Source organism: Miscanthus floridulus, chromosome 5, assembly GCF_019320115.1.
Source record: "Miscanthus floridulus cultivar M001 chromosome 5, ASM1932011v1, whole genome shotgun sequence".
Lineage (NCBI taxonomy): Eukaryota > Viridiplantae > Streptophyta > Magnoliopsida > Poales > Poaceae > Miscanthus > Miscanthus floridulus.
In genome coordinates, this window is record NC_089584.1 from 75,844,354 (window position 1) to 75,916,442 (window position 72,089).

At 46.9% G+C, this 72,089-nt stretch overlaps 1 pseudogene; it reads left to right on the top strand.

Moving 5' to 3' along the window:
- The first annotated feature begins 2,559 nt into the window (after positions 1-2,559).
- Positions 2,560-28,794, top strand: LOC136454788 (receptor-like protein EIX2; annotated as a pseudogene).
- Positions 28,795-72,089: the final 43,295 nt, after the last annotated feature.

The following is a 72,089-nucleotide window of genomic DNA, read 5'->3' on the forward strand; positions in this document are numbered from 1 at the left end:
ATGCGTGCCACGGCTGGAATCCAGGAGATGATGCGGAGGATTGGGTTCAGGCCGAGTTCTCGACGCTAGCTGTGGTTTGCCCAATCTGGTCGCGCAACTCAGACGTTATGTAATAGCTAAATGAAAATCCAGTAGATAAGAGTTGCTCGGCTCTCCGATGGCCCCTTGCCACCGTGGTCGACCACTTGTGTTTTTCGCTTTTATCCTCCTAATGAAAAACGGATGAATAGCCTGATCAAGAAAAAAAAAGGTGTTGAGGTGGCGAACTAGCTAGTTATGCGTTGGCTAAAAGAATACCTTAGCCACCCCTTTTAATTTGGTGCTACTCGACTCAGGGCTACAACCATCGATTGCTTCTGTGCTGGCGATCATTGCACTGTTTTGACTTAGATAGGGAACGACACTCGGTACCACGCGCCCTTCCTAGTGCCAAAGATAATCTAACTGGTTCCCGACGTCGTGCACTGGACAGACGATTGGTGTGGCATGCCGTATCGGTGACCAGCATCACGCACAGACTGGCGACCAGGTGTTGCCCCCAGGTTTACAATATTGATATTTGAAAAATATTTGTGGTCATTGATAAACATGAGTATCAAAAATATTGGAATTATGTCGGTGATAAAAAAAATATGACTATTTTTTGTAAAAAAAAACTCCTTAATTTGTACATAAAACATGTATAATATGTCCAAGCCATTTGATACAAAAAAAAACAACTCAAAATAGCATAGAAAATTGAGGATATAAGACTTCCATAGCATAATATATAATTGTGCAAGCCATGGGACGGATAGATTCATGCCCTTCCACATTACAATATAGTAAAAAACATTACAACATTGTCCTAAATGTTACAACGAAGTTATATGTACAAAAATAGTCCTTAATATTACAGGTTTGAGTTTGAATGAAATGGCAGTACACTGACCTAAATACAACACATTATGGCCATGTTCGGCTTACCCTATATTCGGCTTGCTCGGCTTCTTTTTCAGCCAGAACAGTGTTTTTCTCTCACAACAATTTAGCCGGAACAGTGTTTTCAGCCAGTTTCAGACCAGCGAACGGGGCCATTAGTGGTTCGTGATCCAAAAGTACTATTTGATTTTGTGTTAGGGTACCGCCAGCCTGTTCACTTGCTCGTAAACGATCGTAAATTTCTAGCCAAGAATAGTGTTTTTCTCTCACACGAAACCAGCCAGCAGTAAATAATCCACGATACGATACGGCCTCCCGAACAGGCTGCGCGCGCGCGGAATTTATACCTACTCGATTTGGGCTTTGCACGCGCGAGTGAGCTGAAATTCTAGCAAATGAAATTCAAACTCACGATCTTTTTGACTGATATATGATTTATATCGACCTGCACCAAAATATCGGAAATATAGGAAATTTCAGTTTTCTATCAATGATATTTTAAACCCTCCGGCGTCGTGCGCGGACCGGCGACTCACGTGTGGGCTGGGCAGCCGCGTCGGGCATGACATTTTTGGCAGCTGCGTTGGGCTTGGATAGGGTGGCGACACCCGGCGTTATTTGGGTGGCGTCGTCGGGCGTGGACTCGGGTGGTTGGGGTGGCGTCGCAGATTAAAAAATGTCCGACGATTCGACGTCTCATCCATATCCGACAGAATAGATAAACCCTTTCAGTTTCTGAGGAGCTGGGAAATTGCTTCTCCAATCTTTTCATGACACACCAATCGCTCCTTGCAAAGAACAACAGAGAGATCCAAAGCAGAGCAACAGTGGATGAGCTGAACTCATGTGGGTTCAAATTATGGATTTGCGAGATGAACTCATTTAGGCTCAAATTATGGATTTGTGAGATGAAATCATTTAGGTTTAAATTATGGATTTGTGAGACTAACTCATTTATGCTTAAATTATGGATATGTGAGATGAACATTTATGCTCAAATTATGCATTTGGAACATGAACTCTTTTTATTCTGAATTTTTGCACAGGTTTTTATTCTATTATAAATATGTTTTTTGTTCCAATTTGGCCAAATGGCTGTGTACACTAGCTGCTCCTGCAGGCTGCAGCCAGGCAGCCAGCCTGCCTGCCTGGCTGGTGAGCAGCAGCCGGCCAGCGCCTGTTGTGCAGCCTGAGTGCAGGCCGGCCATTTGGCACCCACGAAGCCTGCGTTCAACACAGGCACACCCATGACCGGTAGGAGACAGGAAATTGCTCCTCCAATCTTTTCATGACACACCAATCACATCAAGGTAGATAAGTCCTTGCAGACTAGTTCAAACACCGCAAACACTAGAGTTAAGGCTGTGTTTAGTTCCCAAAGAGTGCTACAGTAGTCATCATATCGAATCTTACGATACGTGTATAGAGCATTAAATGTAGAAAAAAAACTAATTGCACAGTTTGGTTGGAAATCGCGAGATGAACGTTTTGAGCATAATTAGTCCATGATTAAACACTAATTACCAAATAAAAACAAAAGTACTACGGTAGCCAAATTCTCAAATTTCACGAACTAAACACAGCCTAAATTTATCACCATATAAAGATCAGAGAGATCCAAAGCAAAGCAAAGCAACAATGGCCAGGCTTGACATCATCTGCATCGAGATAGCCATAGCCTTCCTCGTTTTTACCCACACCACCAAGAGCTTCACAGAGGCATCTATCCACACAAATGCTACCATCAAGAGGTGCATAGCCCATGAGCGGTCAGCTCTCGCCTTCCGAGCTGGCCTTTCAGACCCCGCAAACAGCCTGTCATCATGGGAGGGCGATACGTTAGAAATTAAGGCATTTTCATTATCAGCTTAATCTAAAAATATAACAGCAGTAGGTTTGTGACAGCATATATATACATGTGTATATTTCTTATGAGCGCTACAGCATGCATAGATGACATACTGATTGATACATTAAGAATACAAAATACAGTAATCATAGAGATTAGACTGTACCCAGCAGAGGGTCCCATGCCGAGGACATCGGAGGCTCCATTCGCACTAGTCAACATAGTGCGTTGCTCGAAGTCGCAGACCACAGTCGATGCAAGAAGATGTTCGCAGTGCAGTCCCACGAACGAATCACCAGAAAGAAGACGCCTTGACGTTCTAGAGAGAGGACGGATCCAAGAGCGATCTCTAGGAAGAAGATGGACGAGCAGTCGCGGATAGCTCCCAAAAAACCTAATCGCCACTCACCCCGTGCAGGATTCTCAGGCGAACGAGGGTTCCGGAGGCACCTGCTCTCCCGCTCCTCCATGCACGTAGAGGTATGGGACGGAGAAATCAGAAGGCTGCTGATCTGTGGTTCTCTCAGGAGTGGTTACGAAAGATGGGGTCTGGACTGACGAAAGACAGGATATATGGCTGCTGACGGGGAAGAGAAGACGAAGGCAGCGGAGAATCCCAGGAGACGGGAAGCGGAAGCGGAAGGGACGGTAACTGACGCAGTCAGTTCGCCTCCACCATCAAGGAGCAAAACTCCCATAATAATGTGGATTTAAGTGGCAAAAGACTGGCCACGCCCGCCCGCTCGCCACGCCCACGGCCATGATAATGTTCTAAGGATAACATAGTCCAACGCTATTACTCCGAAGTTTCTCAATTTTCTGATAGATTTTAGTTGTCTCTTAACATGCCTTGTGGACTTCATGTTATCCTTAGAACTGTTAACCTTCGTAATCACAGTCTGGTTATCACAGTTCATAGAAATAGTCGGTATGGGTTTTTCAACTACCAGTAAATCCATAAGGAGATCACGAAGCCACTCAGCCTCAGATCCAGCAGTGTCTAATGCTGTGAGTTCTGCTTCCATTGTAGACTTTGTTAAGATAGTCTGCTTGCAAGACTTTCAGAAAATAGCACCACCTCCAAGCGAAAACATATATCCACTTGTGGCATAAAGCTCATCAGCATCAGAAATTCAGTTGGCATTACAATAGCCTTTTAGCACTTTTGGATATCCAGTATAACAAATATCATAGCCCATGGTCCCTTTTAGGTAGCACATTACTCTCTTAAGAGCACGCCGGTGATCATCTCCTGTGTTTGACACAAATCGGCTTAGCTTGCACACAACAAATGAGATGCCAGGCCTTGTTGCACTAGCAAGATACATGAGCGAGCTAATGATCTGGGAATATCTCAACTGATCCCTTGATATTCTTCGATTTTTCCTCAATAGCATGCTAGGGTCATAAGGTGTAGGAGCAGGTGCACAGTCACTGAACCCAAAGCGACTTAGCACCTTTTCAACATAGTGGGTTTGTAACAGAGTTACCCCACCATCACCTTCTCTTAGAAGCTTGATATTAAGAATAACATCAGCCTCTCCCAAATCTTTGATCTCAAAATTATTAGTTAAAAATCCCTTCACCTCTTCGATCACTTTGAGGCTAGATCCAAAGATCAGTATGTCATCAACATATAAACACAAAATGACTCCTTCACCCCACCATACCGATAGTACACACATTTGTCAACTTCATTCACAACAAAGCCAGCAGATGTTAAAGTTCTGTCAAACTTCTCATGCCATTGCTTAGGAGCTTGTTTTAGGTCGTATAATGACTTTAATAATTTACACACTTTGCCTTCTTGACCTTTTGCCACAAACCCATCCGGCTGATCCATATAGATCTCCTCCTCCAACTCTCCATTTAGGAAAGCTGTCTTAACGTCCATTTGATGAACGATAAGACCATAAGAGGCTGCCAGGGAAAGCAAAACTCGAATTATGGTCAATCGGGCAACCGGTGAATAAGTATCAAAGAAATCCTCACCTTCCTTTTGAGTATAACCCTTGGCCACAAGCCTTGCCTTGTACCTCTCAATAGTACCATCAGGCCTAAGCTTTTTCTTAAACACCTATCTGCACCCTACAGGCTTGCACCCATAGGGACGATCAACAATTTCCCAAATTCCATTGGACATAACAGAATCCATCTCACTCTGCACTACTTCCTTCCATAAGTCAGCATCAGAAGAGGAATATGCATCTTCAATGGTTGTTGGTGTGTCATCCACAAGGTACACAATATAGTCATCACCAAAAGACTTTGCAGTCCTCTGTCTCTTGCTTTTCCTGGTGACTATAGTGTCATCCTCCTCGGGACTTTGCACATAGGGTTCCTCAATTTGTTCTATCGGAGTAAAATTTTCATGCTCATGGGAAATTATAAATTCATGACCAGTTGTGCTAGGTGCATTTTTCATGGGAAACTCATTCTTAAAAAATATAGCGTCTCTAGATTCCATGATTGTATCAACAGCAATCTCAGGAATACTAGAGTTTATAATTAAAAATCTATAACCCACGCTGTCAATAGCATAACTAAGAAAGACACCATCAACAGTCTTTGGTCCAAGCTTTCGCTTTTTGTTTATTGGCACATTCACCTTTGCCAAACAACCCCAAGTTCGCAGGTAAGAGAGATTTAATCTCTTCTTCTCCCATTCCTCGAATGGTGTAATTTCTTTGTTCTTTGTGGGCACTCTATTCAGGACATGACATGCTGTCAAAATTGCCTCACCCCACCATTCCTTAGATAGTCCCACAGTCTCCAACATGGCATTAACTAAATTAGTTAGAGTGCGATTCTTTCTCTCTGCAATCCCATTAGACTATGGTGAGTATGGTGGCGTCCTCTCATGAATAATTCCATGCACCACGCAAAACTCAGAAAATTCATTTGAGAAATATTCTCCCCCGCGATCGGACCGCAAACGCTTGATTTTCTTCTCAAGTTGATTTTCTACCTCAACTTTGTAGACCTTAAAATAATGCAACACTTCATCTTTTGTTTTTACTAAATACACGTAGCAAAATCTAGTGCAATCATCTATAAATGTCATGAAGTATCGTCTACCGCCTTTAGTCAATTCGCCATTCATTTCGCATACATCAGAATGAACGAGTTCTAATGGTGCCAAGTTCTTCGCCTCAGCAGCCTTGTGAGGCTTGCGCGGTTGCTTTGATTGCACACACACCTGGCACTTAGAATCTTTGACTAAGTTAAATTTTGGGATTAAATTCAGATTTGCAAGCCGCGTGAGACAGCCAAAATTAATGTGACAAAGTTGTGAATGCCATATATTCGACTCAGCCGAAACAATAACATTGTTCAGTACTTTATTACACACATCATCAAGCAAAGATAAGCGGAACAAGCCTCGCAATCATAACATTTTTCAACAAATGTTCCATGTCTCGACACAACACATTTATTGGACTCAAGCACAATTTTAAAGCCATCGCGACACATCTGAGAAGCGCTAACAAGATTCTTTTTTATGGAGGGGACATGCTGCACGTTCCTTAATAGCACCGTCTTTCCCGAAGTAAACTTCAGAACGACCGTACCAGCACCAAGAACATGCGCATGCGAACCATTTTCCATCAGCAAGGCTCCACTCCTGCCGGCCTGATAGGAAATAAACAAAGAAACATCAGCACACATATAAATATTAGCACCACTGTCCATCCACCACTCAGGTGAAAGACAAACTGAAAGAACAAAGGGTAAAGAATTATCATACCCAGATGTTCCTCCTCCAGTCTCGCTAATGACCACATTTGCTGATTTTTTTTCTTGCTTGTATTTGCGGTCTGGGTACGCACTTGCCTAATGCTCATCACTCCTGCAAACAAAGCATCCTCCACCTTTCTTGTTGTTTTTCTTCTTAAATTGTGCGGTCTGCTTAGGCTTTGCATTGTTGTTCTCTTGCATGTTCTTCTTCTTTTTATTACGAGATGCAAATGAGTTTTTCTTCTGCACCATATTGGCAGCGGAAGACTCAACTCCTTTTCCATGGTTGTCTTTTGCTCTCACCCTCTCCTCAACATCAAGAGATCCAATAAGCTCAGCCACGCTAAACTCTTATCTCTTGTGTTTTAGAGAAGTAGCAAAATCCCTCCAAGAAGGTAGCAACTTAGCGATTATACCGTTGACCACAAACTTGTCGGGCAACAAACATGGGAAATGTTCTAGTTCCTTTGCCAACACCTGTATCTCATGAGCCTGTTCGACCACAGAATGGTTTTCAACCATTTTGTAGTCATACAGCTACTCCATAAGGTACAGCTCACTACCAGCATCAAAAACCCCAAACTTTGTGTCGGTGTTTTGGTCCGGCGGGTCCTCAACCGACTAGTGAAAGTGTACTGCATGCCCCTAATCCTGGATGGTGATGCAAAGAGACATTAGGTTTATACTGGTTCAGGCAATAGATGCCCTACGTCCAGTCTGAGAGAGCGATCTTGTATTCCTTGCACCAAGGTGCTTGTAGTAGGGGCTTACAAGCTGAGTGAGAGAGGGAGCTAGTCCTAGGTCTCTACATAGAGTGGCATGGATGGCATGAGATGTTGATCTCTTGCAGTGAGGGAGCGTGTGTGTTACAGAGCGTTGTGCGTTGCTTGCACATGTGTCTCCTCTCCCCGAAGCGGCCCTGGTCACTCCCTTTTATAGTCGAAGGGAGGCACAGGGGTGGTACATGTATTTGCTACATGGCATTTTGTGAGCAGAGGCAGTATGTCTGAGCCCTGCAGCTCATCACTATGGCGGCATAGTCGGTGGAGCAGTCTTGTCCTCGGTGCACTAGAGCGACGCGCCGGTCATGCCTGATCCTATGCGACATGGGAGCTCCTATGGTGGCATGCGTGCCTTCTTCTGTTGGAGGCGTGCTGGTCACTGTATGTTTGACCGGCGTGGAGAGCCGAGGCTGGGTAGATGCGACGGTGTGGATGCGCTGATTCCGAGGCTATAGGAGCTTGGCCTTGTGCACGACGTGGGAGCTCCTACGCCTTGACATAGGCCATGGCGCGTACTGCAGACGACGTGCTGGTCCTAGAGTGCTTACAACGTAGAGAGCCGAGGCCCAGTTGGTGCAGAGGCTAAACCATTATGTGGGGCTTGGCGGGCACGAGTCCTGAGGCTATAGGAGCCTGAAAGCAGATAGCCGAGGCTCAGAGGGAGCAGTTGGTCTTATACGTCGATTCTGAGGCTACAGGGACCCGGACTTGACTTTCCACGCCGCACCATCCTTGGAGCAGGGGTTAGGCAGCACAGTGTAGCGCGGGTGTCAGCCATGGGCACAGTGCCGAGTACAGCGGCCGGTAACCCCTGCCTCGTCCTGTCCCGAACGGCATGGCGTCGATGTGACTCCCGTCTCGTCGACCACTCCGTTGTATCGTGTCATCGTTCAGCTGACATCGTGGGAGTGATTGGACGCGTTAGATGGATGTGATGTCCCATCAGAGAAGTTGGTCAAGGCAGCGGTGATGGGGTTGATGCCGAGCTGGCCTCGAGCGAGTCGGTAACTAGGTGCTCGTCCGAGGCCTTGTGGCGTGGGGCCTCGGGCGAGTCGGAGAATCGGTACCTCGTCTGAGGCCTTGTGGCGCGGGGCCTTGGGCAAGTCGGAGAATCGGTACCTCGTCCAAGGCCTTGTGGCACGGGGCCTCGGGCGAGTCAGAGAACTGGTACCTCGTCCGAGGTCTCGTGGTTTCATTCCGGGCTAAGCCCGGATATTGTTCGAGGTGGGCCGGGCGGTCTAGCCGAGCCTCGGATAAGGTGGGGGTTTGCCGGTGGTTGTCTCTTGGCTTCGATATTTACAATGTCTAAGTGATTTTTTCGGTTCTTGCTTAGGGGACCCCTTTTATGGTACCCGACAGTAGCCCCCGAGCCTCGAGGAGAGTGTGAGCGCTCTTCCTGAGGTTTTGACGAGACTTGGCTCGCGATAGCTCCTGGCAGGATGGTGTTTCGTACTCGAGGCTTCGGTGGGTGTGCGTGAGCGCACCCGCCGGGTGTAGCCCCTGAGGCCCTAGAGGAGTGGATTTATTCCTCTAGGGGCTTTTTCATGTTGAGTGAGGGGTTTTATTGCGTTTGCCGAGCCCCCGAGTGCGAGTTCGGGTCGCTGGGCCTTGGCTTGGTTGTAGGAAGAGCCCCCGAGCCTCTGCTCAGAGCAAGAGGGCGATCAGGAGTTTCCCTATCTTTTTTGTGCGGCCCTCGCGCATCCTTTTCGTTCAAAAGGAGGGGTGTGGTATGCCAGGCTACCCTCGGTGGGCGAGCAGTGACACCTCTGGTGAGCTATTATCGGGTAAGTCCGAGTGGAGGCCCATGCCCCATTCAATAGGGGTCAGCTAGCGGTCTAGAGACACACTCTAAAAGTACCAGAGGGCTTCTCTAGTGGGTCCCAGGGCCATTCAATTGGCCCTAGGGGCTCGGTGCCTTCCTACGGTGGGATCCCATTCGAAGACCTCCCTACCGGTCTCGGACAGACTTAGGGCATCCCAAGCAATTGCTTGCTTGGGCCTCGGCCATGTATGGGCTCACCCATAGTCATCCCTGACTCTGTTTGTCCTGGGGCGACTGTCGAGACCCTCGGGGGCCCAGCCTTTGAACCCCTAGACCGTAAAGGGCTCGGTGCCTAGTTCCTTAGTCTAAAAGGAATTGGGTGGGGGATATTCCCTTCCCATCGGCTGATGACGGTGGGTGCGCCTTTTGAGGTGGTTCCTCGAGGAGACAGAATGGTGCCTGCCATCGCTGTGGTCAGATGCGACGTGATGTCTGCGGATGAGACGTTATTGTGTGTGCGTGGTTAATAAGAAAAAGGTGGACGCGTGGGCGGTTTGGTCGGATCCGGATTAACCACGCTAGATCTAAGGGAAACTTTCCTAGTTTCATCGCCCACCCATTTTGCCCTCTTTCCTCCCTCATAAATATGTGACGAGCCACGCCTCGCCCCTCCTTACCTTTTCTGCCTACGTTCGCCCTTTCTGCCCTCGAGCGGTTGCTAAGAACAGAGGAAGAGAGCGCCGAGGAGAAGGAGGGAGAAGGGGATCAAAGGAGAGAGAGAGAGAGATAGCGAGAGCATGCCTTACCATCGTAGCCACATTCTCCACCACACCCATGGCCGGCGGTGCTGTTGTGCTCCAGGCGGATCCTTGGGGTCTGTCCGATGTATCCACGGTGACGCTGTAGTCCCTCGTCGATGATGGTCTCCTCTGCCCAGTCACCGACCCCAACAGACCAGAGTGGATTGCTCTAGGGGACAAGCCGAAGCCGAGGCCACACAATGGCTACATCGTGAGCTTTGTGGCCTTCCACGAGCGCGGCCTCGGCTTGCCGGTGGACTGGTTCATGCGGGCGCTCCCGCATTACTATGGCGTGGAGCTCTACAACTTCAACCCCAACTCCATCGCGTAGGCGGCCATCTTCATTGTCGTCTGTGAGGGGTACCTGTGCATTGCCCCCCACTGGGCGCTGTGGCTCCACTTCTTTCGGGTGGGGCTCACCACCAAGCCGGCGGGCACGATAGGCATGCGGAAGGCATTGAGGGCTGGCGGCTGCACTCTCCAAGTGTGCCAAGACCAGCAACCCTTCTACAACTCGGCCCAGCTTGTGTCGTCCAACCACCGCTGGTACAACAGCTGGTTCTACCTCCGCAATGATGACGGTGGGCTTCCCCCCTATACCGGGCAGGTCGTGGAGAGCCAGCCAGAGAGGTGGAGGTATGACGTCCCATTGGCTGATTAGTCCAAGCAGCAGCCGCTCCTAAGGGTGCTGGAGAGGCTATGTAGCCGTGGCCTTATGGTGGCTATGGTCGTGGTGGCCTTCCACCGCCGGAGGCTGCTACCGCTGATGGCTCGGCGGCAACGCCTGTTTGAGATGACACCGGGTGAGCCGATCGATGGCATCCGGCTGTTCACCGTCACCCTTTCCGACAAGGAGATTCTACGTCAGGTGAGAGAGATGGTGGAGGGGCGGCAGAGGAGCAGTGATCTAACCCTATTCCCGATGCACCCATCACGGGGGTACATCTCTCTGGTGAGTCACACGTCGCTGCGGCCCCTGAGGCCTCCTTGCTCCTTACATTTTCAATCTATTTCCTTATTTGTGTTTGTCGTTACTGCAAGGGATGAGGGATGTGCGAGCCTCCCCGCCGCCTGTTCCTGAGGACGCAGAGCGGTGAGCAGAGAATAGGGAGCACACCGAGGCGTACAAGGAGCAGAAGGATGCTGAGGAGACAAGGTGCAAGAGGAAGAGCCTCTAGCGCGACGAGCTGGAGAAACGTCGCCGGCAACAGAGGCGTGATGGTCTCCCGAAGGAGCCATCTCCGTCATTGTCGTCGATGGATTTTTTGAGCGATGACGACGAGAGCGAGGCGGGGCAGGGTCCCCTGGACCACCTCCCTGACGTTAGGGAGACGGTGCCCGGGGCATCGGCGAGCGGCCTAGCGTCTCCAGGAGGAGGAGAGGGCGCCTCGGGGCTAGCGATCGCCTGCCCCGAGGCCAAGGCCAACACGCCCGAGACACGGGTGACGGCGGAGGTGGAGCGGGCGATGGCGGGGGCGACTCAACTGCCTCCGTAGAGGGCCGAGGGGGCATTGGAGTCTGGCAAGGGCCGGCCGGTATCAGCGGACACGGGGGCCACGCCATTGCCACCGCCACCGCCATTGTCGATGACGAGGGACACGGTGCAAAAGCTATTGCTTCCCCGTTTGAGGTAAGTGTTTTGTCAGTGGAGTTTGTAGCATCTCCCACTCGTTCTCTGGTCGTATGCTGACCTCATGGGCATTTTGTGTTCAACCGGAAGCGTCAGGCGGAAGCGCCCACCCTGGCGCCACTTAAGGCGCTCAAGGTGAGCACCAGCTCCATCGCCCGATGGGTGGTGGACGTGCAGGCCACCATGCAGTGTGGCGCGGTGTCGACTAGGGCTGACCTGAAGGAGCTGGTCGCCTAAGGAGAGGCTATTGAGGCGGCCATGAAGAAGGTGGGGGAGGAGGCGCCTACGCTCCGCGAGGCCGGGGCCCTCAAGTCAGGTCAAGCCGAGGCGCCTTCAATCGCTGAGGCCACCAAGGGAGAGGCCGAGGCCCCTAGGACCTCCGAGGCCAAGGTGGCGGAGGCCGAGGTGGCGGAGGCTGGAGCCCCTGGGACCACCGAGGCTGAGGTGGTAGAGGCCGGCTTGGGCGTGGTGGACTTGGTGGCCCAGCATGCAGAGACGGAGGTGGGGCAAGCTTTGGTATCGCCCCCGATCCAAGACCCACCGCTGTCGTAGGAGAGCTCCTAGGAGGTGGAGGTTCATTCAAATTCCTCCGACGATACTTCCTGGGGGAAGGAGGTGGCGGACGCCAAGGTGGCCAGCACCACAGAGCAGCCAGCTCTGACTTCTGGCGAGGGGAGCTCGGCCCTCGTCTAGGTATGACCCGAGCCCTGTGGGTGGGATAGCCCGCGTGTCTTATGGCAGAGCCGGGTCGACCCTAAGGGGGAGCCTCTGTTCGCCCTCGAGGATGCGGATGAGGGGGGCACTGGGGCTCCCTCGAGCAATTCCACCAGCTAGCGGAGCGGTCACTGCAGACAGCGCTGTCCGTCATGGCTAACAACCTACCCGGTGTTGCCCAGGTACGCGCTTTCTTTTCTTGTGTTGTGTCATCTTTTTCCTGAGTTTTCTCATAGTACTTGACGTTTGTTCTGCCTATCTAGGAGCTCGAGGCTTGGTCCCTCGAGAAGTTGATGTTCCTCCGGCGGGAGATGGACATCTGGGACCAGCTCCGATAGCAGAAGGACCTGCTCGCCAATGCTAATGAGCTTCTGTCGGCGCGGAGCACGGAGGTGGAGGACCTCCGCCTTCGCTGTGCTGACATGAAGGCCGAGGTGGCCACGGCTCAGGAGCAGGCCACCCCTTTGGCAGCGTGGATCTAGGAGCTGGAGGAGGAGCTGACCCGGGTGGCCGGCGAGCGGGACACCTTCAGATACCAGGCCGAACAAGAGGCAGCCTCTTCCAAGGCCGTCGCCGAGCAGCTGGAGGTGGGGCAGGGGGCGCACCTACTGATGAAAGGTGCCCTCACGGAGGCTGTCAAGGTGGTCGAGGCCTCCTGGGTCGAGGCCTTAGCCTAGAAGGAAAAGGTCGAGGGTGAGTCCTGTTGAGCCACGCCCCTTGTTTTATTTGTTTTTCTTGCGTTCGGCCCCTAACTCCCCGATGTGATGCAGAGCTGGAGAGGGAGGCTTCTAGGGCGGCTGAGGCCTCTTGGGTTGAGGTCCAAAACTGGGGGGAGAAAGCCGAGGGTGAGTCCCATAGGCTTGCACCCCTGTTCGGCTTATTTTCTTTCATGCTTAACCCCATCCCGCTTGTCTTGGCGCAAGGTTGAAGAAGGAGGCCTCTCGGGTAGCTAAGGCCTCCGTCATAGTGTAGGCGGTGCTCGAGGCCAAGATTCAGGAGCACAACGCGCTGCAGAGCGCCGCTCATACCGCCTACGAGGCCCTGGAGGTCGGGGGGGTCGAGTCGAGCAGCTCCCTCGGGAGTCGCTTGATCACGTTGAGTGGCCGAGTCCACGAGCAGCTTCGAGGGGCGCTGCATACAGGTGTCAAGCGCGCCCTAGCCGTCGTCTCCTCGCACTACGCCGGCATCGACCTTGAGGCCATCAGCGATGGTTACATCATGGCTGAGGATAACGAGAAGGCCGAGGAGGAGGTCATGAAGCTGGTGGAGGTGGCTGAGGCCCCTGGCACGGCACTGGCCAGGTTGTTCGAAGAGGAGGTGGTTCCTCCTACGCTGACCACCGATGCTGGCAACCCTGAGTTTTGACCTAGGCCAAAGGGGCCATGCAAATAGATTAAGACTTACATCATTGTACCATGACGCTTGTGGCCATCGAGGCCTTTTAAAGTACTTGTGTGTATATGCCTTTTAATCGTTTTTATTGTATTTCCGAGCCTCTGCCATCTGTCTCGTCTTTGAACATATCTCTTGCAAAAAACTTCCTCGGAGCCTAAGCTGCCCTTCGAGCAAAAGGTGGTGAGGGAGTTGCTGTAGCCTAGAGGCATAGGCCATCTCGTGGCTTGGCCAGCCTTTTGGCCCTGAGACAGACTTTCGGTCCTTAGGTTTTTTACAATCGATTTGTCAGAGTACGCGAAAGAGTTTGGCGTAGAAATTTTTTTTTCGAAGAATGACTAAAAACAGTGTCTGGGACTTAGGCCCCCCTTCTAGCCCCCGAGGGAGGCTCGGTTCTGCAGAGGTAGAGCCAAGTCTTGTTCGAGCCCCGCGGTGGGCACCTCTGCAGAGGTAGAGCCGAGTCTCCCTTATAGCGTTATCATAACGCCGATCCTCCATCGATGGGCTCAGGGGGTTTCTCGAAAAATTAGAACAACTAAAGAACGCTTCTTTATTGTATTTCGAGAAACAATGTATACAGTGCTTGGGAATTTAAGGGTAGAAGCGACGTAGCTATTCTATGTTCCAAGCGTTGGTGAGGATTTCGCCCTTCTCGTTGGCTAGCTTGTAGGTCCCGAGCTTTAGCAATTGGGCGACGATGTATGGCCCTTCCCATGGCGGGGTAAGCTTGTGGTGGCCCTTATTGCTCTGCCTCAGTCTCAGCACCACGTCACCCACTTTCAGATCTCAGCTTCGAATGCGCTGGGCTTGATAGCGTCGTAGGGCTTGATAGCATCGATCGCTGAGGCGGTCAAGCACCGAGGGGGCCTTGTTGGCTTTTGGTGCTTGAGTAGGCTCAAGATGAACCGAGGCCTCTCTATCCTACCGAGGCGGTGCCATGGGTAGTTTTGAGGCGCCCCTGCACCGTCGAGAGACAGAACTTTCGGCCTGCTATACCGCAGTGGTCTCGAGAAGGTCTCGGAGCTCGTCGTGGACCCGTTGCCCCTCCGAGGTAGAGGGCTTGGGCATTGTCCGGAGTAGCATCGCTGCTGCCACAACGTTCTGGCTAGCGCGATTGAAGATAGGGGGTTGCTCGCCCCCTTCGTCGTTGTTGATGCGGTGGTTGTCGTCGTGAGCCCTCTACCGGGCTGCTCCGCCATCACCGTGACCCCGCTGCTCTTGCTCGAGAGTGTCTCAAAGCTGCTGTAGAAGGAGTTGATCTTGTTTGACCTTGGCCTAAAGCTCACGGAGCTGCTCTAGGTCTAGGCGTTGAAGTTCCTCAGGGGCGGGGTTCTTGTTCTACGCTGCCGGGGGCTCGACGCGTGGAGGGGTGGCGTCGCCTGCCCCCTTGTGGGGCGAGGAGCGATTGCTTGCCCCTTCATCCTCATCGCTCGCACTCAGCACCCTGAGCTCGATGTTGAAGCACTCACGAGTGGGATCGTCGTCATCGGAGTCGGAGTAGCCAAAGCAGTAGTCGCTCGCGGCCATGAAGCGGCGCATGGCTTTAGGGTCGCGAAGCCCGGAGAAGTCTGCTCCAGCCCATGCCTCATCCTCCTCCGAGGAGCCAGCGTGGGTGTGGGTCGAGGTTGTGGTGATGAGGTCGAGGGAAAAACGTTGGTGGCGCCCTAGGGGCTCTGCGTGAGCAGAAGCGTAGGCAACGGTGGCATTGCCTAACTCGAAGGGGTACGAGGATGGTGTCGTCGCCGGGCTCCACTCCACGGGAGTCGACTCCTCAGGAGGTGGCGGGGCAGAGCTTGATGATGGGGCATTGCTTCACGCCACCGACGTCCTTCCCTTGCCTAGGCTTAAGCTAGATAGGTCCCCAGCTAGGGACTCCATACCAACAGCCGGGTATGGGATACTGGCGGAGTGCGGTGCGTCGCCCTGAGCTCGTGCGGTGTTGGGGTGGTCTCGCCCGCGTCGTGCCTGGCGAGCGCGACGAGAGCGGCGGCCCAGGCGCCACCTGCGCCTGGGCTGCTGGTGCGTGATGTCGTCGTTGGTCGATGGGGCTCTGGGTGGGAGGAGTACCATATCGTACTCATATCCTAGAGACATGAACTCTAGGCTCCCGAACCAGATCACCGTGCCGAGACACAGTGGTCGCATGGGGTCTGCCATCCGGAACTTGTTGGGATGACTAAGCTGACACGTAGTATGGCCCCTGCCTGGCGTGCCAACTGTCGGTGTTTTGGTCCAGCGGGTCCTCAACCGACTAGTGAAAGTGTACTGTGTGCCCCTAATTCCGGATGGTGATGCAAAAAGACACAAGGTTTATACTGGTTCAGGCAATAGATGCCCTACGTCCAGTCTAAGAGAGCGATCTTGTATTCCTTGCACCAAGATGCTTGTAGTAGGGGCTTACAAGCTGAGCAAGAGAGAGAGCTAGTCCCAGGTCTCTGCGTAGAGTGGCATGGGTGGCTTGAGATGTTGATCTCTTGCAGTGAGGGAGCGTGTGTGTTATAGAGCGTTGTGCGTTGCTTGCACGTGTGTCTCCTCTCCCCAAAGCGGCCCTGGTCACTCCCTTTTATAGTCGAAGGGAGGCACAGGGGCGGTACATGTATTTGCTACGTGGCGTTTTATGAGCAGAGGCGGTATGTCCGAGCCCTGCAGCTCGTCACTGTGGCGGCATGGTCGGTGGAGCGCTCTTATCCTCGGTGCACTGGAGCGACGCGCCGGTCACGCCTGATCCTATGCGACGGGGGAGCTCCTGTGGTGGCATGCATGCCTTCTTCTATTGGAGGCATGCTGGTCACTGTATGTTTGACCAGTGCGGAGAGCCGAGGCTAGGTAGATGCGACGGCGCGGGTGCGTTGATTCCGAGGCTACAGGAGCCTGGCCTTGTGCACGACGTGGGAGCTCCTATAGCTTGACGCAGGGCATGGCGCGTACTGCGGACGACGTGCTGGTCCCAGAGTGCTTACAACGTAGAGAGCTAAGGCCCAGCCAGTGCAGAGGCTGAACCATTGTGGGGGGCTCAGCGGGCGCGAGTCCCGAGGCTACAGGAGCCCAGAAGCGGATAGCCGAGGCTCGGAGGGAGCAGTTGGTCTTGTACGTCGATTCCAAGGCTACAGGGACCCAGACTTGACTTTCCACGCCGCGCTGTCCTTGGAGCAGGGGTTAGGCAGCACAGTGCAGCGCGGGTGTCAGTCGTGGGCACAGTGCCGAGCACAGCGGCTGATAACCCCTACCCCGTCCTGTCCCGGACGGCATGGTGTCGATGTGACTCCCGTCTCATCGGACACTCCGTTGTATCAAGCCGTCGTTCGGCTGACGTCGCGGGAGTGGTTGGACGTGTTAGTTGGATGTGACGTCCCTTAGAGAAGTTGGTCAGGGCCGCGGTGACGGGGTTGATGCCGAGCCGGCCTCGAGCGAGTCGGTAACTGGGTGCTCGTCTGAGGCCTCGTGGCGCGGGGCCTCGGGCAAGTCGGAGAATCGGTACCTCGTCCGAGGCCTTGTAGCACGGGGCCTCGGGCGAGTCAGAGAATCGGTACCTCGTCCGAGGCCTTGTGGCGCAGGGCCTTGGGAGAGTCGGAGAACCGATACTTTGTCCGGGGTCTCGTGGTTTCGTTCCGGGCCGAGCCCGGATATTGTTCGAGGTGGGCCGGGCGGTCCAGCTGGGCCTCGGATAAGGTGGGGGTTTGCCGGTGGTTGTCTCTTGGCTTCGATATTTACAAGGTCTAAGCGATTTTTTCGGTTCTTGCTTAGGGGACCTCTTTTTATGGTACCCGACACTTTGCCTCAAGAGCATCCCATAATTCTTTGCCTGATGTGCAAGATATGTAGTTTTTCTCATACTTGGGATGAAGTGCACTAATCACGGCGTCTCGAAACAAGTTATTGGCAGCCAATAACTTTCGCTCCTCCTCAGGAGTAAACTGTTCAGGCTTCCCCTGCGCGACGTGATAGCAGTTCATCGCAGTCAACCACAATACCATCTTGGCACGCCATATCATGAAATTCTTGCCATCAAAATTATTTGGCTTCAAAGCAGCAGCAAAACCACTGACAGAAAATTATCTAACATTAGTTTTTTGGATTGTTAGGAATTTAGACATTTTCATTATCAGTTTAATCCAGAAATATAACAGCAGCAGGTTTGTGACGGCATATATGTGCATGTGTATATTTCTTATGAACGCTGCGGCATACATAGATGACATACTGATTGATACAGTAAGAATACAAAATACAGTAATCACAGAGATTAGACTGTACCCAGCGGAGGGTCGCATGCCGAGGGCATCGGAGGCTTCATTCGCACTAGTCGACATAGTGCGTTGCTCGAAGTCGTGGACCACAGTCGATGCAGGAAGATGTTCGCAGTGCAGTCCCATGAACGGATCACCAGGAAGAAGACGCCTTGACGTTCCAGGGAGAGGACAGATCCAAGAGCGATCTCCAGGAAGAAGATGAACGAGCAGTCGCGGATAGCTCCCAAAAACCTAATCGCCGCTCACCCCGTGCAGGATTCTCAGGCGGACGAGGGTTTCCGGAGGCACCTGCTCTCCCGCTCCTCCGTGCGCGCAGAGGTACGGGACGGGGAAATCAGAAGGCTGCTGATCTGTGGTTCTCTCGGGAGTGGTTACGAAAGATGGGGTCTAGACTGACGGAAGACAGGATATATGGCTGCTAACGGGGAAGAGAAGACGAAGGCAGCGGAGAATCCCAGGAGACGGGAAGCGGAAGCGGAAGCGAAGACGAAGGCAGTGGAGAATCCCAGGAGACGGGAAGCGGAAGCGGAAGGGACGGTAACTGACGTAGTCAGTTCGCCTCCACCATCAAGGAGCGAAACTCCCGTGATAATGTGGATTTAAGTGGCAAAAGACTGGCCACGCCCGCCCGCCTCGGCCTCGGCCCGTGTCCGGCCGGCGGCGGCGGCGGCGCGCGTGTGTGTGACACGCCTTTATCCTTTTCCCAGCTTCTCAATTTAGATGGATAATTTCCAACCATATAAGCTGAGTCAGCGTTCAGTCAAAATCTCGTATGGTATTAAACCATACAACACTTAATGTTACGCACCATATAGTTTTATTTAATTATTAAATATTATATGGGTCCGGCCCATATTATATCCAACACGATAACTGTTGCGAATGGCAGGGCGTCCAGTGCAGCAACACAACCGGTCGTGTTGTTACGCTCGATTTACAAGGTACTGCCTGCGGCAACAGTGTTGCGGTTAAGAAGGTGCTTGGAGGTAACATAAGCTCCTCACTTGTTGGTTTGCAGCACTTGCAGTATCTGGACCTTAGCTGCGACTGGTTCAGCACTGTGAAAATACCCGAGTTCTTGGGCTCTTTACATGAATTGAGGTAACTCGACCTGTCGATGTCCTGGTTAGTTGGAAGGATACCGCCACACCTGGGTAAGCGCTCCAACTTGCCTTGAATCTTGATTCCACGTATGGGTACTCCACGGATATCACCTGGCTGTCACGGTTATCTTCCCTCGAGCACCTCGATATGAGCTGGGTGAACCTTAGCACTATCACGAACTGGGTTTCCGTGGTCAACAAGCTTCCTTCTCTTGTAAGTCTTGATCTCAGTTCCTGTGAGCTTAGGACCAGCCCGGATTCGCTTTTGGATTCAAATCTGACATCTCTTGAATCTCTCAGCATTTCGGGTAACCGTTTCCACAAGCATATCGCACCCAACTGGTTTTGGTATTTAACTAGCCTCAGGCAACTTGATGTCTCATCCAGTGAGTTGCATGGTCCATTTCCGTATGAGTTAGGGAATATGACCTCCATGGTGAGAATTGATTTATCAGGAAATGGCCTTGGGGGCATGATACCTTCAAACTTGAAAATTCTTTGTAGTCAGGAAGAGTTATGGTTGTTTGAAAACAACATCAATGGGAGTATTGCAGAATTCTTCAAACGTTTACCTAGTTGCTCATGGAATAAGTTGAAAACGTTATCTCTACCCTTCAGCAATCTGACAGGAAACCTACCAGCCAAATTAGAACCCTTGAGAAATTTGACATGGCTTGATCTCGGCGGTAACAAGCTCACTGGTCCTGTGCCACTGTGGTAGGAAAGCTCACATATCTAACTTACTTGGACCTAAGCTCCAACAACCTAGACGGTGACTTGCATGAAGGGCATTTGTCAGGCCTAGTAAACTTGGAGCTCTTGTCTCTGTCTTACAACTCCATAGCCATCAGAGTGAACTCGACTTGGGTTCCTCCCTTTAATCTTACATATCTTCAACTTCGGTCATGCCTCCTGTAACAAACCGGGTTTTTGGTGAAGCCAAAAATACGAACTTTTTAAAAAATTTCCCTGCAATGTGTGAAGCATGTAGTCGCTAGGTCAAACTAAAGACAATTTTTAAATAAATTGTTGCATACATATAGTATTGTTTGTAGGAGTGTGCCGGAGTTCTTTAGATGAGTTAGGGTTTTGTGTCGGAGTGCACAATCTGTACCAGATTCTCTCTCATTCTCATAAACCCTCCCAATACCATTTGAGTCTCTCCAAAAATTCTCCTAATAATTTTTGGAGTCATCTCATGCCTTTCACATCCTTCCTAAACTCCATATCCATATAAACATGTAAAGGAAAAAGATCCCCTTTTTCCTTCTCCCCTCAACTCCCTTTTATTCTTCACAAATCTACCTCTCTCAAATCCCTCTGATCAATTACTATGACTTGATGCTTGCATATTGCCGACCCTTGGCATGGATCCCCACCACCCTAGCTGACCCTTACTGGACCCCACATAGAAGCCCTTGGTTTATTTAGAAGGTAGAAAATAGAAATAGAAAGGAATAGAACAGGGAGGAGAAAAAGGAAATGGCCAAACCAGCCCAAGCAACAGAGTCGGCCCAGCTCGCCTCCTCGGCCCGTGACCACCTCACCTCCCAGCCGGCCTCTCCCACTTGAGCTGGAGGCCCAACCCGTCACCCCATCCTCTTCTGGCCCACGCGAAGCAGCAGCAAAAACTAGACCAGGCTGGCCCAGCTCCTCCCCTTCGGCCCGCTCGCGCGCGCACGGCCAAGCGGCCCAGCAAGATCGGCCCAGCTGCCCCCTTGCGGCCGCCCCTCTCACCCCCCTCACGACGTCGCTGGTAGGTGGGCCAGCCGGCCCCCACCTGTCATCCCTTACCCCCTGGTCCCCCTTGCCTCCTCTGTTCTGGCACACAGTAGAGCACCGGCGCGCACTAGGCAAGGAGCACCCAAGGCCACGCCCCGCATCCTAGCCGTCCGGACCTGACCACCAACCCCCGCGCACGCCCGAATGCGGCCACGCAAGCGATCCGCGGCACCACGCCCTACCCCAGGTCGCGCCACACCTCGCGTGACGTCATCGCCATGGCCCATGCCCGCTGACGCCACCCGCCTCCACTTTTTACCGGCCACTGCTCCAAATTGGAGTCACCAAGACACCCGCGATCGAACCGCGACGCCCCAAGCCCTACCCCCGAACACATCCTAGCCTTCCGCGTGACCAATTCCCTGCATCCATCGTTCACCGAGCCCCATGGCTGAGCTCGGTCTATAAAGAGCCCCAAGCACGGAGCCCTAGGCCCCTCCTACCCCCGCCGCCGCTCAGCGCCTTCCAATTCGCCAACGTCCGAGCCAGAAGAGGGGAAAGAGGAAGAGGGAATGTAGAAGAAGAAGAAGAAGGAAGAGAGGAGGAGAAGAAGAAGAGAAGCCGGAGCCTTGCCGGAGTTGCCAAGTCGCCGGAGCCAGGGACGACATCACGATCGTCTTCTTTCCCGTCGCAGCCTGCACGGCACCGCACCAACCCGCCACGGCCCCAACGCGCCACCGCACCGCTACCCTGCTGCCCCAAGCCCCACGATAAGCCCCCACGCTGCCCCTGTGCTCGCCGTCGTACTTTCGCCATGAGCGCCGTCGTGGTCTCCCCACTTAGGAGGCCCAAGGGTCACGCTGTTGTGCACCATCGAGCAGGCGCGCTCACAAACGCTTCCACGAGCCAAGATGCCATCCTGCCGAGCCTTGGATGGCTTGGGAACACCGGCGCCACCGCCCTATGCCCGCCACGCTCGCCATGGCCAAACCCCACCATGGCGCTGCTCCGTTCCGGCCCTACCACGAAGACCTAGGCATTAGGAACAGCCTCTTCATCCTTGCCCTGATGTGGGACACACGCCACTCTAGCCCCTAGCCAAAGAGGAGCCCAAGTACCCCGACTACCCTCCACCTCGCTAGCGTGGACGCGCTCCAGAGCGCTGCCGTGCCGTGGACCTTCCCGCCGTCTCCGGCCACCTTGTGATACGGGATCTGGCCGTAGAATTTCGCCTCGACCTCGCGCACTTAGCCATGTAGACGATGAAGGTGATGACATACCCAAACCCCCGAACCGTCGTTGCCGGGATCTCACCGGAGCTCCACCATGCGCCTAGGGCGCCAAACGGACTCCGCCATGACCCGAGGTCACCGGCGTCGCCTTCGCAATCCAGTCCGCGACCCCAATTGGGGGAAAAGGGCCCGCCTATGGCTCCCATCACAGCCGCAGCTGCCACGCCATTGTCCGCCGCTATCGCTATGCCGCTGCCATCGTGGTCGGCTTTGCCCGAACTCTGGGTGCCACCCCGGACATCCCTGTCCTATCGTCGTGTCACGAGGAAGCCATTAGAGCCCCTTGAGCGGTCGAGCCCTTGCTAGAGCTTCGTTGCACAGCATCACCGCGGCCTCGCCACCCGTTGCCACCGCGCCGACGCGCCGACCGTCTGAAGCCCAGGCTACTGCCTTTAGCCCACCGGAGCCCTCGCAGCGACCCTCGCGAAGCCCAAGGCCGCCTTAGAAACCTCGCCAAGCCGCCGCCACGCCCTGTCGTGCGGGCTTGCCGCCAGCGAAAATGCCATCGCGGGAGAACAGAGAACCGGGGCCCTTCTCACATCACTTCAAGCACCGGGTGCACGGTGCACCGCTCGTGCCTACGCCCGCGTGAACAAGGTTCACCGTAAACCCGGCCTTCGGTCCAGTGGGACCACGCGTGTCAGCCCACCATGGACCAGCGCCATAGACCAAAGCCCCAAAGTGAAGTAGCACCGTGAGCCTGATCCACATGCACCAGAGAGGGGAAAAGGGGACTGGACATGGTCCACCACGGACCCAGTGCGTGGTCCACGGACCAGCGCCTACCGGTCCACCGTGAGCCGCTCCCACGTGCACAGTCCAGACCTGGCCCATCTAGAGCCCAACAGCACCACGTGGATAGCCTACCTGCCCGACACGTGTCTGGGCCGGACCGGCCCAACTCGGCCCATCGAAGCCCATACTGGGCCCATCCCCATTGACCATTGACCGGTCAATGTTGATCGCTGACTGGGCCCACCTGTTAGTGACTAGTGCCGAGGGCCCACCTGTCAGCCACTGTTACCGCTAGACCAATCTTGCGCTGCCACGTGTCAAGCCCTAGTTCACCCCTTCCTTTTTCTTTTTCAGAAAATAGATTTAACTTCAAAAATTCATAGAAAATTCATACGACCTCAGAAAAATGTAAAACCAGTTCTCACATTTTTCTAAAATCAAGCTCTACGCCATGGACATGTCCTTGTCTACCCGTTTTACGTCGCACAATGCGAGACCGATACTCGCCTCTCTTTTGGACCTGCAGTCTGGCCCTACCGTCTTGCGAAACGCCTTTGTCGCCAACCCTAGCTATGTCTGACAGCAGTAGGCACATATTAGCTAGTCGCTGCCATGCCCGGCCAGCCAAAGCCAGCCTTTGGCCAACCATAGCCACTTGTAGCCAGCCGCAGCTAGCCACAGCAGGCCGTAGCTGGCCTCAGCTAGCTAGAAGAAGCCACAACCCTCCAGGACAAGTCACAACCGCCTCTGGCCATCTTCACCTTTGCCGCAAGGACGAATCCTAGTTGGACACCATTCCCGATGCCGATGAAAGCCCTCTCTTCGCTCTTTCATACACTCGATCTTACACCTGTCATTCACGATCTATGCCTATCTAAATCCACATATGCCATGCCCTTATGCAGGTTCCCTTGTTGCTATAGAAATGTGCTACTCCATTCGTGTGGTCGTGTCTTAGCTCTTATGTTGGGTTGTTGGGATTCTTGTTCTTATGTTGTGCTTAAGGACCGTGCCTTCAAGCCGGTCGAGGGATAGTACCTCGTTCGATCATTTCGGTCGTGGGTTCGCCCCACCATGGCCGTAATGGCGAGCATAACTCGCTCCGTCGCTTTTAGTTGTCTCCAACATACTACAATTATTAGTAATCTAATTCGGCCCTAGGACCTGACCATTGTGGACTGAACATTGGTGCGGATATCACCCGCACACAATGAGCCCTTTGTGGCCTAACTTAGTGGACGAGTTAGGATATGATGATTGTAGAAGACGGATGCCAACTCGTGTAGGATAAGCTCATGGCCGCGAGTCCCCTCGCCATGACCATCGGGCTCTACCTCTTTTCACCTGTGTTTATCCTAGCCACCTTATATGATTGCACCACCTTGACCATAGCATTCCTTCGGATCTAAGCGGTGACAACCGCACTGCTACGAACCGAGGGAATAGCAATGTGCCAATAGTTGCACGGCCGTGATGCCCTATGAGTTGGTTTGGATCGTGGGACTGTATCTCTTCTCTCCAACCTTCGTCCGTTCCATGACAAGTTGGTCGAAAGAGTACAGATTCCATTCTTCTCTCTCTTTGGTTCTCAATCCTCGTCAATCCAGTAAGATGTGGATTGAGCCCCTTGCTTGTTTGGGGTTTATTGCGCTCTTGATTCCATTCCTTTGATTCTCGTCGGCTTCTAGGGCGAGTGGATCAAAGGAAGGCGAATCTCGTGTTCTTCTCTTTTGGTTCTTTCGTGCTCAAACCCCCATATGCTTGTACCTTGTATGACCATCACATTTCTTTGATTCCCGCGGTGACAACCGCACCGCTATAAGTTAGAAAGATGTCTTAGTGCCAGTGCACCTAAGTCGGGTACCCTACGAGTGGTTTGCGCACTTGGTGTTTGTCGCTTCCTTCCAATGCCCCGTCTTTTGTCGTGGTGCAAGTGTTGGAAGAAGTAGACCTTGTCCCTTGTGGTTCTTGCTCTGGATGCACCGTTAGCCGCTCTGTTCGATCCCGCCTTGTCCATGACGATTGGATCAAAGACTAGACTATCTCTTTTAGTTAGCGAAGCAATGGTCTATGTCGTACCTCGGAACCATGCGTGTCAACCCGATCAGCCGTCTAAAACCATCTTTCCCGAAGATGTGCCTGAGAACATGACATGGATGTGCCTACTAACCCCCGCTTCTTTTGTTTTGCTGAGCAACTCTCTTCTCGGCTCCCGACGTTATTATGTCGTGTGGATCGAGAGGACCCGTTGCTGTCCAATCTCTATGCGCTACCGTATTCTACCATAGCGAACGAGCCGAAGTACATTGGAGCCAAGTCACAATAGTGCTATTCGTTCTTGTCTGCTTCTTGTATCCAATGGTGACTTGCGGAATAAGACTATAAGAGCCGAACCCCGTCGTTCTTCCTTCATTGGGCCCGTCCCCTAATTCCTGTCCTTTCCATGACGCCCGGATCGAAGGTCGTGAGCCGTGGTGTTGCTATGGATAAGCTTTGGCTTAAACCATCTATCCTAAAGCCATACTGGCTTGGCCATGACTTAAGCTTGTGCTTAGCAAACCACCACTTGTGATTCTTTGGCCCGAGGAAATCGGACAACCGCCGAGAGGGCTAAGCCATGTATCTCTTATTGTCTCGCTGGCATTATTGGATTTCTGGCGTCTCGTCGTCTTTTCAAGTGTTGAGTGCTCTCTTGCCTTGCGTGTCGCTTCACGGAGTAGCTGACGATCGGACCAAGAGAACGTGGATGACGACAAGGACTGCGGAATGGAGTCAACGCAGGAGGAGGTGACCCCGCTAATGAAACACCAACGAATGGAGAATTGTACCACTACTACCTCTACATCGCAGGTGTCATGGCAGCACCCTCTTTTAGAGAATCCTATTAGACATTGCATAATATCTAGAACTGCTAGCGCTTTATAATTATTCCTTTGATAGTACTTTGATGCATGCTACTACCTGAGCCATTATTACCCTGATGCAACCCACTCTACCACGTCATCCTGCTTTGCGCATTCGCTCGCTTATATATGCTTACTTGCTTGCTTGCTTGCATATTGCACCACTATACTTATTATTAACTCCACTTTGCATTATATCGGGGATGTGATGCTGGTGGTGAACCCCCTGGGAATGGTTTGGCTATGGGTGCCAGACTTGGTGGTGTGTGAGCGTGCTGCGTGTGTCTTGGGTGCATGGAGAGTGAGGGTTGTGTCGACCGAGCTGGAATAACGACGAGCCTGGGGCGAGTCTTGCTATGTGGTGCTACCTGGGCACTTGGATATGGAATTCCTGTGGCGGGTAAATGGTAATTGGAGGTGTCCCTGGGTGTGAACCTCGGAGAGGTGGAGCCCGGGGTAGAGGTGCTGTGGTGGCACGTAAAATGGAAACCCTGATGAAGACATTTTGGCTTGGTCAATCCCTAAGGACTTACTAGTACTCAGACTCACCGGGAATCCTTTACATCCCACTCGCCCTATATGGTGCGGGACGATCGGACTATTTGGTAGAGCGATGCCACTACTGCTAGGCGAACGTGTGCAAGGAGGTACGGGGCGCGCGGTTTCTCCCCACACCCTTCCGAGACTTCAGGAGGCCTTGTGGACCCGGCTCTTGACATCCGAAGAGCCCCGGCTCTGTCTACGACTCACAGTATCAGCCATCCCAGACTAGACTTGGGATGTTCTAGGGCTGAGAGGTACGGTGGCATCGTTCTAGGCTAGCAAGCGATCGGAATTCTGCCTAGGAGATACATGGCTCCGAGGATGGCTAATCTTGTGAGCATGTAAAACCTCTGCAGAGTGATTGGTTGATCGATCGATACATATGCCGACTTGTCGGCTATGGACCTTTCCTGGGTTTCGCTTAAACTAGATAGGAGATGAGTCCTTCTTTTCTCCCTCCAGGGTTGAGGTATTTTCCGGTCGTGAGCCTTGGGGGCTGCGGGCCGTTGAGACAAGACCGAGAGGGAGTTGGCCTATCGACCTGAGTGTGTGAGATGAGATGTGGTGTGGTGTGGTGGAGTGGAGATGATTTGGGATGGATGGTTGGCGGATGGATATGGATGGTGTGGTGGTGAATGTGCTAAAAATTGGATATTATTATTATTATATTACTAATGTTATTTACTTCTCATGCGCTAAGGACGTAAACCACAGCCAAATATTAGGATCGCCAGATCTCTTGTTTATCTGTTCCACTAAAGTTCATCGGTGTTGACCATGGCCTGCACACATCTGGCGGTGTGCAGATTTTCTGCTTCTCAGAGATGCTGACTTTTGAAGGATTAGAAGGTCTCGTGACTACGCTCAAGTTTGGTTCGGAGATGGAATCTACGCTGCACTACGCCAACTCTGATGATGCCCGTGAAGGAGGAGCCTTCACTCGATAGTCTTCCGCTAGATTAACTCTGTAATAGGTGTGTTCCCCAGTGATGTAATATCTTGTATTCTTGTAATCTTACGATGTATGACTGTGACATCGACTGAAATATGATAATATGATGAAATCAGTTCTTGGTTTTATCATATTAAAATTCATTCTGTGGATTTTCCCTTCCAGGAAAATTGAGGATGTTTCACCTCCTGAGGCCTAAATTTCCAATTTGGCTTAGATGGCAAACAAATGTGCACAATCTCGATATCTCAAACACAAGCATATCTGACATGGCTCCAGATTGGTTCTGGACAATGGCTTCCTCGGTTTACTTTCTGAACATGAGAAATAATCAAATTAGTGGTTTCCTATCACCTAAAATGGAACTTATGAGAGCATCTGCAATGGATCTAAGTTCTAACCAGTTCAGTGGTCCAATACCTAAGCTTCCTATTAATCTAACTCACTTGGATCTTAGTAGAAACAATTTATATGGCCCACTGCCGCTGGATTTTGGAGCGCCCTGGCTTTCAACACTTTTTCTATATAACAACTTCATTTCTGGCACTGTCCCATCTTCATTATGCAAACTGCAGTCACTACAATTCTTATATATCTCAGGTAATAATCTCACTGGATCGCTTCCTGATTGCCTAGGCTATGAATACACAACAAACATGACAAGTTTGAGTATTCTTACTCTAAGCTTAAGAAATAACCACCTCTCCGGTGAATTTCCATTATTTCTCCGAAACTGCTAGAAACTCATATTCCTTGATCTGTCACATAATCAATTCTTTGGGACTTTACACCCAAGGATTGGGAATAAGCTACCATCCTTGGCGTTCTTGCGGTTAAGGCATAATATGTCTTGCGGTCACATTCCAGTGGAGTTGGCAAATCTGATTAATCTTCAGTATTTGGACCTTGCCTACAATAACTTATCAGGTATCATACCGAAATCTATTGTCAATTGGAAGGGGATGATGACACTAGCAGATGGTGAGTATGAAGATCTACAGCATTCTGGAACGTCATTTGGTATAAATGAAATGGTGGAATATAATGACAGTTTTACTGTAGTCACAAGAGGTCAAGAGCAGCTATATACAGGAGAAATAATTTATATGGTGAATCTGGATTTATCTTGTAACAATCTTAATGGAGAGATACCTGAAGAGATCTGCACTCTTGTTGCACTGAATAACTTGAACTTGTCATGGAATGCCTTAAGTGGAGAAATTCCTAGAAAAATCGGTGACTTGGCACAAGTAGAATCCCTCGGCCTATCACACAATGAGCTATCCGGTGAAATCCCCACAAGCTTATCAGCTCTCACATATTTGAGCCACTTGAACCTGTCATATAACAATCTATCAGGGAAGATACCATCAGGAAATCAACTGCAAGTGCTCGATGATCAGGCATCAATCTATGTCGGCAACCCAGGTCTCTGCGGTCCTCCTCTCACAAAGACATGTCCTGAAACTAACTTGATCCCTGCTGCTCCAGAAGACCACAAGGATGGAAGCGATAATGTTTTCCTTCTCCTCGGCATGAGCTCCGGATTTGTGATAGGGCTCTGGACAGTCTTCTGCATTCTCTTGTTCAAGACGAAATGGAGAATTGTTTGCTTCACGTTCTATGATACATTGTATGACTGGGTTTACGTGCACGCAGCTGTTGGCTTGGCTTCTTTAACAAGAAAAATGGATACCAGGAGCTGATATCAGAATCAGCTGCCCGTTTCGTTGCTCCTTACTTAATGTAGTGATTTTGAATATTGTAATCTACATCTATCGTTTTAAAAAAAATGTGTTTACATAAAGAGCAGTGATCCGCGAGTGTGGTATATGGCTTCACCTTTGGTATGTTCATGTCTTTGAATTAACTAATGTATATCTTTCCCTCGACATTAATTAGCGAAAATGCCCGTATGTTACTACGGAACGTACGATCTGTAGTCGAGTCACCTGGACAACATGCAACTCGGAGATTTATTCAACAATCACTGAATCACATTATACATTTTTATTTATCTTGGAATCAAACTCTATAACATATCCAAACGCGCTATACACGAACTCGTATAAACTTAGGATGTTTGTAGATTTATCCAATTATCGGGTAATGTATTCCAATTTAACTTGGGATTGGACTCCCCACCGTATATTTGGACACGCTGCTCTTGTAAAAGTACAGGAGAGTGCAAATGATAAAAAAAAAGCTCCATACTTTATTAGTATATAATACTACTTTTTTGGACAGTATAGTTCATATTTGAAAAGTTACCCAAAGAACTTTCGTTCTACACTCGAAAGTGGAGATTTGACAAACAAAACTTAACCATTAATATGTGCCTCTCTTCTACTTGCATGCTTGTATAAGACGACTAAATGTCTCTATTCTTCACAACGCAATTCTTGGTAGGGATAGCATAACACATAGTATATAGGAAAAAAAACACTTAACTTATTGATTAAAGGTTTGAATTGTTTGATTATTAGGCAGGTTGAACCGCATAGTAACGTTTAAATACGATGAGTTGTGCAAAGAAAACTAACACAACAATTAGTAGTTTGGTAGTGAAATCTATTTGTCCAAAGCTAGGTTATGAATTTAATTCTCTTTTTTCTTTATTGTTCCCTCCTATACTTTCAGAGAGACCAAGAAAGATTGAAACAAAAAAAAGACACAAATATAAAAAAAGGAACAAAACGGATAAAGAGATGGATCCGCAAAGAAGATAGGGAAAAAGAAAAAGAAAAAGGAATGGATCGGGAAAAGAAGGAAACGCAAACAAATGGATAATAATATGGAAAAAGAATAAGAACAGGTCCAAAACAAATATGAAGTCCTATTTAGCCCAACTTACTTGTTACCTGAGTATTTCGGAAGTATGCTCAACGGGAATCTATCTCATGTAATAAAAAGACCAGTCGTCAGTTTACAGTGGCTATGGACTGCTCTAGCTGGCCTGAGCGCCCTAGAGATGCACTACAATGGGTGTGAGAGCTATATCGTGGCGATCACTGTGGCGCTCTTGAATCTTGATGTGTCGTACAGTGGCAGCCCTACATTGGTGAAAGGGAGGTTGATACATGCATATGGCTTTTGAAGGGCATGCATCGTCCAACTGCAGTGTGGCTGCTCGCCCACGCTCGCGCGGCAGCAGCGTGGCTGGTCCCTCGAGGCCAGTCACCCACTTGCCTGGCGACGGCGTGGCTGCCCAGCGTGGCCATCCGCCCGTGTTCTTTGTGGGGCCGTCTAGACTCTAGAGAGAGGTGTTGAAGGAAAGAAGTGTCAGGGCAACTCAGTCATCAGGGTGTTACACAAATACTTGCATGTCCTAGTCTTTCAATGTTCCACGTCATGGAATCTCTTTTCATGTTTTATTATTTAGTTGTGTTACGATCTTGTTTAGCACTAAGATTTAGACCTAAGAAGATTTACTGAAACGATTTTCTTGGATTTTAAAATTTAACTTATGTTTAAAAGTGTCATTTTGGCGAATTATATTGAACAACGGGTTAATTAGTTTCTAGATGTTTTGTTTCTACGAGTCAGTATGACGTATGGACTAGTGTATAAAATGTGTAGTGGTTGGAATTAATTAGGTTTAGGCATATTAAAAATTTTGGCAAAGGCCCTAAAGGTTGTTGGTTCTAGCTAAGTTATTATTCTCTCTAAGTCGGAAAAGAATCGTAGATAATGCCATTTTGACATTTAAATTTCAATAAAACTGGTTAGGCAATATATCTATGTTTTCGCATGACTGGTTGCGTCGAGATTGTGTACTTGAACACGGTGTAGGCTGTGGTTGGTCTGGAAGTCACTATGCTCTTGGAAGTCACTATGCTCTTGTAAAATTTTCCAATTACGCTTTGAGCATGTTAACCATGTTAGTGGCGCTCTGTTCGTGAACCGGCGTTCTGCGCGACCTGTCTATCTTGACGCCTCTCTTTCCTTCTCGCTGGTCATCTTCTGGTCGTATGGTTTGCTTCGTTAGGGAGATGGTAGTGTCAACTCTAGGGTAGTGCATGTTGGTTGGAACTTGACGAGCTAATCCACGGGTTTTTTGCGTCTCTTTTAAATTCGTGCGCATCACTACTCACCGTCGTACGGCTCGGCCTGCGGTCGCCGCGTGCACTGCCTGCCAGCCGTCTGGCCGACATGGTGCTTCGCCCACCACATGACCCACCTAACCACGGAGGAGCTGGCTGCCTTCGCTGTCCCGTCACGCTGCGGTCGTTGATTCCGTGTTAATGCTCTGCTTGTCGCGTCGGTACGCGTGGCGACTCAGTGTGCGCCCGCTGTTCCACTGCCGCCGAGAGCGTCCCGCCAAGTTTGAGTCGTCTCGTCCATGCCACTGTTGTCCTGCGCCGGCCAGGTGCGCTCCTATGTTGACACATGGCCACTGCCCTTGCTGGCACTACCCATGCGTGCGCCATGCCCGATAGCCCACGTCTTGCTCGGTCCTCGTCGACCCCACTCTCGTCCTTTCGGTCATGGCCGCACATGCTGCTAGCCTCTACCCTCTGCTTCTTGAGGACACCGAGCTGCTGCTCTCACTCTACTCTCCCTCTCTAGCTGCTGCTCGTCGTGGCTGCGTCCGCCATGGGAGCGGACAAGAGCTCTGCCCAGAGGTGCTTCTCCCTGTTCTCTACCCGAGCCACCACCTCTATCCATCTCTCTTGTGCGCTTGTGTCGCCTTGGCTTGCTCCCCGAGCCCCGACCATGCCATACGCCCCAGGCTCACGCTCGCCATGCCCCGAGCTCCACGACGCTGCTCTCTGCTGCTCCTCCGCGTGTAGCACCAGCGCGGCTGCGCTCTCGCTGCCTCCGCACGTCGTAGCTCAACAACGCCCGCGCGTGACTCCACCCCTGCTGCTCCGTCGCTGCGCCTTCTGCTCCCATCGCTGCTCCACCTCCATTGTCCAGCGCTCGAGCCCCGCTGTGCCCCCAGCGCCACAGCCGCAGCTACCGCCTCGCTTTCTCGCTACGAACGCCTTGGACGCCGTAGCCTCACCATCGCATTGTTACCGTCGCCGGGAGCCATTGCGGCCCCTGCTCAAGCATTCGTCGTGCTACGCATGCGGCCGAGCCACTACACCATGCCCCGGCATGTGAGGGGCCTAGCCGGAGGGGCGCCATGTCCGCTCGGCGTCGAGGAGCCTGCCCTCTCCAGCCACCGCGCCCCGCAGCAACACCACCGCCGCTGCTGCCAGCCGTCGGTCGTCACGCCCGCCACTGCACGCGGCCACGTCTCTGCAGGCCACGGCAAGGAGTGCCTTGGCCACATCCATGCATGTCCAGGTCTATCGCTGCCCCGCGGCCAGTCCTCCACCACCGCTGTGCCTTCCTCGGTCGGAAATCGGCCGCCGGTTGGATTCCCCTGTTCGTGCTCTGCTTTTGTGGAGGACGAGAGGGATCGTGTGGTAACAACGAAATTTTTCCAAGGTTCCCAATGTAATTTCCATGACTCGGATGAATAGTGTTTATGTCCTGCGGGTTAGTTTCGAGAAAACTCAGGGGTGTCTTCGCAAATGTACCACCGCCACTGGGTTTTCCACCGTGGGCCGGCTTGCTAGGCCGCTCACGCCCACGCGCTGGGCTGACCTGTCGCCGCCACGCCTCTGCCGCTCACGCCCCGCGTGGGCCGTCCGCGCCGTTGCCGCCGTCGCTAGACCGTGCCTGGCCAGCAGGCCACGCGCGTGACTACAGGCCGAGCCGGCTCGCCTGTCGTGGGCCGCGGTGTTCTTTTCTTTTTCCAATGAATTAGTGAAGATTTTCTAAAATAAATTTTGAGCTAATTTTTTATTTAAATATAAAATCATTTAGGAGTCCAAAAATTATGGAACAAATTTCGTTGAGTTCCAAAAATTATGATCTATCTATTATCGTAATTGGTTCGTCTAGTTGGTGCTATTTTTAGGGTTGCCTTAATTAATTGAAATTGTTTAGTTTAAATAAGACCTAAGCTTGTAGGAATTTCTGTGATAAATCGGTGATAGTGTTGACTCTAAAAATTTTACAATAAATTACTAATATTATTAGCTGCTCACAGTAATTTTTGTAGCTCTAGAATAATTAGTTGCTAGAAAGATAATGATGCCCTATTTTGAATAAAGATTAAATTTATAGAATGGGATAACGAAACAACTGGGTTTGTATAACTAAAACACTTGTTGGGAAATGACACCTTTCTCGACGATGTTGATACGTAGATTAGTACGTTAGTCATTAGAGCTAGCTTGTTATTTCATAGCACGTACTCTATTTTAAGAGTTGTTGTTGTCTTGTTAATTAACTGTTGCATCATCTCTGCAACGCATTGCATACCATAATAGGGGCGATGATGGACCATAGAGTCATCTAGAGTATCGGAAAAGATGGTGCCAGGAATCATGTCACGAAAATGGAATGCTAACTTTTTAGTATATATTTTACCCAGATAAGGCCTGGTGCATAACCCCTACTTTTCTGTACTTTAAATTATACTTGTGCATTAAGTTTTAAGGAGTTGAATGAAACCCACATGCGCGCGCGCGCGCGCACACACACACACACACACACACACACACATATATATATATATATATATATCTTTATCCTATGAGTCTTACTAGTATGACAGGACCGTGAAGATTGTTATGCTACAGGACTCCGGTAGAAGTCGAGTGATTGCCTGTCACTCGTGAGAGATAGGAAATATATTATTGCATTATTATCACTTGAAATATAAATGGTGAAAGGAAAAATGGAGACCGGGTAGGGATATGGTTTGGGTATTGGTGGGTGTAAGAGGTTGTGTCCTGCGGCCAACGGGGCATAGCTTGGTTACACTGTTTTTCCTATCTGTGCCGGTTAAGGACCGGACGTTGCAATGGACTCTAGGCAAGTCATAGACTTATTATCCCGAGCATATACTTGGATATGGGCATAGGAAAGACTTGTTACTCTCTTGTCATGGGTTTCGGCTCTTTCCGGACCGACTTTCATGGTGGTTTTTGGGTGGAGGTCCTTGCATCGCTCTGAGTCTGAGACTCGGGAGCGGGGGCTTGAAGTCCAAGTTTTGACAGGAACCTAGACCCTGTGACAAGAGGGTAGTGGATTGGTCCTACTTGTGCCTAGGGTACAAGCGGGACATGTGTTTCGGAGTACCCAGCTTGGCTCATTGATTCATGAATCGCCGCCGTGTTGTTACGACTTGTCTAAACTCTAGCATCATAGTAAGAACTAGAAGATGAAAGATGGTAAAAAGGATTCTGATTGCTTACCACCTGCTTGGAAGTAGCACATGTGCTTACATAGAATGGTTAGTTAATGAACTAATGCGACTACTAATAAAAATTGAATATAAGGACGCACGCTTAGTAATGCTTTCTACAGATGCAATAAACCCACAAGCCAGATATCCTTGCATATCCTTGGAGTCTTTTTCTTTCCTCCTATCGGATAAGTCTTGCTGAGTATAATTGAGTACTCAGGATTTTATTTTTCCCCTGTTGTAGGTGACATGTGGATGCTAGAGCTGACCCTATGTGTGGATTCCTCCTAGTGGGCTCAGAGAGGATTCCTTTACGCTACGATCATAGTTTTTATTTATAACTCTCACCAAATATTTTTATAAATAGAAGTTTTATAATCTGTTGTCATAGTTTATATATCAATGCTTTATCATGTCATGAATAGATATTTATTTCCGCTGTAATTCTGATCACATGTTTATATTCTGCTGTTAACTTAAATTGTTCATAACTCTGATAACATGTTCATATTCTGATATTATAAATAATAAATATTATACCATGATGTTACATGGAAAGTGATGTAAGAAATAGCTAAAATGTTGTAAGCCTTATTCTCATTTATGATCCTGATGGAAAAATATGGATTTTTGGGTTCTCCCTTGGAGTGTGCCCGATGGAACTGCGTAATTTGATGTCCTCCCTTGGGTACTTAGTGTCTAAAGGAAGACAAGTACTCCTGGGAGACATTAGATTAGGCGGTTCTACCACAGGTGGTATTAGAGCATAAATGAGGAAATAAAGCTTCAAAAACTTTTCCTAAAATAAAATTTGACAACAAATTCTTTTCAAAAGAATATGACGTTTGTATGCGAAGTTATATAAGTAGCCCTATTACTATGGTTATGTATCCAGGATAGATGGCACTCTACTGACTTAGGTAGGCTCACTCAAGTTTTCTACAGGTACACTAACCCCAAGCATAGTCCGATAGTATCGACTAGCTACAGGGAGAGAACGATGTGCCAAAAATCTAAAAATGGTTGCCCTATATATTGGCAATAGTGGAAGGATGTATAGGACGTGCATTCATGCATATCCTGGTTGTGCATTGTAGTGTCGTATTGCTTGCAGATACGCCATCCTTAGGTGCCACGCGTGTCGTATTGTGCACGACTGACTTGTTCCTGTTCTGGAGTTATTTTTGCACTATGGCCTCATGCTCTGCGTTCACCTGTGGTTCATGTTGGTCGTGACCCACGTCTTCCCATACTCTTTTCTGTGCTCTTATCGAACCCTTGTCCTGCAATCATACTAGTCATTAATGGCCCTGAACGTCGCTCACCTTGAACGTGCAGAATTTTGGTCGATTCATTCATAGCGATCCTGTGCTGGAACCCTAGTGGACTGCACCAGGATCACTGACCGCTTCGCCTTTATAAGCAGGGCTTGGCTTAGCCATTGGTACCACCACTCGGTGCACTTTAGCTAGTCTAGCTTTTCCTTTGAGCAAGCTTTTCGCTCAGTCCTTCCTCACAAGTACCGCTAGGGATGGCAGGAGCCTGGGTTAGTAGTTATTGCCTAAACGTTGAGGGTTTTCCTAGAATTCTACATGCCACCCCATAAAAGCTCGGAGTCAAAGATCATCCCGAGTATGAGGGCCGTGGGTATGAGAAGCATGGCACCGAGCGGTGTGAGGTTACCGTCTATATTGGGAAGAGTGAAGAGTTCTCCGACATCACTGAAGCCTGGAATGTGACCACAACTGGGTTTTGCTTTGTTGACACCTACCAGGTTGTGGCCCATAAAGCCTTATGGTACCTTTGCCAGATCTATGAAGAGTCCATTGCCCGTACCACCATGAGGGTCTTTCCACCTTTGGAAAAGAATCGACGGGCATGGAAGGATCGCATGGAGGCTTTACAAGGGCATGATGCGTAAGAAGATAGTCCAACCATGGTGCACTTGATCACATATCTGCTTGCTCTGGATGAGCAGTATGACTAGCAAGCGTCGGAGATGAGGAAGTGCGTCCGACGAGCCAAGGAAGCTAAGATCTTCTCTAGGATGCTCTAGGTGCAACTAGCTGAAGCACATGCCAGTGCGGCAGCCGTTGAGAGTCAGGAGACTGCCATGTCGGAAGCTCTGAAGGAGGCCGAAGATTGGCATGTCCATCAATTATGGAGGCCTACCTGGTCACCAGGGCCAAGTGGAGGACGCTAGCTATGGAATGGTAGGATTCCTTGATTCGTGGAGGGGATCCCTGTCCACCCGCCAAAAAGAAGAAGAGCTGGTGCGGCAGTACCACCAGCACCCCCACCCTTGAAAGTGTTAGAAGTAGAACCCTTGATCCCTCTCACTCAGCCATTGTCAAGAGAGGAGACAAATCCATAGCCAGGGCGGTAGAAGAATCCCCCAAGCCTGGAAATGAAGATGTGTGGTCTAGAGTAGATTAGTTGCCTTAGGATGATGTACCGTAGTTAGTAGTGCCTTTCGTCGTTGTGCTCCAGTATTGTACTCTTGCCATTGTTATCGTCCGTAGTTGTTGAGATCATCCACCGTAGCGAAGGTGTATGCTGTGTTGAGAAGGGGAGAGTGAATGCCTATATGATGTACCCATATAAGACTGTTGGAATGTGCATTTTGTTTATTTCGTGGTGTTTATTGCGTCCATCTACCTTAAGTCTCGTTTGACGTGCTTATGGTTTTCAAGGATGATGTTAAGTGGGTTACAAGAGAAGTTCCATTTAGATGCCAGCAAACCAGTCATGATCGGAGAACATAGGATATTGTATCGACTAATTATGGATGTCCCAGCAGAACACTTGAATATCTTTAAATCCAATCCGTTGTTGGATTTGAATTCCTTGTTCCATGTTGTGAAATGCACCCTTGTTGTTGAATCTTCCCTTGCAATACTCTTCTTACTCTATGGTCTATGACCCCACCACCTTCATGGCGTGTAAGTTGGTAATAGTTACCTGGTTAATAGCTTATGGTGTCGTGACAAAGCTGAGGGCTCCCTATGGAACAGCTACCATATGGTGACACTGCTCAGCACGCGCTAGTATCAAGGTTGTTGACCAAGTACATTTACCAAGTTACACCGTCGTACCGCTTTTTCTACAAATGTTCTTCTTGCAAATGTTCAAGTGTTCAAACGGGAAATCCACAATGGGTTGATGAAATAGTATTCTCGCAAGGTAAACAAGAGAAGGTGATTTTGGAGGAAGAATGTATGACATGGTTTTAGTCTACATGAAAGACGGATGTGGTCAAGGAAGGGAAAGAAAAAGAAGAGTAGTAAGGAAAGTTAGCTGTAGGTGGTCGTGAGTGATTGTAAAAGCTTGAGTGGATGTAATGTCTCAAGTCCTGTGTTTAGTTGACCACACTACGCATGCTGGGTTATTTCACTGTGTGCGCTATGAATGTCATCTGTGTCGAGCCCATTAGCAGCCCGTTCTCGCATGGCCGTGGCATCATGCCGCACTTGCTGTCCTCGTGCATTGTGCGCTACTCCTTTTTCCAAGCATTCGGTTGGCTCTCGACCCCCACGCCCTTGTCCCCATACCGGACCCCCTCCCCTTTTTCCCTCCCTTCTTTTTTCTTTTGAGGACATGGCCTCTTGCACGCCTGCCTCGTCGAGCGAACCCTCTCCTCTCCTTATCCTCTCTGCCGCTAGCGTAGGGAGCGCACCATGGCCGACTTTATCCCCACAGCATGACTCGTTTGTGTACCCCATCCACGCCATCTCCACTCTTGGTGTGTTGCGCCCCACCTCCGTTCGCCACTATAAGATGCCCTTGGTCCTTGCTCTTCTTCTTCATCCCCATTCCCCTTGCATTCAGAGCAGAGCTATGAAATCCAATCGTCATCCGAGAAACTAGGTTCGTCAGTCTAAGGTGATGGTGTAATCTAAGTAGAAGGATCTGGTTTTTGAAGAAGTTCAAGTCTTCCATGGCTAGTTCAGTCTTAGGGTTCATGATGTTTGACTTCTCAGTCTCCTATTTCTGGATCAGTTGGTCATACACCATGTTTTGGATAATCATTATCTTGTTGTTTCTCCATTGCTCTTGTCTATCTCAACTTCTGGATTAAGCTTTGGTGGTATTAGGTTGCTCTTAACCATGTATATATAATTCCCTGTGTGGTTTCATATTCAAAGTCATGTAATCTTTCGTGTAATCTCTGGTCTATGAAATGTAATCGCATTTTGCCCTCTTCTGATTCTTGCTTCGAATCTCAGGACAAGATTCTTTTTAGGGGGGTTGGTTGTAACACCCCTGGTGTTACGATCTTGTTTAGCACCAAGATTTAGACATAAGAAGATTTACCAAAATGATTTTCTCAGATTTTAAAATTTGACTTATCTCTAAAAGTGTCATTTTGGCAAATTATATTGAACAACGGGTAATTAGATCCTAGATGTTTTGTTTCTACGAGTCAGTATGACATATGGACTAGTGTATGAAATGTGTAGAGGTTGGAATTAATTAGTGAAAGGACCTAGGATGCCGCCTAGAGGGGGGTGAATAGGCGTTTATGAAAATTAACACCTTTAAATGCGGAAATAATTAGAAAAAGGGAGTTTCCAAAATGGAAACTCCAAATTAAGAATAATACCACCCTTCACAAGTTAGCCACAGAGTAAACAATATATAAAGAATATATCTAGAAGCTACAACCCTGCAACACAAAGTTAGAATAGAGAATAAATATTTTCAATACTGAGCTCTAATACCGGACGTGTCTGGTATACACGATTTCTACAGATCAGCCCCCAACTTGCTCCTTTCGATTTCTATCTTCAAACCAAACTGCAGCCACCTACTAGAGATGACAATATACACAGAGAGCCTGCACAAGAGCTAGAGCAACACAAATATCAAATGAAATGCGAATTGAGACACGATAATTGTTTTACCGAAGTTCGGACTCGTTTGAGTCCGACTCACCATTGAGGGGGCTGCGGGCGACCTAGCTGAAAGGTCCTAATGGCTAGAGGGGGGTGAATAGCCTATTAAAATTTTCTACAACAACACTTAACAAACTGGTTAGACAATTATGAGGCAAAGCAAGTGTTGCGCTAGCCTACTAAAAATGCAAGCCACCTACCACAATTCTAGTTTATATAGTTTCTATCCACACAATAGCTATGACACTACACTAAGTTAGTGTGCTCTCAAAAACTAACTAAAGAGCAACACTAACCAAACTAACAAGCTCTCACAACTAGCTACACTAAAGAGCTTGACAACTAGTTTACGGTAATGTAAAGAGAGTGAGCAATTTATTTATACCGCCGTGTCGAAGAAGGAGCCAATCAATCACAAGAATGAATACCAATGAAGATCAATCACTTTGGAATCAAATGATGAACACAATGATTTTTTATCGAGGTTCACTTGCTTGCCGGCAAGCTAATCCTTGTTGTGGCGATTCACTCACTTGGAGGTTCACGCGCTAATTGGCTTCGCACGCTAAACCCTCAATAGGGTGCCGCACAACCAACACAAGATGAGGATCACACAAGCCACAAGCAATCCACTAGAGTACTTTTTGGCTCTCCACCGGGGAAAGGTCAAGAACCCCTCACAATCACCACGATCAGAGCCGGAGACAATCACCACCCTCCGCTCAATGATCCTTGCTGCTCCAAGCCATCTAGGTGGTGGCAACCACCAAGAGTAACAAGCAAATCCCACAGCGAAACACGAACACCAAGTGCCTCTAGATGCAAACACTCAAGCAATGCTCTTGGATTCTCTCCCAATCTCACAAAGATGATGAATCAATGATGGAGATGAGTGGGAGGGCTTTGACTAAGCTAACAAGGTTGCTATGTCAATGCAAATGGCCAAGAGAGTGAGCTCGAGCAGGCCATGGGTCTTAAATAGAAGCCCCCATGAAATAGAGCCATTGTACCCCTTCACTAGGCACAACATGGGGTGACCGGATGCTCCGGTCAAATCGACCGGACGCTGGACCTTAGCGTCTGGTCACGCAATGCATGCCACGTGTCCCCTCTTCAAATGTTGATCGCATGATCTCAACGGTCAAGTGATGACCGGATGCAGCAGCTCAAAGTGACCGGACGCTGAGTGACCGGACGCTGAACCCTAGCGTCTGGTCATTTCTAGTAAGCATCCAGAGACGACTTTTCATGATCGGATGCGTCCGATCATGCTCGACCAGACACACCCAACGTCCGGTCACTCGGTGACTCCTCTATGCGCGACAATGTCAGTGTGACCAAATGCATCTAGCCAGCGTCCAGTCGTTTCAGCGCCAGCATCCGATCGATGACCGACGCTGCGCTTTTTCTGCTGCTACTGACCGGACACGCTGGTCCTTCAGAGACCAGCGTCCAGTCACTTATAGTGACCTCCATCTTTTCTATTTAGGGTGCCGGTGGCACCAGTAGACTATCCGCACTGTACGGGCGGACACTTCACCGGTGAAGTTCCTAACCATTACTCAAATGTGCCAACCATCAAGTGTATCACCTTGTGCACATGTATTAGCATATTTTCACAAATATTTTCAAGGGTGTTAGCACTCCACTAGATCCTAAATGCATATGCAATGAGTTAGAGCATCTAGTGGCACTTTGATTAGCGCATTTTGATACGAGTTTCACCCCTCTTAATAGTACGGCTACCGAACCTAAATGTGATCACACTCGCTAAGTGTCTAGATCACCAAAACAAAATGGCTCCTACCATTTATACCTTTGCCTTAAGCCTTTTGTTTTTCTCTTTCTTCTTTTCAAGTCCAAGCACTTGATCATCACCATGGCATCACCATCATCATGTCATGATCTTCATTTGCTTCACCACGTGGAATGTGCTACCTATCTCATGGTCACTTGATAAACTAGGTTAGCACTTAGGGTTTCATCAATTCATCAAAACCAAACTAGAGCTTTCAATCTCTCTCTTTTTGGTAATTGATGACAACCCTTTCACAAAGATATGAATTGAAATTCAATTGAATCCATGTTACTTTCCCAAGCATATTTACCATGTGTAAAAGGATATGGACAAGTTTCATGAACCCCAGATGGTAGCAATTGCTCCCCCTACATATGTGCTAAGAGTTTGGATTGAAGCTTGCACATATGCTTAGATAGGAAATATAGGAGACATTGTCTACCAAATGATGCTAAGGTATAAAATATGGACCTTTGAAGCGTGATACCAATCGGAGTGCACCATTATACCATCCTTAGCACCATGGTTAGCTCGATACCACTTGGAAACACTTGGAAATGAAATCACTAGATAAACTTATGCATGCTAGATTTTCATTTCATCATTCAAACATATAACTAGCATACACCACACAAGCATGAATATTGAAATTTAAAACTTGTGCCATGCAAGCAAACATATGAAATGCACATTCAAATGCATCATACAAGTTCATGAGCTTGCTCCCCCTACTTGTGTGCTTAAAATTCTAATTGATCTTTTTCCTTTGTCATATCTCTCCCCCTATGTCAAGTTCTCCCCCTTTGTTGTCTTTTCATAATCTTAGTACACTAATATCTTTGTTTTTCTCCCCATGTACTAATATCTTTGTTTTTCTCCCCCTTTGTCATCAATGACCACAAAGGTTCAAAATGTAGATAGGTTGAGATTATCAATGTCAATCAATGGGGTGAGGATTATATTCCTAAATTTGGTTCAAACTAGAAAGTTTGCCAAAGATATTTAACTCGGTTTGATCCAAGGACAAGCTTCTTCATGCCTCCAAATAAGGGTTATCTTGTACCATGTTGAGTTAAACACTTAGAGCTCATTTTCTAGATCAAACACTAGGTTTACAAGCCCACAAACATGTCATATGCTACCACTAGATCAAAATAAGCATAGAAGCAATAGTGGTGCCATATAATCATCAAATTCATTTGATTTTCATGAATGAGCCTATTAAATGTGAAAGATGTCTAGATGCACTAAACATGTCCATAGTAAGGATGTATGCCATGCGAATCAACTTTTACCTTGGATTGCTCGAAGGAGAGGCATGTCATATAAGTGGGGGGTGCATCAACACATATTTGAGAAATCCAATATGTTCAACTCATTCCTTAGCTTGCAAAACCTTTTCTCATCTAATGGCTTGGTGAATATATCGGCAAGTTGATCTTCGGTGCCTACACTCTCAGTGCAAATGTCCCCTTTTTGTTGGTGATCTCTTATGAAATGATGGCGGACATCAATGTGCTTTGTTCTTGCATGTTGAACCGGATTGTTGGTCAACTTGATTGCACTCTCATTGTCACATAGCAATGGCACTTTCTTGAACTTGATTCCAAAGTCACTCAAAGTGGCCTTCATCCAAAGTACTTGTGCACAACAACTACCGGCGGATATGTATTCGACTTCGGTGGTTGATAATGCAATACTATTTTGCTTCTTTGATGACCATAAAACAAGTGATCTTCCCAACAATTGGCATGTGCCTGAGGTGCTCTTCCTTTCAACCTTGCATCCCGCATAATCTAAGTTGGAGTAACCAACTAGCTCAAACTTTGCTCCTTTGGGATACCACAAACCAACATTTAGTGTATGCTTCAAGTACCTCAATATTCTCTTTGAAGCCTTTAAATGACTTTCTCTTGGTGAGGCTTGAAATCTTGCACACATGCATACACTAAACATGACATCCGGCCTTGATGTGGTCACATAGAGTAGGCTTCCAATCATAGACCGATATATTTTTTGATCCACTATATTTAAACTTGCATCACTATCCAAGTTGCCATTGGTTCCCATTGGTGTGCTAATGGCCTTGCTATCACTTATGCCAAACTTCTTGATCATGTCCTTGATATACTTGCCTTGACTCACAAATGTACCATTCTTTAATTGCTTGATTTGAAGACCAAGGAAGTTACTTAACTCTCCAATCATGGACATCTCAAACTCATTAGCCATCATCTTTCCAAACTCATCACAAAAATCTTGATTGGTTGATCCAAATATGATGTCATCTACATAGATTTGCAACACAAATAAATCTTTTCTAATCTTCTTGATGAAAAGAGTGGTGTCAACCTTGCCCATCATGAACCCTTTAGAGAGTAGGAAGTCCCTCAATCTCTCATACCATGCTCTAGGTGCTTGCTTCAAGCCATACAATGCCTTCTTCAACTTGTACATATGGTCGGGCTTCTTGTCATCTTCAAAACCGGGAGGTTGCTCAACATATACTTCTTCATTGATGTAACCATTGAGAAATGCACTCTTAACATCCATTTGATAGAACTTAATGTTGTGAGCATAAGCATATGCTAGCAAGATTCTAATAGCTTCCAATCTAGCAACCGGGGCATATGTTTCTCCAAAGTCAAGACCTTCAACTTGTGTATAGCCTTGTGCTACCAATCTTGATTTGTTTCTTACTACTATCCCATCTTGATCTTGCTTGTTTCTAAAGACCCATTTGGTTCCAGTCACATTGTGTCCCTTTGGTCTCTCTACTAATTCCCATACTTAATTTCTTATGAAATTATTCAATTCTTCATGCAAAGCATTCACCCAATCAACATCCTTCAATGCTTCATCTATCTTCTTTGGTTCAATGGATGACACAAATGAGAAATGCTCACAAAATGAAGCCAATCTTGATCTTGTTTATACACCTCTAGAAATATCACCAATAATAGTGTCCAATGAATGATCCCTTGCAATATTGGTTGGTTGGAGGATTGGAACTTGATTGCTTGCACTTGCTTGATCATTGGGTTGAGATGATGTACTAGCCACTTGATCTTGTTCATTATCATGAGAGCCACTTGTACTAACTTGATTTGTATCATCTTGCACATTTGAGTTAGAGAGCACTTGGACTTGATCATCTTCATCATCACTCACTTGCCTAGGCCTCAATTCACCAACATTCATGTTCTTCATGGCATTTGAAAGTTGAATGCCTCTAACATCTTCCAAGTTCTCATTCTCTACTTGTGAACCATTGGTTTCATCAAATTCAACATCATGAACTTCCTCAAGAGTACCACTATCCAAATTCCAAACTCTATATGCTTTGCTTGTAGTGGAATAACCAAGTAGGAATCCTTCATCACATTTCTTGTCAAACTTGCCCAATCTAGTGCCTTTCTTCAAGATATAGCATTTGCAACCAAAGACCCAAAAATATGCAATGTTGGGCTTTCTACCATTCAAGAGCTCATTTGATGTCTTCTCTTTCAATGGGTGACAATAGAGACGGTTGCTACAATAGCAAGCCGTGTTGATAGCTTCGGCCCAAAAAGATTGACTAGCATTATACTCACTAAGCATAGACCTTGCCATATCAATGAGTGTTCTATTTTTCCTCTCAACAAGGCCATTTGATTGTGGAGTGTACTTGGCCAAGAATTGATGTCTAATTCCAAATTCATCACACAACTCATCAATTCTAGTGTTCTTAAACTCACTACCATTGTCACTTCTAACTCTCTTGATGGTTGTTTCAAACTCAATGTGAATGTCCTTGACAAATGATTTGAATGTTGCAAACACATCACTTTTGTCCACTAGAAAGAATACCCATGTGTATTTAGTATAATCATCCACTATCACAAAGCCATATTTGTTACCACCGATGCTAGTGTATTGTGTTGGCCCAAACAAATCCATATGCAATAACTCAAATGCTTTACCAGTGCTCATCATGCTTTTCCTGGGATGGGTGTTTCCAACTTGTTTTCCGGCTTGACAAGAGCTACAAAGTTTATCTTTTTCAAATACAACATCTTTCAAGCCTCTAACCAAGTCATGCTTAACCAATCTATTCAATTGTTTTATTCCAATATGACCAAGCCTTCTATGCCATAACCAACCCATGCTAGACTTAGTGAACAAGCATGTAGATAATCTAGCTTCACTAGCATTGAAATCAACCAAGTATAAATTCTCATATCTAAAGCCTTTGAAGATCAAGTTAGAGCCATCTACACTTATGATATCTACATCATCTACCCCAAATATGCATTTGAATCCAAGATCACACATTGAGTCATGGATAGCAAATTGAAGTTCAAGCTCTCTACTAGCAACGCATTGGATATGCTCATATCATTGGATATTGCAATCTTACCAAGCCCTTTGACCTTGCCTTTGCCATTGTCACCAAATGTGATACTATCATAACTATCATTGCCATTGGCGTTGATTGAGTTGAACATTCTTGCATCACCGGTCATGTGTTGAGTGCACCCACTATCAAGAACCCAATGCCTTCCTCCAGCTTTGTAATTGACCTACAAAAGAAGATCAATTCTTTTTAGGTACTCAAACTTGCTTGGGTCCTTGAAGGTTAGTTACTAAGCTCTTTGGTACCCAAATGGCTTTCTTCGTTGAGCCTATCCATGGTTTACCAATAAACTTAGCCTTCACACCATTTGTACCCTTAGTAAGCACATAGAAAAAAATAATCTTAATTGAGGATACATTAGCATTTTTGCTCTTGTTTTTACATTCATGCTCTTTATGACCAACTTGCTTGCAACTAGTATAAAACCGAACATTGTTCTTCACAAAACTAGTCTTGTGAGGAGCAAAAGCTGCCTTGCCTTTCTTGGGGGTATAGCCCAATCCCTCTTTGTAGAGAGAAGCTCTTTGGCTACCCAAGAAGATAAGCAAGCGGTCCTCACCACCATAGGCCTTAGCTAAGGTGTGAGTGAGCTTATTGACCTCCTTCTTGAGGTTTTCATTCTTAACCATTAGTGAGGCATCACAAATGAAACCATTACTACTAGATGAGGTGGAAGTAGAAGTACTACAAGAAGGGTTAGTGGGAGCAACAATGATAGGCATAGATAATGATTCATCAATTATATCGCAAGTTAAGCCTATATTACAAGTTTCAACATGCTTCTTTTTATTTTGCTCATCAAGCAAAAAGGAATGAGCTTTTTCAAGCTTCTAGTGAGCTTTGCCAAGCTTCTCATGGGCTTCCTCTAGCCTCTCATGAGTTGCTTTGAGCTCATCAAGGGCTTGCTTAAGGGCTTTTACCTCCTTATTCAAGCTCTTGCATTCCCTTCTCTTAATGTCAAAGTGTTCTTTGGCGTCTTCTAGTATGTCAAATAATTCATCTTTAGTAGGTTCATCATCATCACTATCACTATCATTTTCATTATCATGTTCTTCATCACTTCCATCATCACAAATTTGTACCTTAGTGGCCTTAGCCATGAAGCATGATGGAGTGTCGAAGAGAAGGCTTCTCATTGATTGCAATGCTTGCAAGTGCCTTCTTCTTGGTGGTCTTGTCATCATCACTATCATCATCATCACTTGAGGAAGCATCACTATCCCAAGTGACCACATATGAACCACCCTTCTTCTTCTTGAAGGTCATCTTGTCCTTCTTTTCTTTCTTTTCCTTCTTGTTCTTCTTGTTGTCGTCATCATTGTCGCTATTGTATGGACATTGAGCAACAAGATAATCTTTGATTCCACATTTAAAGTACCTTCTTGACTCTTCCTTGTTCTTGGATGAAGATTTCTTTCTTTTAGCATGGTACCCTTTCTTCATCATGAACTTGCCAAATTTCTTAACAAAGAGAGCCATCTTCCCATCATCATCATCATCCCATGAGCCATCATCTTCATTTGATGTATCTTGCTTTGCCTTGCCCTTGGATGATGTGGCCTTGAATGACATGCTCTTCTTCTTATCATCCTTCTTCTCATCTTTCTTCTCCTTCTTTTCTTCCTTCTCATCATCATCTCTATATGTATCATCGGTCATTATATCTCCCAACACTTGGTTTGGTGTCATGGTGTCCAAACTGCTCCTCACTAGAATAGTGACCAATGTGCCAAATCTTGAAGGCAAACATCTTAAGAACTTGTGGGAGAAGTCCTTGTCCTTCACCTCTTCTCCAAGTGCTTTGAGATCATTGACAAGCACTTGAAGCCTATGAAACATCTCTGACACACTCTCATCATCCTTCATCTTGAAGCTTGCAAACTTCTCTTTGAGAATGTATGCCTTTGCACCCTTCATGGCTTGAGTGCCTTTAAATGATTCCTCCAATTTCTTCCATGCCTCATGAGCCATCTCAATATTCTTGATTTGCTCAAATGTTCTCTCATCAATTGTATCATGAATGGCACTTAGAGCAACGTCATTGTTTTGGAGAAGCACTTCTTCGGCCGCGGTGGGATTCTCCAGATCACCAATTTCAATTTTGGTTTCTACCACCTTCCACACCTTTCTATTGATTGACTTGATATGTGTGGTCATCTTTGAATTCCAATAAGGATAATTTGTGCCATCAAATTAGGGTGGCTTCTTTGTGTTATTGATTTGAGCCATTTTTACACCAAAGGTTGTTAAGCCTCAAATCACGGTGACCTCGGCTCTGATACCACTTGAAAGGTCCTAATGGCTAGAGGGGGGTGAATAGCCTATTAAAATTTTCTACAACAACACTTAACAAACCGGTTAGACAATTATGAGATGAAGCAAGTGTTGTGCTAGCCTACTAAAAATGCAAGCCACCTACAACAATTCTAGTTTATATAGTTTCTATCCACACAATAGCTATGACACTACACTAAGTTAGTGTGCTCTCAAAAGCTAACTAAAGAGCCACACTAACCAAACTAACAAGCTCTCACAACTAGCTACACTAAAGAGCTTGACAACTAGTTTGCGGTAATGTAAAGAGAGTGAGCAATTTGTTTATACCGCCGTATTGAAGAAGGAGCCAATTAATCACAAGAATGAATACCAATGAAGACCAATCACCTCGGAATCAAATGATGAACACAATGATTTTTTACCAAGGTTCACTTGCTTGCCGGTAAGCTACTCCTTGTTGTGGCGATTCACTCACTTGGAGGTTCACGCGCTAATTGGCTTCACACGCCAAACCCTCAATAGGGTGCCGTACAACCAACACAAGATAAGGATCACACATGCCACAAGCAATCCACTAGAGTATTTTTTGGCTCTCCATCAGGGAAAGGTCAAGAACCCCTCACAATCACCACGATCAGAGCCAGAGACAATCACCACCCTCCACTCATCGATCCTCGCTGCTCCAAGCCATCTAGGTGGTGGCAACCACCAAGAGTAATAAGTGAATCCCGCAGCAAAACACGAACACCAAGTGCCTCTAGATGCAAACACTCAAGCAATGCACTTGGATTCTCTCCCAATCTCACAAAGATGATGAATCAATGATGGAGATGAGTGAGAGGGCTTTGGCTAAGCTCACCAAGTTGCAATGTAATTGCAAATGGCCAAGAGAGTGAACTTGAGCCGGCCATAGGGCTTAAATAGAAGCCCCCATGAAATAGAGCCGTTGTACCCCTTCACTAAGCACAACACGGGGTGATCGGACGCTCCGGTCAAATCGACCGAACGTTGGACCTCAACGTCTAGTCATGCGATGCGTGCCACGTGTCCCCTCTCTTCAAATGTTGATCGCACGATCTCAATGGTCAAGTGATGACCGGACGTAGCAGCTCAAATTGACCGGACGCTGAACCCCAGCGTCCGGTCATTTCTAGTAAGCATCCAGAGATGACTTTTCACGACTAGACACGTCCAGTCATGCTCGACAGGACGCACCCAGTGTTCGGTCACTCGGCGACTCCTCTATGTGCGACCATGTCAGTGTGACCGGATGTAGCCAGCTAGTGTTCGGTCATTTCAGCGCCAGCATCCGGTCGATGACCGACGATGTGCTTTTTCTGCTGCTACTGATCGGACACGTCGGTCCTTCAGAGACCAGCGTCTGATCACTTACAGTGACCTCCATCTTTTCTATTTAGGGCGCCGGTGAAGTTCCTAACCCTTACTCAAATGTGCCAACCATCAAGTGTATCACCTTGTGCACATGTGTTAGCATATTTTCATAAACATTTTCAAGGGTGTTAGCACTCCACTAGATCCTAAATGCATATGCAATGAGTTAGAGCATCTAGTGGCACTTTGATAACCGCATTCCAAAACGAGTTTCACCCCTCTTAATAGTACGGCTATCGAACCTAAATGTTATCACACTCGCTAAGTCTCTAGATCACCAAAACAAAATGGCTCCTACCATTTATACCTTTGCCTTAAGCCTTTTGTTTTTCTCTTTCTTCTTTTCAAGTCCAAGCACTTGATCATCACCATGGCATCACCATCATCATATTATGATCTTCATTTGCTTCACCACGTGGAATGTGCTACCTATCTCATGATCACTTGATAAACTAGGTTAGCACTTAGGGTTTCATCAATTCACCAAAACCAAACTAGAGCTTTCACCAGCGAAGGTTAGCCCTAGAGGGTACCATGAAGGTCACTCTAGCCATAGTCTTTTCCAACTCCTTTTCCTCCTTCCACTAGTTGATTCTGAGACGGCGGAATCGGCCGTTACAAACTTTCTGAGGCACACCATAATCTCTTAGGTGCTCTCCGACGACACCTAGCTATCTAGGACCGAAGAGTCCAACAGTAACAAATGCAAATCATGAGATTAACAATATGCACAAGTTCTCAAGTGGTTGGATTGCTCTATTTTTGAATTTCTCTCAACCCACTAATTGATTTGGCAATTTGGATCACACACTCACTAAGAGAGGGTTTGAGAGAGTTGGCAAGGCTCAAAAACATGTATAGCAACCAGCAGAATCTGTAGCCTCCAAAGGTGGAGGCTTGGGGGTATTTATAGCCCCATTGGGAAAACTAGTCATTTTATAGCTGTTGCCATACCGGACATGCCGGTATGCATATCGGACACATACGGTATGACTTACACTGCCCCAATGGTAACTATGTTACAGTGACAATGTGAGGCGTCAGAACTCTCGATGAATGCCAGAACTCCTGACTATTGGAACTCCCTACTCACGTCGGAACTCCCGACCCTCAGCATATTTGAAAACCATGTAACTGAGCTACAGTATGTGAGGTGTCGAAACTCCTGACTCGTGTCAGAACTTTCAACCGTCGGAATTCCTGACACACGTCAGAACTCCCAACCCTCAACGCTTTTGAAATCTAGCCATTGGCTTCTGGTTGTCTATATCAGACACGTCCAGTATGACCAGGTCCAGTATGACCAGGACAGTGAACCCTCTAAGTCAGTTAAGCATGAAACGTTAGAACTCCTGACCTATGTCGGAACTCCCGACCATCAAAACTTCCGACCCATGTCAGAACTCCCGTCAAAGCAACCCGAGAACAATAAGAATTTTATCATGGCTTGGCACATACCGGACACGTCCGGTATTGCCAGACCAGCAAAACACAAGTTAGCCCTTTTGTCTCTCAAACACTCAAAACTCACATGGGTTGGCTTGAGCACTTATGAAACATTATCTATCAACATGATGCATCCCTCTTAATAGTATGTCATTCCTATTAACACAATTTTAAAAGTATAATGAAATTAAACCTTTTGAGTTGATCTCTTTCAACCGAGGCCATGTATTCCAATCTTCATCAAGTGAGGGTGCCAACATGTTGATATTGATCTTTTTCACTTTAGCATAGCCATCTTGAGCACGTGACTTGATTCCATTCATCAAATATGAATAACTCCAAATGCATCAAGTCACTTCAAACACTTTTGTCCAATATAGATTTGATCCTCCACATCAATATGACCATCCATAGCTTGATTAGTACCTCAACTAAATGCAAGTACTCTCTTCTTCATCCTAGGTAGGTTCTTTGGCCACCAAGCCATCGCTTGCCCTTCACCCTTGCTTAGTACCTCGAGCCATCAAGTCACATCTTGAGTTGAATCATCAATTCATTTGTATTGTTATCATTTTCATTTCAATTTAGCAAGCTTCAAATATGAGACCATTCCATATGTAATCCCTCGTGTCTCATTCATTAATTCTTACGAGCTTACTTTCACATAGTACATGGGAATTCCACAATAAATAAGCCTTTGTATGAATTCCATTTGCATGGTTGTCTTGTGCTTGAAATAGATTGTTTATACAACAACACACATTTTGGCTTTCATCAAGTATCGGTGAGATAACCTATTACCTGTCCACACTTAGCAAACAGGTTAAACCTTTAACCATGTTGTCATTCAATCATCCAAAACCCACTAAAGGGCTAGATGCACTTTTAATCTCCCCCTTTTTGGTGATTGATGACAATTTGATTAAAGCTTGCAAAAGAATATAAACATTTAAACTTTTGAGTTCAATGATTTATGAGAGGCTCCCCTTAATATGTGCTTGTGATTAGAATTCATGAAATGACCTCAAATGTCAATTGCACATACTAAAACATATAAGAGACTCCCCCTAAATCATTGCATCTATGGAGTGAATGTGTGTGTGACAAAGTAAAACTGTGATACATATGTCAAGATATATCACACAAGAATAAATATAAAGGCATCACATCAAATATTTTCATTCTAGCATGCATAGTCCTTATGAAAATAAATATAACACATGTATGTCACACATAGCACTCATTACAAATTTTCTCAAGTCCACAAGCCACTAATATATAAATAAAGATCATGTCTCAAGAGATACATAGATAAAGCATAAGTAAGTCTCATCTCTCACATGATACAATTTATCTCAAACTCAAGATACATCAATGAAGCTCAAAAACAAAAATGAAGCTAAAGAAACTATAGCCTGTAGTACATGTCTTCAGGTACAAAGATAAGCAAATGAAACAAGTATCCCTGAAGTTTTAATCAGTCTCTCTCCCCTTTGTCATCTATCACCACAAAGGTCTAATAATGACAAACTAAGGACAAAGGGGCTGCAAGCTATCTTTGAAAGCTGTGATCACTTATCATCATCTTCATCTCTACCAGCATCCTCATCATCTGAGCGTGTAGCACCGGCTGGACGAGAACCACCCGCACTAGATGGGTCATAGAAACTACCCATGAGGTCACTCCACCAGTCTAAAGCATACTCGTCTGCAGCACTGGGACATGGCTGAGAGTAAGTAGGCACCCAAGTCTGTAGTGGTAAAGTGTCAGGGTGCTCTGGAGCCTGCTACTATTGCTAAAGGGACTCAGCAAACTCTGTATCGTACCTGCCCTACTGCTGCTCCTCAGTCTTAGGCTCACTAGCTGCCTCATCTAATTATGGAGACCTAGGAGGATCAAGCTCAAGTCTAGAAGCAATCTGCTTCAAAGTCTGAGTATCCATCCTCCTAGCCTCCCTCTCTTTCTGCTGACAGGTCCATATGTCCTTGCACATCCTAAAGATAGCATTGAACATCTTGCGAATAGGAGAAGGAGGACTATGGTGATGTGAAGAAGAACGTGAAGGAGCATGTGGTAGAGGGGGAAGCTCGTCCTGCTGCTGCACCACCTATAGGTGAATCTGCCTCTGGTGCTGCTCCTCCTCCTCCTGGTCCTACTGGAGGCACCCCAATCTCTGTCAAGTCATCTATAATCTTTAGGACTTTATGCTTCTTGTCATACTCAAATGTGTGTCAAGTGACCTTCTCGATCATAAACATGATGTAAGGTGCAAATCCATAGCCCTTGAGGGGCCTCTCTCCCACACTCCTGATCTCTGACCAAATAAAGTCAAACACACTGAATGGCTAAGCATCAGGTGTCATCCTATGGAGCAGGTTCCTAGAATAATCTGCAATGTTGCCCTTATCTCCACCCTTGTAGTCAATAGTCTTCTTAAACATCTTGTCTAGGTATCTATAAGTAGGGTGAACACCTATAACCTTCCCCACTACTCCTCTCTCACCTCCTAGTGGATACATGTAGGCAAGCTGCTCAGGAGGTAAGACCTGCTCGGTGTGGACCCTATCTCTCTAGAGATCCTCCTCTGAGAAGCCAAGAAAAGCTACAAAGGCGTTGTAGTCAACACTGTACCACTGGCCTTCAAGCATCCAATGCATATGCCTCGAATCCTCTTCCACAAACAGAGTGACATAAAACTACGCAATGACTTCAGAGTTCCAATCATGCACAAACTCCATGAGCGTGTATACACCTGTGCACTGACAAGTGGCAATAGCATAGTCAATGGAGGACTTCTGTAGCTCTCTAACATGTTTCCAATCTATCCACTGAGACTTGGCTACCATGGGATTCTAGCAAGTATCACACTACTATAATAATCCAGATGGAACATAGTGTGAAAGCGATGATCATACTGAATCCTAGGCAAACCTCTAGGATCAATCCTCCTCTGATCTCTTGCTCTCATAGTCATACCCTTTCCTTTGTAGTTGACTCTGACAACATAGTTGGGTAAAACTAGAGCATGTACTTCAAGAAGGCCATAGTCCATGCCCTGACCTGGGTGGTGCATTGGAGGTGCCTGCTACTCCTCCTCTATCTCCTTAGAGCTATCACCATCATCTGACTCTTTATCTGAGTCTCTGTCAGTGCTCTTCTTTTTCCTGTGCTCAAGTCTGTAATCCTTAGTTTCATTACCAAAAGAGGGGCTGCTATCACCATCACCACCCTCTTTGTACTGTGGAGTGCCCCTAGTGGCTCTAGAGGGTCTCCTTCTACTGCCCTGTTCCTGCTGACTGAATCTAGGATGCATGTCCTGCCTTGCCTTCTTGTGTTTCTCCAAAGCTAGATCATGCCTATGCTTGGACCTAGGCTCCTATCTTCCGCTCATGACTGTTGTCCTTGAGAGGGTGAATGAAGATGTGATTGGAAATCCAAGTCCTGGAGCCTTTGATCTTGATGCAAATCTCCTCTGATCCATGCTCCCTCTCTTCCTTTTCATGGTGGAAACTTGAAATCGCCAATGAAGGCCAAGAAGAGGCGGCTGGGTTGGTAGGAAGAAGAAAAAACTAACTTGGCTGAAGGGGTACCGGCCGTTTTTATAATCCCGCTCATACCGGACACATCCGGTATTTGCGGGCTGGCATTTCTTTTTCCAAATTTCATTCACTTAATTCCAATCCCCTTCTCTATCATTTCTTGATCCAAAAACATATATGTCCTTGATCCAAATAAGGTGTAATTACTTTTCTTATACCAATGCCATGAATATCACTTCTCTTTTCCAAATATTTGGCATATATATATTTTAATTACTTGAGAGAGAGAGATTGTGAGACATAGTAGATTGTGGACTTAAGAAAGTCATGTCATGTGTAATTAGCCAATCAAACAATCAAGGAGAGCTATAATTATCACATGACAAGGCCAGGCCACAAAGACCAAGATTCAAATAGTTTTTCAAATTCACACCACCTACACATGCTAGTAATGAGTTTTGAAAAACATCTCTCCTATGTCACACAAATGCACATTCTAACATATAAAGGGCCTTAGATGCACTTACAATGCATGTATGTAAAAACATACCTTTGCCTTGAGCCCTCAAGAATACCACTAAGAAGATACATAGCATGATAATCTTTGTGTTAACCTTAATTGCCAAATAATCATGCTAAATACGAAATCAAATTTTCATCAAGAGGACTACAAAGAATGCTAGATAAATTTGTTAGTCCACAAGGTGCAAAATAGAAACTATGCTCCCCCTAAATAAGTGTTTTAAGTAATTTAAATGACTTTCAACTAGCACTTCATTCTATTAAGAAATTAGGAGCCAATTTTCCATTTTGACCATAAACCAAATAAATTGCCATATTTAAAATTGAGTTCAAGACATGCTCACAATCCACTTAGATTTGATAAATCACAAGCTTCTAAGTAAGTTAAGGATATATGAAAATATATCGATCAAAGACTCAGTTGCAATCCAATTAGTGTTCTGGTCCCTATAATACCGGACATGTCCGGTAGGTGTAGGACAGAAACGATTAATCCGCTGCTTGTGATTCTTCGTTTAGCCCTATTATTTATTGTATACCTGCATCTCAACAAATGTATTGCTCTACTAGAGAGCTATTAAAAGCACCATATGGCAAACATGATAATTATCAAGTAAAACTAATTAGCCACTTTCGATTTTTCAAAAATATGCCTATTTGTGAGTCATTGAGCACAAAACAAATAAAGTGGCTATCCTATAAGGTTTAGGTACTTGTTACCAATGATGAAGATGAAGTAAATGATATATTCATTAAATTATCTTTGGGTCAACCATATAAGAGATTATGATAAGAATTGGTTGATAGATTGAGTGAATATTATCAAATTGCTTGCTCAACCACCCCAATGCCTTCATCTCATCACCAAGTACCTACATCATTAACCTAAGCACACTTTGGTACCCAACTCTTATTGAGTCCTTTTGAGTTAGTCAACAAGTGCTTAGGCACCCAAATGGCTTTAGCACTAGTTTGTGGTGAACACATCACCTTGCTAGTGTTAACTCCATTTGAGGTCTTCCTAAGCATATCATTATAAACAAATGTGTTTGGCTTAGGAGTATTACCATTTGGGCATTCATAGCTTAAGTGCCCCTTTCTCTTACAAGCATAGCATATGCGGCATTTGTTTGCTCTATGCTTGTTTTGCTTGTATGGACATCTATCAACCTTGTGGCCCATCTCATTGCATCCATAGCATTTTTTTGTTGCAACTTGGGCTTCCTTTCTTGCCTCTTTGTACATTGGGCATTTCTTGGTAGGATGCCCCAATTTCTTGATCATGAGACAAGCACTTTGTCCATCACTTTCTTTTGGTTGACCAACTTGTTTGAGTCCTTTTGTTTGGCCACTTCACACTTGTTGGTCCAACTCTTGTGTGGACACATAGCCCACTCATGTCCATACAATCCACAACCATAGCACATCCTTTTTTCATGTTTCTTGCTCTTGGTTGTGTTTACCTTGCTTGAAATGTGATTCTTTTGTTGGGCTTTGGAGGAAGCAAGGTTTGAACCCTTTTCAAGCTTCTTCACCATGTTATCACGGTTATCTTGAGAAGGTTGTGCTTTCTCCTTACCCTTCAACCAAATCACATTTTTTTAATCTTTTCACCTCTTCTTTGAGCTCTATGTTTTCTATGAGATTTAGCTCAATCGAAGATTGGCTTGCTTGAGGAGCACACTTATTAGTACAAGAAATACTTAATTGAGATGGTGTACTAGTGAGTGAATGTGTAAGAGGTTGAGAAAATTTTACCGATGTGATCACAACCTCATGAGCTACCTCAAGCATGATGCTTGATTCTACTACTTCCTCATGAGAGCACTTTAGATGAACATAGTTTGCTTGTAGCACATTATACTTGCTTGATACTTCATATAGCCTTGCCTTGAGCTCAAAGTTTTCCTTCTCTAGTTGTGAAACACTAGAAGAGGAGTTAGTAACTAAAGCATGCTCAATTGACAATTTTTCATACTTTTCACTTAGAGCCTTTAGTTCTTTCATCTTGGAGATGAGAAACAATTCTTGCTTTTGAAGTGATTGCTCTTGCTTCTCAATCTCTTCTTCAAGCTCATCATTCTTTTCAACTATCTTCATGGTGATGAACTTGTGTTTGCGGTTGAGATGATCAAGGTTGTAGTTGTCTTCAACTTCAACATCACTCTCATCTTGATCATCTACTTGTGCTTTCTCCTTTTCTTGATCTTTCTTGTTACTTTGTTTCTTGCTTTTCTTGGCCATGAGACACAAGTGATGAATATCATGAGATACTGAGGTTGACTCATCACTTGGTCACCACCGGGCTTGAGCATCGTTGCAAATAGCTGCTTGCTGGTCTACTGCCTCGGCCATACCAGACATGTCCGGTAGGCATACCGAACAGGTCCAGTATGTGCAGGCAGATAGCAAGTCATGCGCTGCTTGCACTTCTTGCTCTAGCTCGACGCTCTTGAGGTCTTGTGAGGCTTCTTCGCTACATGAAGACATAATGGACATACTTTCCATTGACTTGATCTCAAGTGCATCATCACATTTGGATTTTCCATATAAATCAAAAAGTCTAGTCCAAATGAGATGAGCACTCTCCGGAGGTGGCTGTCCATTGAAGATTGCCTCATCTTGAACCTCTGCACTCAATGTACTCAAAATAACATTAATAGCTTGAGCATTGAGTTGCACGCATATCTCTTCCTCTTTTGACAAATTTTTGTAGTTGCTCCAATCAACTATAGAAAGAGGTATGCTTGCATCCACAATATGCTCAACAAGAGGACTAATATCTCTAAAAGCATTGAGTACATGTATTGACCAAGGTAGAAGGTTTGAACCATCATTTTGGTGAAGCACCGGCTCCAACTCGATAGACGTTGACATCCTTTTCTCATGGCGGTGAAGCTTTAGGTGAGAATCTTTCTCTGATACCAATTGAAAGGACTTAGGATGCCGCCTAGAGGGGGTGAATAGGCGTTTCTAAAAATTCACACCTTTAAATGCGGAAACAATTAGAAAAAGGGAGTTTCCAAAATAGAAACTCCAAATTAAGAATAATACCACCCTTCACAAGTGAGCCACAGAGTAAACAAGGTATAACGAATATATCTAGAAGCTACAACCCTACAACATAAAGTTAGAATAGAGAATAAATATTTTTAGTATTGAGCTCTAATACCAGATGGGTCTGGTATGAATACCGGACGTGTCTAGTATACATAATTTTTGTAGATCAGCCCCAAATTTGCTTCTTTTAATTTCTATCTTCAAACCAAACTACAGGCACCTACTAGAGATGACAATATACACAGAGAGTCTGCACAAGAGCTGGAGCAACACAAATATCAAATGAAATGTGAATTGAGACACGATATTTGTTTTACCGAAGTTCGGACTCATTTGGGTCCTACACTTCGTTGAGGGGGCTACGGGCGACCCAGCGAAGGTCAGCCCTAGAAGGTACCACGAAGGTCACTCTAGCCGGAGTCTTTTCCAACTCCTTTTCCTCCTTCCACTAGTTGATTCCGAGGTGGTGGAATCGACCGTTACAAACTTTCTGAGGCACACCACAATCTCTCAGGTGCTCTCCGGTGACGCCTAGCCATCTAGGACCGAAGAGTCCAAGAGTAACAAATGCAAATCACAAGATTGACAATATGCACAAGTGCTCAAGTGGTTGGATTGCTCTCTTTCAGAATTTCTCTCAACCCACTAATTGATTTGGCAATTTGGATCACACACTCACTAAGAGAGGGTTTGGGAGAGTTGGCAAGGCTCAAAAACATGTATAGCAACCAGCAGAATCAGCAGCCTCCAAAGGTGGAGGCTTGGGGGTATTTATAGCTCCTTTGGAAAAACTAGCCGTTGCCATACCGGACATGTCTGGTTTGCATATCGAACATGTCTAGTATGACTTACACTGCCCCAATGGTAACAAAGTTAAAGTGACAATGTGAGGCGTCGAAACTCTCAATGAATGCCGGAACTCCTGACTCATGTCGGAACTCCTGACCCTCAGCATATTTGAAAACCATGTAACTGAGTTAAAGTATGTGTCGGAACTCCCGACTCATGCCGAAACTTCTGACCGTCGAAACTCCCGGCCCTCAAGGCTTTTGAAATCTAGCCGTTGGCTTCTGGCTGTCTATACCGGACATGTCCGGTATGACCAGGATAGTGAACCCTCTAAGTCAGTTAAGCATGAAACGTCAGAACTCCCGACCTATGCCAGAACTCCCGACCGTCGAAACTTCCAACCCATGTCAGAACTCTCATCGAACCAACCCGAGAACAATAAGAATTTTATCATGGTTTGGCACATACCGGACACGTCCGGTATTGCCAGACTAGCAAAACACAAGTTAGCCCTTTTGTCTCTCAAACACTCAAAACTCACATGGGTTGGCTTGAGCACTTATGAAACATTATCTATCAACATGATGCATCCCTCTTAATAGTATGTCACTCCTATTAACACAATTTTAAAAGTATAATGAAATTAAACCTTTTGAGTTGATCTCTTTCAACCGAGGCCGTGTATTCCAATCTTCATCAAGTGAGGGTGCCAACATGTTGATATTGATCTTTTTCACTTTAGCATAGCCATCTTGAGCATGTGACTTGATTCCATTCATCAAATATGAATAACTCCAAATGCATCAAGTCACTTCAAACACTTTTATCCAATATAGATTTGATCCTCCACATCAATATGACCATCCATAGCTTGATTAGTACCTCAACTAAATACAAGTACTTTCTTCTTCATCCTAGCTAGGTTCTTTGGCCGCCAAGCCATCGCTTGCCCTTCACCCTTGCTTAGTACCTCGAACCTTTCCTTGCTATCTTCATCATCTCAAGCCACCAAGTCACATCTTGTGTTGAATCATCCATTCATTTGTATTGTTATCATTTTCATTTCAATTTAGCAAGCTTCAAATATGAGACCATTCCATATGTAATCCCTCATATCTTATTAATTAATTCTTACGAGCTTGCTTTCACATAGTACATGAGAATCCCACAATAAATAAGCCTTTATATGAATTCCATTTGCATGGTTGTCTTGTGTTTGAACTAGATTGTTTATACAACAACACACATTTTGGCTTTCATTAAGTACCGGTGAGATAACCTATTACCTGTCCACACTTAACAAACGGGTTAAACCTTTAACCATGTTGTCATTCAATCATCCAAAACCCACTAAAGGGCTAGATGCACTTTGAATTAGGTTTAGGCATATTAATTTTTTTGCAAAGGCACTAAAGGTTGTTGGTTCTAGCTAAGTTATTATTCTCTCTAAGTCAGAAAAGGATTGTAGATAATGCCAATTTGGCATTTAAATTCCAACAAAACTAGTTAGGCAATAGATTTATGTTTTCGCACGACTGGTTGTGTCAAGATTGTGTACTTGAACACGGTGTAGGTTGTTGTTGGTCTGGAAGTCATGATGCTCTCGTAAAATTTCCCAATTACGCTTTGAGCATGTTAACCATGTTAGTGGCGCTCTGTCTGTGAACCGGCGTTCTACGTGACCTGTCTATCTTGGCGCCTCTCTTTCCTTCTTGCTGGTCATCTTCTGGTCGTATGGTTTGCTTCGTTGGGGAGATGGTAGTGTCAACTCAAGGGTACTGCATTGGAACTAGGCAAGGTAATCCGCGGTTTTTTGTGTCACTTTTAAATTCGTGCGCATCACTACTCACTGTCGTATGGTTCAGCCTGCGATCGCCGCGTGCACTGCCTGCCAGCCGTCTGGCCGACGTGGTGCTCCGCCCACTGCACGACCCACCTAACCATGGAGGAGCTGGCTGCCTTCGCTGTGCTATCACGCTGCAGCCGTTGATTCCATGTTAATGCTCCGCTTGTCACGTCGTGGAGCTTTAGCCCCACGTGGTGACTCGGTGTGCGCCCGCTGTTCCGCTACCGCTGAGAGTGTCTTGCCAAGTTTGAGTCATCTCATCCATGCCACTGTTGTCCTACACCGGCCAGGTGCGCTCCTATGTTGGCACATGGCCACTGCCCTTGCTAGCACTACCTCTGTGTGCGCCATGCCCAGCAGCCCATGTCTTGCTCGGTCCTTGTCGGCCCTGCTCTCGTCCTTCTGGCCATGGCCACACATGCTGCTTCCCCCTACCCTCTACTTCTTGAGGATGCCAAGCAGCTGCTCTCGCTTTGGTCTCCCTCTCTGACTACTGCTCGCCCTGGCCACGTCCCCCATGGGAACAGAGCAGAGCTCTGCTCGGAGGTGCTTTCGCCTGTTCTATACTCGAGCCACCACCTCTATCCATCTCTCTCATGCCCTCATGTTGCCTCGGCCTGCTCCCCGTGCCCCGACCATGCCATGTGCCCTAGGCTCACACTCGCCACGCACCGAGCTCCACACCGCCGCTCTCTGCTACTCCTCCATGTGTAGCATCGGCGTGGCTGCGCTCTCGCTGCCTCCACATGCCACAGATCAACGGCGCCCGCATGCGACTCCACCCCTACTCCTCCATTGCTGCACCTTCCGGTCCCATCGCCGCTCCACCTCCATTGCCCAGTGTCTGAGCCCCGCTGCGCCCCCAGCGCCGTTGCCGTAGCTGTCGCCTTGCCTTTGCGCTACGAACGCCTTGGACGCCGTAGCCTCACCATCGCATCATCACCGTTGCATGGAGCCACCGCAGCCCTTGCTCGGGCCTTCGTTGTGCTTCGCATGCGGTCGGGCCGTTGCGCCTTGCCACGACACATGCGGGGCCTAGCCGGGGGAGCGCCATGTCCGTTCGGTGCCGAGGAACCTAACCTCGCCAGCCACCGCGCCCCACAGCAACACCACCGCCGCTACCGCCGGTCATCGCGCCCGCCGCTGCGCGTGGCCGTGTCTTTGCAGGCCATGGTAGGGAGTGCCTTGGCCACACCCGTGTGCGTCCAAGTCTGCCACTGCCCCGTGGCCGGTCCTCCGCCACCGCCGTGCCTTCCCCAGTCAGAAATCGGCTGCCGGCCGGATTCCCCTGTCCGTGCTCTGCTTGTGTGGAGGACGAGAGGGACCATGTGGTAACAACAAAAATTTTCTAGGGTCCCCAATGTAATTTCCGTGACTTGGATGAATAGTGTTTATGTCCTGCGGGTTAGTTTTGAGAAAACTTAGGGTGTCTTCGCAAATGTACCACCGCCGCTGGGTTTTCCATCGTGGGCTGGCTTGCTGGGCCGCTCGCGCCCATGCGCCGGGCCAGCCTGTCGCCACCGCGCCAGGGCCGCGTGCGCGCATTGTGCGCCTAGGCTGTGTGTCTGTGCGGGCCGTCCGCGCTGTTGCCGCCGTCGCTGGGCCACGCCTGGCCAGCAGGCCGCGCGCGCACCTTCGGGCCGAGCCGGCTCGCCTGTCGTGGGTTGTGGTGTTCTTTTCTTTTTCCAATGAATTAGTGAAGATTTCCTAAAATAAATTCTGAGCTAATTTTGTTATTTAAATATAAAATTATTTAGGAGTCCAAAAATTATGGAACAAATTTTGTTGAGTTCCTAAAATCATGATCTATCTATTAGCGTAATTGGTTCATCTAGTTGGTGTTGTTTTTAGGGTTGCCTTAATTAATTGAAATTGTTTAGTTGCTCACTGTAATTTTTGTAGCTCCAGAATAATTAGTTGCTAGATAGATAATGATACCCTATTTTGAATAAAGATTAAATCGATAGAATGGAATAACGAAACAACTGAGTTTGTATAACTAAAACACTTGTTGGGAAATGACACCTTTCTTGATGATGTTGATACGTAGATTAGTATGTTAGTCATTAGAGCTAGCTTGTTAGTTCGTAGCGCGTACTTTGTTTTAAGAGTTATTGTTGCCTTGTTAATTAACTGTTGCATCATCTCTGCATCGCATTGCATACCATAATAGGGACGATGATGGATTGTGGAGTCATTTGGAGTATCAGAAAAGATGGTGCCAGGAATCATATCATGGAGATGGAATGCTAACTTTTTAGTATCTATTTTACCTAGGCAAGCCCTGGTGCATAACTCCTACTTTTCTACACTTTAAATTATACTTGTGCATTAAATTTTAAGGAGTTGAATGAAACCCACTTGCATATATATCTTTATCCTATGAGTCTTACTAGTATGACAGGACCGTGTAGATTGCTATGCTATAGGACTCAGGTAGAAGTCGAGTGATTGCCTGTCACTCGTGAGAGATAGGAAATATATTACTGCATTATTATCACTTGAAATATAAATGGTGAAAGAAAAAATGAAGACCAGGTAGGGATATGGTTTGGGTATTGGTGGGTGTAAGAGGTTGTGTCCTACGGCCAACTGGACATAGCTTGGTTACACTCTTTTCCCTGTCTGTGTCGGTTAAGAACCGGTCGTTGCAATGGACGCTAGGCAAGTCACAGACTTATTATCCCGAGCACATACTTAGGTATGGGCGCAGGGAAGACTTGTTACTCTCTTATCATGGATTCTGGCTCTTTTTGGACCGACTTTCATGGTGGTTTTTGGGTGGAGGTCCTTGCACCGCTCTAAATCCAGGACTCAGGAGTGGAGGCTTGGAGTCCAAGTTTGGACGAGGACCTGGACCCCATGATAGGAGGATAGTGGGTTGGTCCTGCTTGTGTTTGGAGTACAAGTGTGGTGTGTGTTTCGGGTCACCCTGCTAGGCTCATTGATTCATAAATCGCCGTCGTGTCGGTACGATTTGTCTAAACTCTAGCATCATAGTAAGAACTGAAAGATGAAAGATGTTAAAAAGGATTCTGATTGCTTACCACCTGCTTAGAAAGTAGCACAGGTGCTTACATAGAATGGTTAGTTAAAGAACTAATGCGACTGCTAATAAAAATTGAATATAAGGACGCATGCTTAGTAATGCTTGTTGTAAATGCAATAAACCCATAAGCCAGATAGCCTTGAATATCCTTGGAGTCTTTTTCTTTCCTCCTATCGTGTAAGTCTTGTTGAGTACAATTGAGTACTCAGGTTTTTATTTCCCCCTGTTGCAAGTGACAGGTAGATGCTAGAGCTGACCCTTGTGTGTGGATTCCTCCTGGTGGGCTCAGAGAGGATTCCTTTACGCTACGATCATAGTTTTTATTTATAACTCTCACCAAATATTTTTATAAATAAAAGTTTTATAATCTGTTGTCATAGTTTATATATCAATGCTTCATTATGTCATGAATAGATATTTATTTCCGCTGTAATTCTGATCACATGTTTATATTCCGCTGTTAACTTAAATTGTTCATAACTCTGATAACATGTTCATATTCCGCTATTATAAATAATAAATATTATACTCTGATGTTACATGGAAAGTGATGTAAGAAATGACTAAAATGTTGTAAGCTTTATTCTCTCATTTGTGATCCTGATGGAAAAATGTGGATTTTTTTTGTTCTCCCTTGGGGTGTGCCTGACGGAACTGCGTAATTTGGTGTCCTCCCTTGGATACTTAGTGTCTAAAGGAAGACAAGTACTCCTGGGAGGCATTAGATTAGGTGGTTCTACCACACATATGCATCTGTATCTAATGGCAAACATGTTAGTCACACTTATAAGCACATAGCCATGCATAAAGGATATATGTACCACCCAACTTGCACATAGAACCCTAACAAGGTTAGAAATTACAAGTAGACCCTAGACTTCGTCAATGCATACCAAACTCATCATGTGTCGCCTAACTTTATTTGTTGTCATGGTCACCGAAGGTGGAAGGATACATGTACCACCTCACTTGCACACCTAAACCCTAACAAGGTAAGAAATTACAAATAGACAACCCTAGGCGTCAATGCTTAGCAAAGTCAATATGTGTCTCCAAACATCATCATTGTGGTCACCTAAGCTGAAAGGGTATAGATAGACCACATGTACCACCCAACTTGCACATATCACCAACAAGGATAGAAATTACAAATAGACAACCCTAGCCCTCAATGCTTGCCAAAGTCTTCATGTGTCAAAGCTAGAAGGAAATGTCAGCAATAACTGGAGACCAAGAGCACAATAGCACAAAGGTTTCAATTGAGGTGCAATAGTTTCCCGTTGCTATAGACAAGAATGAAGATCCTATGAACATGCCAGAGACACACTTGTGCATAAAACATCCTTGTGCATAAAACATCCTGACCTTTGACCTAGAACCATTGTCTAAAAAAGGGTAGAATGCGAGCAATGTCGTATCGCTGCATTCCCATAACCACATTTTATGAACAAGGTTATTGTTACACCTATAAATAGTTGAATCACAGCAAACAAAAGGCACTAATAATCAGCTCCTCCAAGGACCCAGAAACCAATCCTAGGTCTAGAGGAAACCACTTCCATGTGGCACATAGCATCAACTATATGGACTGCAGAGACATCCAACTGCATGGATCGCTCAATTTCCTCGACGCCAAGACATGAATACCTAGAAAACCTAGGAACTTATCTACATTGGAACAGAGGCAAAGCCAGGTGTAAAGTTCATTGGGGCCATCTATGTTGTATTAGTGTGGGGTCATTACTAGTGACAAACAAAAATTTCTAGAGATATTTACCTGTATGACCCTGAAAAAATGCATCTTCCTTGTATGGCCCGATTTTTTTTTGAACTCACCTGTATGACCCTAAAACAAAATTATCTTCCTTCTATGGCCTTCACACATAACAATATTATGCAAATAAGTTCACACATAACAATACATAGTATGTGTGTATTGTTATGTAATATTACACAAATATGTGTATTACTCCAAATATACAACCGACAAACAAAATTCTGCATTTTATTTTTTCGCCAAGAGTAAAATGGTCATTTTACCCTTGACTTAACACCATCAAGTGCTAAAAACGGACGGAAGGTCATATAAGGAAGATAATTTCATTTTGGGGCCATACATGTAAGTTCAAAAAAAATCAGACCATACAAGGAAGAAGCATTTTTTTCTAAAGCCATATAGGTAAATATCTTCAATTTCTACAGGATTAACAAGATTTTATAGGGTATCAGTCAACCCCTACAAAACAAGCCTAACTCCGCACCTACATGGGAAAGCACATACAAAATCCAGGAGATCCGATCCAAGAACCACCTATTGACGCGTAACCCATCCTAACAAAAGCGATATGTGGTCCTCCCTTCCTCTCAAGGCTAGCATGGCCATCAGTTAGAGTCAAAGGTAAATCAACAGTCCCACTAGTACGGTCAGGGAAGGGAGTGATTATTGGGCTGTTTGGTTGGGTGGCTAACCCCTAACCAGGCTTCAGGAAGCCAACTTTTAATTGTTTGGTTGCATGTAAATAGTCCATGGCTAGGTCCAACTTAGCCACTTTAGAGGCCTAGGCCAGGCTCGAAAAAAAAACAAGATGGGGATCCATTTTTCGTGGTCAAGCTTGGCTAAGTCGCAGATGAGGTCTTGTCACCGCCCGCTCTGTCGCGCTCTACGCCTCTGCTCGTCTGCTTTTGCCGACGTGGTTCCCGCCGGACCACGCCCTCCGAGCTCCAGCTTCCCTTGCGCGTCCAGGCGGTGTCCGTGTACCTGTGGAAGGTGCTCGCCGTAGTCGTGGCCGCGTCCCGCGTGCCCGAGGAGCGGTGCTTCACTCGCCAAATGGTGGACGCGTGGCGGCCAGTGAAGTCGCCCGAGCTCGACGGATGCGCAACTACTTCGGCGGACTATGCACTGGGCGGAGGTGGAGGAGATTCGACGGAGGTGCACAAGACCGAGCACGTTACGGAGAAGGGCATCCTCGGGCTGGGCTCGCCGACGTTGAACCAGACTGTGTTCACGTCGTTCCCGCTTCACGCATAGACCACGCCCACAAGTTCTCTCGGCTCCCCCGTACTCCATCGCCCGTCGCCGGACTTCCCCGAAGACCACCGGAGCCTCTACCCTGGCGGCGGCGCAAGCAACGGAGGGGCAGGTGCGGTGGTCGGTGGCGACCCCTAGGTGCTAAAAATCACCCTAGCAAAAAAGGGGTGATTCTACCATACCGAGCCAGACAACCAAACAAAAATCTACCAAGCCAGGCTTACCTAATACACAACAATCAAACAAGGGGTTCCTACTTGGACAAGACTGGCGGCTTATTTCCTAACCAGGCCAGGATCAAAGAAGGGAACCAAAGGCACCCTATATGGTGTGCTATTGCTTGCACAAGGAATGGACGAGTCATTTTCTGGGAACGAATGACGGATCATAGATCGAGTTAACCCACCAAGAAAATCTGCAGCACATTTGTGAGAATGTTGCTTTTCTTTCTTTTTTTTTTCCTGTCGTTCTTTTTTATTTTCTGGCTTCTTTGCCCCCCCCCCCCCCCCCCCTATCCTCTTGTAAATATTATTTACGTCTTCTTGTACAATAATTTAGGACAAAAAATTAATTAGTGGAACAGAAAAGGCTAAGTGTCTAGGACAAAATTTAATAAACGGTAGGACATAGTTAATAAGTGTGGAACAGATCTAAAAGGGTGAGAACAAAAAAATTGGAACATATTTAGTTAGAACAAAATGGAGCTACAACAAAACCTAAAACACGACGAACAAACTTTGCTTGAGAAGGAAAAAAATAAAACCAATTTTGCGATATTATCTCAGGTGAAAAAAAAGAACTTCCCTCCTACACCCAAATTTTGTGATCATGTTATGAATTAGGGTGCTTTAGAGGAGTTCTACACCCAGATTAAAGTGTTGTAACAATTAGGTGAAAACATTACTTGTCCACACCTGAATTTCTATTTACACCAATTACGCCTAGAAATTACAACAAATAATCATTGTAACTCTGTACTACAAGTTTAGTGTATGTAAATCCGGCATAAGTTGGTATTAACTAAAATTGGAGTGTGTGAGAGAGAAGATTTTCACCTAAATCTTAGCTTTATTCTCAATTACATGAAAATAAAAAACTAAAATTGAAATGTGGGAGAAAAGTTTCCACCCAAATGTGTGCGAGAGAAAAGTTCTCGATAAAAAGGATTAATAATGGGAAAGAAAAAAAGGTGCGGAAGAGGATTTTCACCGAGTAGATAATTCTGATGGAATTTAGCAGTTTTTTTTTACAAATAAAATTTATTAGTTGCACCACGCCAGTGGGGGAGCCGCGAATGAGCCTGTGGTCTGTCCAGTAGGACGCTACCCATTAGGGTCCAAATCCTAATGATCGCACCTTTTTCTGGAATTTTTTCAGAAAATTTTAGGGTACATGCACGCGTGCGCGTTCGGTGGCAGTGCGTGTTTTTCTCGCACCGGAGGCGACGTGCCTCTCAATCTCTTCTTCGCATGTGTACGGACGCGCACGCGTATATATGCGTGTGGTGTGAGTGTGGAGTATGTGGGTTATGTGCGTTCAAGTTATACTCAATAAAAAAAACGTAGGGGAGCCGCGGGACGCCTCTCTTAACCGTAACCATTGCAAAAAGAAAAAAAGTAAATAATTCTTTTTTAGTGGAAGGGAAAAAGTAAATAAATAAGTTTCAAGTCTCACTTTGGACCGGGGCCACCTATACTGGTCTAGATTATGAGTTTGGGCCATAAACTCTATTCTATACTGGACAATATCTTCGGCCCAATGTATCATTTCAGTACACTGGACTGAGGACAACAGGAACGACCCTATGAGGTCTAACTTGTTTGTTGGGTCTTTAGCCCAATTAATACAGCAGCCAAACCCTTGTAACGTTTCATCATCAGCAAATAAATGAACAGGGTTTGTTCGTTACCTAGATCTCATGGAAACTGAAATGAAGATAGCACTGGCTGTTGATAGAATCCACAAGCCAATCCATGGGAACAAGCAAATTGATTTTAGCTTGTTCGCTGCAGCTTAAAATGGCTGCGGCTGCGGCTGTGACAGTTCACCTGATAAGCTGGCAGTCGCAATTGCAGCTGCAGCCATTTTATATTGGCCATGTTTGGTTTGCTGAAATTTGGCTGCTGCTGCTGTTGATGCTGATTTGTTGTGAGACAAAAACATTGTTCTTTCGCGGAAAAGTAGCACTGAAAAACTCAAGGAAGCCGTGACTCAAGATAGATGCTCCATATGGACTGAATATGCCTAGTCATCTGTCTCTCCGGTGTTGTTGGTCCACATAGTTACTACTCGAACAAGAAGTGATCGAGGAAAAAGGAGCAGCGTGGCGCATTCAAATGGCAGCTGAAGGCTGGAGGGTGAAGTGCTGTACACCAGCCACCAATGATAGGGTTCACCTCGTGCCGCGCCTGAGAGACTGTACCCTGATTGAACCGATCCATCGACCAGGACACACGAGTTATGGATGATGCACTGTAGCTATCCCAGCTATAGCGCCTCTCTAGGCCCAGCTTCCCCAGCTGCATCTGCACGGAATGGATATATATAATGAGGGCAAGCGGATCCCAACGGCCAAGTCCCGGTAGTTAGGCCGTGCGATGTAGAATCGCAGATGAAGTAGCGCAGCCTGTTCGTTTGGCTGTGCCTCGTCGTAAATGATTGTAAATTTCTAGCTAGAATAGTATTTTTCTCTCACACGAACCAGCCAGCCGTACTTCTTCACGAACCAGCAACGAAAAGAACCAGCCAACCAAACACGCTGAGGAAACGCATCTCCCATCCATCCATGCATGCATCTGTTGCTTTGCTTGCTGTGCCTCTCTGCTCTGATAATAGCTAGCCTCATCAGATTCGCGCCCATGCACGGCGCCACGTTGCATGGAGCATGCATGGTCCCTCCCGGGCCGGTCGTCCCGTGGACACGCACGGCATACGCCATACGGGCCGGCATGGACCATGCATGGATAATACGGACCACGTGCTACGTACTCATGTCACGCAGTAGCATGTACGCTGGACCAGGAAAATACGTACGCATCTACGCAGCAGCATCTGCCACTGGGCAGACAGCAACAGTACAGGCCTAGTACTACGAGCGAGATAGCTTGGCCGCCCAGCACGCAACGCCGCAGTTACGCAGCGCAGACGGCCAGCCACGATGGACCATGCATGGCTAATTTGGCTGGCGCTCATTATGAGTCTGAGTATGAGCAGTTTCCACTTTAATTTCCAGTTCGCCCGGCCGGCTCCCTCCATCTGGGGCCGCCCGGGGTTTATGTGCGCCACTCCAAGTGATTCTCACGGGTGGTGGCTTCGTCGGCAGTTTGGCCGCCTGCTCAAACTATTAGGCCATGCCCGTTTTTGTACTTCTACCGCTAGATTTCCTCCTCTTCTTCTTCTTGGGTGTGCCCGTGTGTGTAGACTGATGATTGTAAAGTGCTGTACTCCTACAACTAACGGAGCGAAATGATGCTTCTCGATGGCTTTTGAGATGCCGAGGGCACGTTTGGTAGAGCTCCATCTGATTTTGATTCTCTATGGAAGCTGATCTTATGAGAGAAGTGATTCTGTGACTGAAAATAATTTTCTTTGATTCTTTAGCATAAACTGATGGAGAATCACTTCACAGAATCAGGAGAAGCTATTTTTTCAGCTCTCAGCCTCCTAGTTTATTTCAGAGAATCACTTCACAAAATCAGCAGCAAATCACTTCTCTCTAAAAAACTGTTACTGGATTCAGCAGAGAATCAGCTCTACGAGCTCTGCTAAACAGGGCCTCAAGGTTTAATTCGTCCGCGAAGCGATTAGTCAACTGCTACAGAACTCGGCGCTGTGCTTCTAATTTGTCCGTATGTACATGCCAAGTTGCCATATGCCAATCATACATGAGCAACCCGGTATAGTAATTTTCTACTCCAGAGTTGAGTCCAGACCAGATCTGGTTCGCGCACACAGAAGAGTTAGGTGCAGCACAGCGTACACAGTGCACCCGCCAAACTAGGAGTACGGCAATATTCGGGCAATCAGCCATGGCACTGGTTGTTTGTCACAGCTACGACTACGAGCAGGAGTGCATGACAATCGAATGGAGGGCGCCACGTTTCCCTTGAGTTTGAATGGTGTGCTGTCGGATACTCTCTCTCTCTCTCTCTCTCTCTCTCTCTATATATATATATATATATATATATATATATATATATATATATATATATATATATATATATATATATATATATATATATATATATATATATATATATATAATATCAGCAGCAGTACTAGTTAGAGAACCGACGTGGCCAACGTCTCGCTGAATATTCTGATCCATGGAGCCGTTCGTAGTTGTCCTGTGCGATAGTGCGTCTGCTGCATTTTGCCGCAGCAAAGAGCAACTTCTCCAATTCTCCAACCAGCACATGTAGTCCTGTACTGTACTCATGCAGGAGAAGCAGCTGAGTATTTCTAGTATAGTAATCGATAATATATAGTTACAATTACAACTCTACACGAGCCCAGCAGATGACCTCAAATCAAACACAAAAAGGTAGCCCTTTTCTTTCTCCTCCGACCCCACGCGTAGAGTAAAATTGTAAAAAAAAAAAAGGACCACGGATTTGTCACTACTCACTACTAGCAGTAGTGGCGTAATGCTAACAGACAAAACCAGGCCAGGCAAGAATCCATGCACGCACGACGCAGTGAGCTAGGAGGCCAGGAGGGGTACTCGTGATGTGCGGACACATCCAGACACTGAAATCGCACCCAAAATCCTCTTCTGTTGGGCATTCTGGATGAGCAGAAATAACTTCATCTTCAGGGAGATGCCACCTTCAGTTCAGGGTTGCAAAAGAATTTTCAAATCTGAGTTCCTCTGGCTGCTATGTAGAGCAAAGAGAAGATACTTCCCCAAGATTCAGGAATGGATGGACAACCCAATGTAATCTGGAGGCCACTGATCTGGGCCCTGCTCTTTTTTAGTTTTCCCTTCCTAGTTCCATAATCTCCTCCCTCCTTCTTGCCCTGCTTTATTTTTTTCATTTATTTGTATCTGAACCTTGCTGTTTTATTTATATATATGTCTTTACAGTAGGGGCTCCTTGCCCCTCCTGATCTTTCAAAAAAAATCGCACCCAAAACAGGCCGGGCGGATAGGCGGGCGACCTCTACCTATCCGCGCATCCACATGCGCAACAGCAGACACACAGGCTGACCGCGCGGACAGCGTGCGAGAACTGCGATCCGCGGAAAGGGAGAAAAACACCACAGAAAAAGGCGTGCCACCCCCAACCCCGGCACGGCCACGCCCACACCGTTAAACAAACAAAACCATCTGGGACTCTGGGGCTCGGCGGGTCGACTCGACCGCAGATACCGGCCGACTAGCGTGCGTCCGCCCGAGATCGCCCACGCCGGCACGCCCAGTAAAAAAACACGGAAAAAATCTACATAACCCCCGACTATCCAGGGTCGACAACTCCACTCTCAAACTATAAAACCAAATATTCTACCCCATGAATTTTTGAAAACCGTTCAAATAACCCCAAGCTGTTTTCGATGGTAGTTTTGCCACCGTGGCTGCTAACATGGATGACGATGTGGCGATGGCCCACATTTTAGCCACCCCTCTCTTTTTTCTCTTCTCCTCTCCTCTGTCCTCTGTGCCCATGTCATTACAGGGCACGGTGGCTTACTGGCCGTTCCGGCGCTAGGACAGC